The sequence below is a fragment of the Lissotriton vulgaris genome, chromosome 1_1 (genome assembly GCF_964263255.1).
Source record: "Lissotriton vulgaris chromosome 1_1, aLisVul1.2, whole genome shotgun sequence".
Taxonomy (NCBI): Eukaryota; Metazoa; Chordata; class Amphibia; order Caudata; family Salamandridae; genus Lissotriton; species Lissotriton vulgaris.
In genome coordinates this window covers 61185274-61257362 of record NC_141685.1, presented here as the reverse complement: position 1 = coordinate 61257362, position 72089 = coordinate 61185274, and the positions used below count along the sequence as shown (strand labels likewise).

Here is a 72089-nt window from a genome sequence, read left to right as displayed (position 1 = left end):
GTCTCCCTTGTTAGTTTTGTCTCTCTTGTTAGTTTTGCCTCTCTTGCTGCTCTGTTGTTTAGCTTGTGTCCGTAAGGCGATGGTACACCTCCGGGTAGCTGTTGCGCCATATAAATTTAAACAATAATAATATTATAATAATTATTATTATTACTTAAGGATGAAATGTGTCTTGAGAGACACAGCACCTTTGCACACAGTGATGATTCTCTAATGCACGAATATGTGCCCTCGTAAAAGCATGCCGATGTACCGGTGCAGTTACTATTTGATGCTTGCAAACTTTCACTGTCATTCTCCAGACATACCACTGGGAATGTCATGTGACATCACCCCGGCTCCTGTTCTCGTTGCGCCGAAATCTACACAACAGACATTTAAGCACTTGGAACCATGAAGCTGTGAAAATCCACACACAGGGCAGGTTTATCAAATAGTTGTGTCATCTTTGCGTCATGCAATGGTCCGCAAGGAGACACAACTACTAAGTAAGATTTATCAAGCCGCGCAAGGTCACCACGCATGGACGTGCGTTGCTTGATAAATCTAAAGTAACGCAACTCAGCGCAAATTGCTGCGTTGCATTACTCTGCCCCAGAGAGCGGTTCCATGGGTGGAGCGGGGGGGCTTCCATGCATCCACCCTTGGCGTTTGGTGCATTTCTCTGCCCCAGAGAGGGGTTCCATGGGTGGAGAGGGGGTGCTTCCACGCATCCACCCTTGGAGTTTGGTGCATTACTCTGCCCCAGAGAGGGGTTCCATGGGTGGAGCGGGGGTGCTTCCACGCATCCACCCTTGGAGTTTGGTGCATTACTCTGCCCCAGAGAGGGGTTCCATGGGTGGAACGGGGGTGTCTCCACGCATCCACCCTTGGCGTTTGGTGCATTGCTCTGCCCCAAAGAGGGGTTCCATGGGTGGAGCGGGGGTGTTTCCACGCATCCACCTTTGGAGTTTGGTGCATTACTCTGCCCCAGAGAGGGGTTCCGTGGGTGGAGCGGGGGTGCTTCCACGCATCCACCCTGGGAGTTTGGTGCATTACTCTGCCCCAGAGAGGGGTTCCGTGGGTGGAGCGGGGGTGCTTCCACGCATCCACCCTTGGAGTTTGGTACATTACTCTGCCCCAGAGAGGGGTTCCATGGGTGGAACGGGGGTGTCTCCACGCATCCACCCTTGGCGTTTGGTGCATTGCTCTGCCCCAGAGAGGGGTTCCATAGGTGAAGCGGGGGTGTTTCCACGCATCCACCCTTGGAGTTTGGTGCATTACTCTGCCCCAGAGAGGGGTTCAATGGGTGGAGCGGGGGTGTTTCCACGCATCCACCCTTGGAGTTTGGTGCATTACTCTGCCCCAGAGAGGCGTTCCATGGGTGGAGCGGGGGTGTCTCCACGCATCCACCCTTGGCGTTTGGTGCATTGCTCTGCCTCAGAGAGGCGTTCCATGGGTGGAGCGGGGGTGTCTCCACGCATCCACCCTTGGCGTTTGGTGCATTGCTCTGCCTCAGAGAGGGGTTCCATGGGTGGAACGGGGGTGTTTCCACGCATCTACCCTTGGAGTTTGGTGCATTACTCTGCCCCGGAGAGGGGTTCCATGGGTGGAACGGGGGTGCTTCCAGGCATCCACCCTTGGAGTTTAGTGCATTGCTCTGCCCCAGAGAGGCGTTCCATGGGTGGAGCAGGGTGTGCTTCCAAGCATCCACCCTTGGCGTTTGGTGCATTGCTCTGCCCCAGAGAGGCGTTCCATGGGTGGAGCGGGGGTGTCTCCATGCTTCCACCCTTGGAGTTTGGTGCATTGCTCTGCCCCAGAGAGGCATTCCATGGGTGAAGCGGGGGTGCTTCCACGCATCCACCCTTGGAGTTTGGTGCATTGCTCTGCCCCAGAGAGGCGTTCCATGGGTGGAGCGGGGGTGTCTCCACGCATCCACCCTTGGAGTTTGGTGCATTACTCTGCCCCAGAGAGGGGTTCCGTGGGTGGAGAGGGGGTGGCTCCACGCATCCACCCTTGGAGTTTGGTGCATTGCTCTGCCCCAGAGAGGCGTTCCGTGGGTGGAGCGGGGGTGTCTCCACTCATCCACCCTTGGAGTTTGGTGCATTGCTCTGCCCCAGAGAGGGGTTCCATAGGTGAAGCGGGGGTGTTTCCACGCATCCACCCTTGGAGTTTGGTGCATTACTCTGCCCCAGAGAGGGGTTGCATGGGTGGAGCGGGGGTGTTTCCACGCATCCACCCTTGGAGTTTGGTGCATTACTCTGCCCCAGAGAGGCGTTCCATGGGTGGAGCGGGGGTGTCTCCACGCATCCACCCTTGGCGTTTGGTGCATTGCTCTGCCCCAGAGAGGGGTTCTATGGGTGGAACGGGGGTGTTTCCACGCATCTACCCTTGGAGTTTGGTGCATTACTCTGCCCCAGAGAGGGGTTCCATGGGTGGAACGGGGGTGCTTCCACGCATCCACCCTTGGAGTTTGGTGCATTGCTCTGCCCCAGAGAGGCGATCCATGGGTGGAGCAGGGGGTGCTTCCAAGCATCCCCCCTTGGCGTTTGGTGCATTGCTCTGCCCCAGAGAGGCGTTCCATGGGTGGAGCGGGGGTGACTCCACGCATCCACCCTTGGCGTTTGGAGCATTGCTCTGCCCCAGAGAGGAGTTCCATGGGTGGAGCGGGGGTGTCTCCACGCATCCACCCTTGGAGTTTGGTGCATTACTCTGCCCCAGAGAGGGGTTCCGTGGGTGGAGAGGGGGTGCTTCCATGCTTCCACCCTTGGAGTTTGGTGCATTGCTCTGCCCCAGAGAGGCATTCCATGGGTGAAGCGGGGGTGCTTCCACGCATCCACCCTTGGAGTTTGGTGCATTGCTCTGCCCCAGAGAGGCGTTCCATGGGTGGAGCGGGGGTGTCTCCACGCATCCACCCTTGGAGTTTGGTGCATTACTCTGCCCCAGAGAGGGGTTCCGTGGGTGGAGAGGGGGTGGCTCCACGCATCCACCCTTGGAGTTTGGTGCATTGCTCTGCCCCAGAGAGGCGTTCCGTGGGTGGAGCGGGGGTGTCTCCACTCATCCACCCTTGGAGTTTGGTGCATTGCTCTGCCCCAGAGAGGCGTTCCATGGGTGGAGCGGGGGTGTCTCCACGCATCCACCCTTCGAGCTTGGTGCATTGCCCTGCCCCAGAGAAGGGTTCCGTGGTTGGAGAGGGGGTGGCTCCACGCATCCACCCTTGGAGTTTGGTGCATTGCTCTGCCCCAGAGAGGGGTTCCGTGGGTGGAGAGGGGGTGGCTCCACGCATCCACCCTTGGAGTTTGGTGCATTACATTGCCCCAGAGAGGGGTTCTGTGGGTGGAGAGGGGGTGGCTCCACGCATCCACCCTTGGAGTTTGGTGCATTGCTCTGCCCCAGAGAGGGGTTCCGTGGGTGGAGAGGGGATGGCTCCATGCATCCACCCTTAGAGTTTGGTGCATTGCTCTGCACCAGAGAAGGGTTCCGTGGGTGGAGAGGGGGTGGCTCCATGCATCCACCCTTGGAGTTTGGTGCATTATGCCCAGAAAGGGGTTCCGTGGGTGGAGAGGGGGTGGCTCCACGCATCCACCCTTGGAGTTTGGTGCATTACACTGCCCCAGAGAGGGGTTCCGTGGGTGGAGCGGGGGTGTCTTCACACATCCACCCTTGGAGTTTGGTGCATTGCTCTGCCCCAGAGATGGGTTCCATGGGTGGAGAGGGGGTGCTTCCACGCATCCACCTTTGGAGTTTGGTGCATTGCTCTGCCCCAGAGAGGGGTTCCGTGGGTGGAGCGGGGGTGTCTTCACACATCCACCCTTGGAGTTTGGTGCATTGCTCTGCCCCAGAGATGGGTTCCATGGGTGGAGAGGGGGTGCTTCCACGCATCCACCTTTGGAGTTTGGTGCATTGCTCTGCCCCAGAGAGGGGTTCCGTGGGTGGAGAGGGGGTGGCTCCACGCATCCACCCTTGGAGTTTGGTGCATTGCTCTGCCCCAGAGAGGCGTTCCATGGGTGTAGCAGGGGTGCTTCCACGCATCCACCCTTGGAGTTTGGTGCATTGCTATGCCCCAGAGAGGCGTTCCATGGGTGGAGAGGGGGTGTTTCCATGCATCCACCCTTGGAGTTTGGTGCATTGCTCTGCCCCAGAGAGGGGTTCCATGGGTGGAGAGGGGGTGCTTCCACGCATCCACCCTTGGAGTTTGGTGCATTGCTCTGCCCCAGAGATGGGTTCCATGGGTGGAGAGGGGGTGCTTCCACGCATCCACCTTTGGAGTTTGGTGCATTGCTCTGCCCCAGAGAGGGGTTCCGTGGATGGAGCGGGGGTGTCTCCACGCATCCACCCTTGGAGTTTGGTGCATTGCTCTGCCCCAGAGAGGGGTTCCATGGGTGGAGCGGGGGTGCTTCCACGCATCTACCCTTGGAGTTTGGTGCATTACTCTGCCCCAGAGAGGGGTTCCATGAGTGGAGCAGGGGTGTTTCCACGCATCCACCCTTGGAGTTTGGTGCATTGCTCTGCCCCAGAGAGGGGTTCCCTGGGTGGAGCAGGGGTGCTTCCACGCATCTACACTTGGAGTTTGGTGCATTACTCTGCCCCAGAGAGGCGTTCCTTGGTGGAGCGGGGGTGTCTCCACGCATTCACCCTTGGCGTTTGGTGCATTGCTCTGCCCCAGAGAGGGGTTCCATGGGTGGAGCGGGGGTGTCTCCACACATCCACCCTTGGAGTTTGGTGCATTGCTCTGCCCCAGAGAGGCGTTCCGTGGGTGGAGCGGGGGTGGCTCCACGCATCCACCCTTGGAGTTTGGTGCATTGCTCTGCCCCAGAGAGGGGTTCCATGGGTGGAGCGGGGGTGGCTCCACGCATCCACCCTTGGAGTTTGGTGCATTACTCTGCCCCAGAGAGGGGTTCCATGGGTGGAGCAGGGGTGTCTCCACGCATCCACCCTTGGCGTTTGGTGCATTACTCTGCCCCAGAGAGGAGTTCCATGGGTGGAGTGGGGGTGTCTCCACTCATCCGCCCTTGGCGTTTGGTGCATTGCTCTGCCCCAGAGAGGCGTTCCATGGGTGGAGCGGGGGTGGCTCCACGCATCCACCCATTGAGTTTGGTACATTGCTCTGCCCCAGAGAGGGGTTCCATGGGTGGAGCGGGGGTGCTTCCACGCATCCACCCTTGGAGTTTGGTGCATTGCTCTGCCCCAGAGAGGGGTTCCATGGGTGGAGAGGGGGTGCTTCCACGCATCCACCCTTGGAGTTTGGTGCATTGCTCTGCCCCAGAGATGGGTTCCATGGGTGGAGAGGGGGTGCTTCCACGCATCCACCTTTGGAGTTTGGTGCATTGCTCTGCCCCAGAGAGGGGTTCCGTGGATGGAGCGGGGGTGTCTCCACGCATCCACCCTTGGAGTTTGGTGCATTGCTCTGCCCCAGAGAGGGGTTCCATGGGTGGAGCGGGGGTGCTTCCACGCATCTACCCTTGGAGTTTGGTGCATTACTCTGCCCCAGAGAGGGGTTCCATGGGTGGAGCAGGGGTGTTTCCACGCATCCACCCTTGGAGTTTGGTGCATTGCTCTGCCCCAGAGAGGGGTTCCCTGGGTGGAGCAGGGGTGCTGCCACGCATCTACACTTGGAGTTTGGTGCATTACTCTGCCCCAGAGAGGCGTTCCTTGGTGGAGCGGGGGTGTCTCCACGCATTCACCCTTGGCGTTTGGTGCATTGCTCTGCCCCAGAGAGGGGTTCCATGGGTGGAGCGGGGGTGTCTCCACGCATCCACCCTTGGAGTTTGGTGCATTGCTCTGCCCCAGAGAGGCGTTCCGTGGGTGGAGCGGGGGTGGCTCCACGCATCCACTCTTGGAGTTTGGTGCATTGCTCTGCCCCAGAGAGGGGTTCCATGGGTGGAGCGGGGGTGGCTCCACGCATCCACCCTTGGAGTTTGGTGCATTACTCTGCCCCAGAGAGGGGTTCCATGGGTGGAGCAGGGGTGGAGCAGGGGTGTCTCCACGCATCCACCCTTGGCGTTTGGTGCATTACTCTGCCCCAGAGAGGAGTTCCAAGGGTGGAGTGGGGGTGTCTCCACTCATCCGCCCTTGGCGTTTGGTGCATTGCTCTGCCCCAGAGAGGCATTCCATGGGTGGAGCGGGGGTGGCTCCACGCATCCACCCATTGAGTTTGGTGCATTGCTCTGCCCCAGAGAGGGGTTCCATGGGTGGAGCGGGGGTGCTTCCACGCATCCACCCTTGGAGTTTGGTGCATTGCTCTGCCCCAGAGAGGGGTTCCATGGGTGGAGCGGGGGTGCTTCCACGCATCCACCCTTGGAGTTTGGTGCATTGCTCTGCCCCAGAGAGGGGTTCCATGGGTGGAGCGGGGGTGCTTTCACGCATCCACCCTTGGGGTTTGGTGCATTGCTCTGCCCCAGAGAGGGGTTCCATGGGTGGAGCAGGGGTGGCTCCACGCATCCACCCTTGGAGTTTGGTGCATTGCTCCGCCCCAGAGAGGCGTTCCATGGGTGTAGCAGGTGTGGTAAATAAATTAATTACCCTGTCAGAATTTCTATACATTAACAAGGATCATGCATATAATGAGAGGCAGAGTCCGTGGTGTCCGATTCAGAAGGGCTTTAATTCAGTAACTCGAGTTAAGGGAGAATCGGGTTCCATCACCACTAGGGATCAGGAAGGATCGTCATCTGATCTTTATTCACAAAGTGCATTATTTATAGTTAAAACATACATTAACTTGCATAGAGAAGGCGGAGCAAGTGAAGGAGAGAGATAAGAGCACATGGGCGTGAAAAAAGGTGTACACGTGGGTGTTCACTTGATGAAACATAGATGAGTCATAGGTGGGTGGATACATGGAGGGGGTCTGCATGGTCAGCAGGAACCTTTACCCTACTTGTGTGCGCAAACTTGGTCATGACGTGGAATTGACGTGTAACTGGGGGAAGCTAGGGGGAGCTAACCTTTGTGCTAGTAGAGGAGTCTTGGATGTCAGGACGACCTGCACTGGTATTATCTGATATCTTGAGTTTGGAGGATGTATTATCTGACTTAAAGGTCGCTCGAGCAAAGGCTGCTCATCACTAAATGCTAGTGTATGCATATATTTCTTTGTGCATTGCGGGGCCATGGGCCTTCTATGGATGCGGGTTCTGTAAATCACTTGAATGGAGACAGAAAGGCTAGGCCCTATCTTCTGCAGGCGGAATATGTTTACCCTTTTCATTAAGCAGGAATGTGTTTCTGTGAAGCAGAGCAGATACCTGTAGGCAAAATACTGTCTTGGCAGGCCAGGCTGGGCACCTCTCGGCTGAGCAGGAAATATGTGAGAGGTCAGGGATACATAGCTAAACTGCAGCTTTCAGAGTGTCAGGAGGCATGGAGCCTGAATTCGGGTCCTGGCTCAGCTGAGCCACAAAAACGAGTTCATCTCGACTTTTAAACATGCACCATGTAAATGCATTGGCAACATAGGCCTCAGTACGGAATTAACATTTCTTTCATGGAGGGCCTGGTAACTGACATGCTAACATTGGACGGAAAGGCAGAGGCATTATTATTACAGGCATGAGAAGGGAATTGCATGGTGACATGGACATACATGGGGTATATGTACATACATAGGGTACATGTAGGGGACACACTGGCCACATAAAATTTCTATTTCCTCATTCCCTCCTTGTTCCCTACTGTGCCCTTCAGGACACATCGATATTCATGATACCATATATCTGATCATACAGCATCATTTGCTCGTCTTTTTTCCTTTGTATACGTGGATGGGGAATACAGGCAGTGGCACACAAGCCGCAAATCGCTGGGCCACATTGTAGACAGAGACAGCAACTGAATATAATAAGCAGTATCATCCCTAGGAATGACAACACTTTCCATCCCCATGCTGATATTCGCCTCCAGAGCCAACCGGACCAAGTCCACGTGCCTGGGTTTTGGTGTATCTCGTGAGCTATCTTATGGAGTCTTGTTATTGCTGCATACACGGATGGCGCGTTATTAGGAATAAACACGCAACAACTGGAGCCGATCACTCTACAAGCCCCGCCCCTATCTGCCAGGATGACGTCAAGAACAAGGCGGTTCTGAAGAACAACAAGTCTCATTGCAGACTGCTCCTCGGTCAAGTTAGCTAGAGCAGAAGTAGTCTCATTCACTACTGCTTCCAAAGTTCTTGTTAACCTTCGTATGAGTTTACTGTTTTGGACGGGACCTATGAAGAAAAAGAATCCTTTATTGAAATCTGTATATTGCTCCAAAGCTGTCTCAGTCTGATCGACAACTGGGGAATCGGTCTCCCTCTTGTGTCTAACATGTACTAGTCGTGAATCTCGATGATAATGGGATGGGGCTAGAAAGACGGGTGGCAGCAGGACCGCTATATAACACGTCCCACTCCAATCTAAGGGCAGACATACATAGGCTGTCTGACCGCAAATGAAATAGGAATGGCGGGAAGCTTTGAAAGTAGACTTTCCTTTATCATTGAACTCGACTAGGGTATTACAATCACTGTGCCCTAAATGCACTGATCCTTTCTTTCTAACGGATAATTCACCTTTTACTGGTAAGACTGTTATGAACGGTGGACCTGTATTTTTCTCGGACTGGACATTCAGAATCATAAAATTAAGGGAAGCATTTCCTTGTTCGTACACTTCATTTTCTAGATCGGTCCCTTTTCTCTGGGGAAGACCATCTTCGTCTGGTAAACATGCCTCGATCATTACTTTATTTAAATCACCCCAGACCCATTCACTCTGGGAATTTGTGAACTTTCTGACTTGTGATGATATTAAAGCAAACCATGCTTCGCACGAACCATTGTGCGAGAACGGGAAAGGAAAGAGGGGCAGAACTCCCTTCGTTTTCTGATAAGGTGGGAGTCTGCCATATACCCAGCAATTCGTTACATTGCTGGCCTGATGAGAATGGTGCAACATTCGAATAAAAGTATTGTTGCGCAGTGCTAGTCGATATGACAGTTTATGGGGTGGCAGATCACTGAATGTGTGCTCTATAGTGTCATTGAAGGAAGAATGTATATGTGAAGCAATAGGAGGAAAGAAAACATGTAGCGTCAAGCTGATACATATAATCAATATACTTAGAAGAAACATAATAATCAGAGTTACTATACATCTGCTGCGTAAGGTCTTGCAGTATTTCTCTTTCTTATCTCTCTGTCTATTATCCTGGTCTACGATCTTATACATGTCAGGAACCTGTCTAACCGATTCACCACAGGGTGGACTTAAACAATTAAACGTTGTCTGACTTACTAGACCGTAACTTTGACCTATACTCCTGTTGCGGAGTCTTTTCTAACAAAGGGGGCTTTGAGTCACTGGTTTCGGTGCAGTCCTTAGTTTCGATCACAGTTCCATGGAATTTTTTTATGTATTGGACATGGATCCAGCCCTTTCTTCCTTCGACCTTGATGGCAGTCCTCGTGGTAAGCAGCACTAATTTCGGTGTTCGCCAGCGGGGCTCGAGAGGGCTTGAACAATCAAAATTCCGGACCAAGACTGTGTCTCCAGGAACGATGGTATGTTCTTTAACTTGGGTGGTGTCGGGGGAGGCTGCTGTTACCTGTGAACGACAAGAGAAGAGTGCAGACATCAAGGAAGCCAGGTAATCTGTCAGCATATTACTGTCAACATCGGTAATTTTCTTTGGCATAGGCGTACCCCACATATTCGGCGGTCTACCAAAAACCACCTCGTAAGGGGGCAGTCCTGTTCTGGAATGAGCTACCACATGCATGTAAAAGAGGGCAACCGGCAAGGCTACCATCCAATCCACGCCTTTTTCTGCACAGACTTTCGCTAATTTTGTCTTAAGTGTTTGGTTATGCCGCTCTACAAGTCTGGCGGCCTCTGGGTGTCGTACACAATGGAACTTCCACTGGTACCCTAACAGAAGAGATACTTGTTTCATTAATTCAGAGGAGAATGGCTGACCGTTATCTGAGTACACGACACGGGGCAATCCATAACGTGGAAAGAACTCTCGAACCAACTGCCTGGCAGTGGTTACGGCAGTGTAATCTGGGACTGGGTATGCTTCTGTCCATCTAGATAGTGCACATACAACTACTAGGACATATTTGTATCCTCTACATCTGTCCATCTGGATATAATCCATCTGGAGGACTTCAAAAGGGTGGTCAGGAGGATGAAATCCACCTTGTTCCACTGGAATGCCTTTGCCTGGATTGAACTGGCAACAGATCATGCAGGTACGTACTTTCTGTTTTGCTGCTGCACGCAGGTGCTTGTTGAACCAGATATTCTGTAAACTGTCTAGCATAGCCTTTTCTCCTAAGTGTGCTGGACTATGTGCTGTGTTTATGATGATTTATACCATAGAGTCAGGCAGAAACCATGTGGCTTTGCCTTTTGTCATCCAACCCTGGTCAGTCTGGACCCCTCCTTGTTCAGTCTATTTCTTTATTTCGTCTGGAGTGGTATGTGTCTGTATGTCGAGTACATCTTGTGAGGGATCCCTGACTGTCATGCTGTTTGTCAGTGATGGCACTTTTGTCTTTGTCGTGTCTGTTGGAGTGTCTGTTGGAGTCTGGGCTGTAAGTTTAGCTGTTCGGTCTGCCAGGTCGTTACCCTGGGAAATGGTGTCTGTGACTTTCGTATGTGCTTTGCATTTCATGACGGCTATGGCTGTAGGCAAGTGTATTGCTTCTAACAGAGCCTGAATAAGGGGACCATGCTGAATTTTGGCCCCATGAGAGGTCAGGAAACCTCTCCCCTTCCATAACACTCCGAAGTCATGAACGACTCCGAAAGCGTACTGTGAATCTGTATATATGTTTACCTTCATGTTCTTGGCTCGTATGCAGGCTTGTGTCAGAGCGATGAGCTCTGCTGCTTGTGCTGACAGTGTGTCTATTCTTTGTGTCTCTATGACTTCAGTATCAGTGGTCACAGCATATGCGGCCACTAACTCTCCTTTGCTTGTTCTCATGCATGAACCGTCCACATATAGTGTCAGGTCAGGGTCTGGCAATGCAATGTCTGTCAAGTCTTGTCTTGGCTTCGTCACTGTATTAAATACTTCCACACAGTCATGTGGTGCAGTGTCCACTGTGCTTGAGGGCAAGAGTGTAGCAGGGTTCAGAATGATGCATCGTCTGATCTCTATGTGTGGCTGAAATAATGTCAGTTCATATCCTGTCAGTCTCGCTACGGTCAGATGTTGTGTCTGTGTCCTGTTCAAGAGAACTTCCACGGAATGTGGAACCTGTACTGTCAGGGGGTGTCCTAACACTATGGAATCACTCTGTCTTATTGCTAGGGCTGTTGCTGCAACTGATTTCAGGCATGCAGAGCCTGGGCCACTGGATCCAGTGTACTAGAAAAATAAGATTTCACAAATTGACCTCGCACACCAAAAAACTATATAATAAACACGATATTAGTGCTTAATCAACATTTGTATTGTAACAAAGATAGAGTCCAACTGTTCTCCCAAGAAATTTTCAAGTCAGTTTTCTTCGTTTTATTCTTTCTTTATTTATTCAAAAACTCGCAGATAAAAATAGCCAACGCGTTTCGTCCGAAACCGGACTTCTTCAGGGCTTTGCGCAGTGTATTTTTATGTTACGCGTCCCATCCGTCTTGGTAGGTGTCTGAACAATAGGTTTTATAATTGTATAGTTGGCAGATCTAATAATCATCCATTCGTTTAGGATCCAGTAGAGTAAGAAAAGAATAAAGTATATGCCATATGTTCGGCGTCGTCGTCGTCTTCGTCGTCGCGTGCGTGTGCGGTCGTCTGGTCTCCCGGTCGGATTCATGGCAGTACTACTCCCGGTTTGAGAGTGACACGGTGTGGCGTAATGTGCATGTAACCTACGTCAGTTGGACCTTGTGCCCATAAATGCTGTGGTACATTCTGGAGTCTGGGATCAAAATCTTTCAAAACATAATGTCCTTTAAAATCACGTAAAAACAATCGCACTCCTTCCGGAGAACAACAAATAACTGCTCCTAGTTCTTTCAATGTCTTTATACCAAGCAATTTTTCTGGACATGACTTAGTAAGTAACAAGTCTGTAGTACGGGACAATGGACCGACTCCTAGGGAAACTGGCTTTGACACTTCGTTAACAATAGGCTTTCCTGAAAATCCGGGAAATATTCTGTGAGCCTGAGAGGGGTGCCCCTGGTACCTTGTCATGACTGATGGTAGTTCTGCTCGCCCCTGTGTCAATCAGAAATTTTCTGTCTTTTCCCATTACACGACTATGTACATAGGGACCTTCTTGATCTACAGGAACCTCAATAAGGGGCAAGCCAACCTCCCTCTCTATGCTTTTTCATGAGTACTGTTGATATTCTGGATAGTCTGACTGTGTGTACTGGTACATTTGTTGCGTGACATGTTGTGTGGCAGCTACTGGTTGGGGTAGAGCTACTGTCTGTTGCGTGTTCTGTGGGGGTTGCGTGTTTTGTGGGGTGCTATTCTGTCTCGGAGGATGCGGCCTTTCTTTTGTCTTGCCTGTAGCTATATTGTGTTTCAGGACAGCACATTCGTTTACATAGTGACCTGGTTGCTTGCAATAATTACAGTTCCCTTTAACAGGTACCGTGCTCTTTTTATTCCCGTTAGCTGGTACCGATTGCGCAACTAGTACTTTCATTTTCGTATCTTTCATGCGTCTCTTTTCATGTTCCTGTTCCTCTCTGATTCTGTTCTGGTGGTATTGTAACATTTGCAACATTTGGGAAGGGCTATTTGCTTGCCAGGTACTCTCAACCTTCAGTACTCTATTTTTGATCGGGGGTAAGGAATTTTCTACTAGTTTGCTCACAAAAAGATGTGGATACGATTCACTGCTTGGCTTAAGGCCACTATTAATAGTAAAACATTTCTCGAATCTAGAATAAAAATCACTGGTGTCTTCGTCTTGTTTCTGTTTACAGGCTGAAATAGCATCCCAATCTTCCTTTTTAGTAACTAATAATCTTGGCAGGACCTGTATCAAGAGTTCAGGTAGTGCTTTAGCTTTTTCCCCAAGACCAACACCAGGGTGTCGTCCTTTATCCTCTGCTTCCAATTCTGTCCAATTTATCTTTTTCTCTCCCACCTCCCAGTCTTTTTCTTTAAGCTTTTCGTAAATGCCGGCTGGTAACAGTACTTTCAATAATTTAATAATGTCAGCGTATGTGTAATCCCCTATGCGGAGAATGTCTTTTAATTCACGGTGGAACCCCCCCGGGTCTTTATCATGGTAGGGCAGCATCTTTTTCATTTCCAGTATTTCTATTTTCGTCAAGGGTGTGTAAACGTATACTCGTTGAAGCTCACCCGCTGCATTTTTAACGGGATGAACCTCCCGTAGGGGGTTCTGTCTGTCTATATGGAAGCCCTTTCTGTCGTGGTGTGGGGCAGGAATCATGCACGTGGTCAGAAAAGTCAAGTACTTATGTCGTTGGTCTAGAATGACATTAATTAATTCGGTGCCTAGGCCTATCCATCTTTCTGGAAGTATATCATCCAGTAATTTATACAAGGGACCGGGATCAGCACATTGACTCTCGTACAACGTGATCAGATGTTGAACCATGTAAATACCAGCCAAGTGCTGTTCGTTCTGTGGAAGGCTCAAAAAGGTCTGAGCCAATACGTCACCATTATATATATTAGAATTAGACACCCATTGAACGGCTGATCGTGCTAATTCTTGTTCATGTACGGTGTGGGGTCTATCGCACTCTACTCGTCTTTTCAGTGCGTTCTCAGTAGCTTGGAATAGATGCTCGAGAGAGTACCTTTCTTTTATAGGAGGTCCCTTTTTGCGGTAATCAAGGCACTTGGGCCTGTCAAACTGCCGTGCTTTGCCTACGTAATTTATTTTACCCACTTCCTCTGTTTCGTGCTCAGCATCATCTGATGCTGAATCCTCTTTCGCGTCAGACTCTTTCTTGTGTAAGTTTAGAATCTCTTTTCGTATTTTCTTGTACATGCATTCTGTCTTTCCCACTGTATCATGTTTACCGGCAGCTATGTTGTCACTCCAATCGGTCATACCTCTAGTTACTCCTTTGTCTGGCTGGTCTTGTTCCCTGATCAGACAGTTAATCAAAAAACGTAAAATTGCGCGTTGTACCTCTACCTTTCTTTGTTCCATGGCCTCTTGTATACTCTCGGGTCCCTCCCCCGTTCTAACGAAATCGTATATTTTGTCTAATTTTTCCTTCATGCCTGGTAATGTAATCAGATACTCTGCAGCGCGTCTTAGTCGTAGTGAGTACACGAGCATTGCACCCATACCTGGTACTGGATCGTATATACAATGTGAAATGGTTACATTATGCTTATAGGGCGTTGATGTCATTTGTGGCGTTCGTTGTAGTCCTAACTCTTGCAGTGCTCGCGTTGATGGCGGTGTTTGTGGCGTGTTTGTGGGCCCCCCTCCCACTGCCCCTTGGCCTAAGTCGTCTTTCACGGTCACTGAAGACTGCAGTTGTGTAAGCTGATCCTGTGTTGGGGGCGGAGGAAAAAAGGGATTGTTGACGGAAGGGACAGGAGGAGGGAATACTGCGTTTACATAATCCGGAGCGGGCTCCTCTAAGTAGGAGGAAATGAAAACCTCAGCTTCTGTCTGTTTATGCCTACGTACTTTAGTCGGTATTAGTGGAGGCGGCAAATTACTAGGTACTTCTGAGGGGGTCACTTTAGCTAGTCCTTCAGCGAGGACGGGATACATGCCTTTGATAAGGGCATTTCTTTCACGATCTGCTTGTTCTGCCTTGACCCGTTCCCCCTCTTCCTTTAGTTCTTTTTCTCTGGCTCTTTCTGCTGCCTCTTTATTTCTCTCTGCTTTGTGGAATTCTTTCTCTGTTCTCCTATGCGCTTCTTTACGCCATAACTCAATGGCATCTTTCTGGGACTGTCTAGCTTTCTTTTTCCATAGCGCTTCCTCTACTTTCATGATGCATTCAGCATCCCATGTTCCTGAGGCAGGCCATCTATACTTCTCTTCTAGATCCTTCGTGTAATCTACCCATAAGTCTAAAAACAGTATGGCATCTAGCCCATGTTTCTGGTACATAAAATGACCAGGTGTGTCTCTAGGCGGTACAGGAACTGACTCTTCGAGTATCCCTTTCCTGGTCACTATCTGACGTATTTTCGAAAACAGTGGCATGTTGGAACTAACTTTAATGAAAACACAATATACACAAGAATAGACTGAAAAACAACCATTCACACTACGACATTAAAACATTAAAAACAGATACATCCTAACTAGTGCATTGATACAACACAAAGTGTAAAACTGTTTACTTTATGTACTGCAAAACAGTACAACCATACCGGTCTCGTGAAGAGACACGTCTTTACCGCGTCCACCGAAATGGACACGTCTCTACCGTATCTGTGTACCCAGACACGTCTTTACCGGGCTCAAATAAATGAACCCGTCTCTATGCGTTCCCAATAACGGTACTCACCGGGAAGCAGAACTTGAAGGCCTCAGAAACTCGATACTGCTGCTGCTACTGCTGCTGCTGCGCATGCGCCTCGGAACAGGTGGGCCTCAGGATACCTCGGACCTTGCTCTCTCGGCTTGGGCTCTGGTTGGGATGGTCCGCAATCCTCACCGCCTCGTGTGGATGCCTGGTCGCAGTCTCCGTCTCCTCCGTAGGCCTGAGGGAGTAGGCAGGAAGTCCCGCTGTCGTGTACACTTGAAGTCCGTCACGGCTGTAGAAGGGGGCAGGGGGCTGGACCTACATCTCCGGCGCGTGGGGAAGGGGACTCGTCCCTGTTCGGGCGCCAGATTATGTGGTAAATAAATTAATTACCCTGTCAGAATTTCTATACATTAACAAGGATCATGCATATAATGAGAGGCAGAGTCCGTGGTGTCCGATTCAGAAGGGCTTTAATTCAGTAACTCGAGTTAAGGGAGAATCGGGTTCCATCACCACTAGGGATCAGGAAGGATCGTCATCTGATCTTTATTCACAAAGTGCATTATTTATAGTTAAAACATACATTAACTTGCATAGAGAAGGCGGAGCGCTCCAGGCGGAGCAAGTGAAGGAGAGAGATAAGAGCACATGGGCGTGAAAAAAGGTGTACACGTGGGTGTTCACTTGATGAGTCATAGATGTGTCATAGGTGGGTGGATACATGGAGGGGGTCTGCATGGTCAGCAGGAACCTTTACCCTACTTGTGTGCGCAAACTTGGTCATGACGTGGAATTGACGTGTAACTGGGGGAAGCTCGGGGGAGCTAACCTTTGTGCTAGTAGAGGAGTCTTGGATGTCAGGACGACCTGCACTGGTATTATCTGATATCTTGAGTTTGGAGGATGTATTATCTGACTTAAAGGTCGCTCGAGCAAAGGCTGCTCATCACTAAATGCTAGTGAATGCATATATTTCTTTGTGCATTGCTGGGGCCATGGGCCTTCTATGGATGCGGGTTCTGTAAATCACTTGAATGGAGACAGAAAGGCTAGGCCCTATCTTCTGCAGGCGGAATATGTTTACCCTTTTCATTAAGCAGGAATGTGTTTCTGTGAAGCAGAGCAGATAACTGTAGGCAAAATACTGTCTTGGCAGGCCAGGCTGGGCACCTCTCGGCTGAGCAGGAAGTATGTGAGAGGTCAGGGATACATAGCTAAACTGCAGCTTTCAGAGTGTCAGGAGGCATGGAGCCTGAATTCGGGTCCTGGCTCAGCTGAGCCACAAAAACGAGTTCATCTCGACTTTTAAACGTGCACCATGTAAATGCATTGGCAACATAGGCCTCAGTACGGAATTAACGTTTCTTTCATGGAGGGCCTGGTAACTGACATGCTAACATTGGACGGAAATGCAGAGGCATTATTATTACAGGCATGAGAAGGGAATTGCATGGTGACGTGGACATACATGGGGTATATGTACATACATAGGGTACATGTAGGGAACACACTGGCCACATAAAATTTCTATTTCCTCACGGGGGTGGCTCCACGCATCCACCCTTGGAGTTTGGTGCATTGCTCTGCCCCAGAGAGGGGTTCCATGGGTGGAGCGGGGGTGCTTCCACGTATCCACCCTTGGAGTTTGGTGCATTGCTCTGCCCCAGAGAGGCATTCCATGGGTGAAGCGGGGGTGCTTCCACGCATCCACCTTTGGCGTTTGGTGCATTGCTCTGCCCCAGAGGGGTTCCTTGGGTGGAGCGGGGGTGGCTCCACGCATCCACCCTTGGAGTTTGGTGCATTGCTCTGCCCCAGAGAGGCGTTCCATGGGTGGAGAGGGGGTGCTTCCACGCATCCACCCTTGGAGTTTGGTGCGTTGCTCTGCCCCAGAGAAGCGTTCCATGGGTGGAGAGGGGGTGTTTCCACGCATCCACCCTTGGAGTTTGGTGCATTGCTCTGCCCCAGAGAGGGGTTCCATGGGTGGAGAGGGGGTGCTTCCACGCATCCACCCTTGGAGTTTGGTGCATTGCTCTGCCCCAGAGAGGCGTTCCATGGGTGGAGAGAGGGTGTTTCCACGCATCCACCCTTGGCGTTTGATGCATTGCCCTGCCCCAGAGAGGCATTCCATGGGTGGAGAGGGGGTGTTTCCACGCATCCACCATTGGCGTTTGGTGCATTGCTCTGCCCCAGAGAGGCGTTCCATGGGTGGAGCGGGGGTGCTTCCACGCATCCACCCTTGGAGTTTGGTGCATTACTCTGCCCCAGAGAGGGGTTCCATGGGTGGAGCGGGGGTGGCTCCACGCATCCACCCTTGGAGTTTGGTGCATTGCTCTTCCCCAGAGAGGCGTTCCATGGGTGGAGCGGGGGTGCTTCCACGCATCCACCCTAGGAGTTTGGTGCATTGCTCTGCCCCAGAGAGGCGTTCCATGGGTGGAGCGGGGGTGTCTCCACTCATCCAGCCTTGGAGTTTGGTGCATTGCTCTGCCCCAGAGAGGCGTTCCATGGGTGGAGAGGGGGTGTTTCCACGCATCCACCCTTGGCGTTTGGTGCATTGCTCTGCCCCAAAGAGGCTTTCCATGGGTGGAAAGGGGGTGTTTCCACGCATCCACCCTTGGAGTTTGGTGCATTGCTCTGCCCCAGAGAGGGGTTCCATGGGTGGAGAGGGGGTGTTTCCACGCATCCACCCTTGGCGTTTGGTGCATTGCTCTGCCCCAGAGAGGCGTTCCATGGGTGGAGAGGGGGTGTTTCCACGCATCCACCCTTGGCGTTTGGTGCATTGCTCTGCCCCAAAGAGGCTTTCCATGGGTGGAGCGGGGGTGCTTCCACGCATCCACCCTTGGAGTTTGGTGCATTGCTCTGCCCCAGAGAGGGGTTCCATGGGTGGAGAGGGGGTGGCTCCACGCATCCACCCTTGGAGTTTGGTGCATTGCTCTGCCCCAGAGATGGGTTTCATGGGTGGAGCGGGGTGGCTCCACGCATCCACCCTTGGCGTTTGGTGCATTGCTCTACCCCAGAGAGGCGTTCCATGGGTGGAGCGGGGGTGGCTCCACGCATCCACCCTTGGCGTTTGGTGCATTGCTCTACCCCAGAGAGGCGTTCCATGGGTGGAGCGGGGGTGTCTCCACTCATCCACCCTTGGAGTTTGGTACATTGCTCTGCCCCAGAGAGGCGTTCCATGGGTGGAGCGGGGTGGCTCCACGCATCCACCCTTGGCGTTTGGTGCATTGCTCTACCCCAGAGAGGCGTTCCATGGGTGGAGCGGGGGTGGCTCCACGCATCCACCCTTGGCGTTTGGTGCATTGCTCTACCCCAGAGAGGCGTTCCATGGGTGGAGCAGGGGTGCATTGCTGGTAAACCTGGGAATGCGTCAGAAGCCTACACCTCCCGGGTGAGGTGAGATGGGGAACAAAGCTTCGTTTCTCCTCGTTACTCCCTTCCTGCCGGTGCTGCACACACAGAAAGGAAAATGTCTCAGAGGATTGTTTTTGTGCAGGAAAGTGCTTACAACGCATGGTGCAGGGGTGCTCGCATTGGCGCTAGGCAGCACATTGTGCACCCGCAAAGTGAAAAGACAGGGATTTGCTGCATAGTGGCAAATACGCACATTCCTGCTCCTCTGTGCTGCGCTGCATGAGTTATTTCTAATGCTTATTTTCCATTTTCCCCATGGAGAAAGCCCTTCCCTATGCTCATCGAATCTGGGGGATCTGTTGTAGGGTGGGACAGCTCTAGATTGATAAATGCTCACAAACGTACAAGTTTGTGGGTATTCAGAAACCTACAAAGTTTAATATGCCATGTATCGCCCACTCCCCACCCCTGCTGTACAGGAAACCTTGATCCCACTGCACCAATATTTAGACAGAAATGTAATATCTAAAGCACCCACTCTCTAGGAACGAGAATTCTTCATTGGGGTTAAGTTGTTAAAAAATATAAAATCTGACCTCGATTTTATATCACAGTTTAAGAGATGGAAAGAGATGGATCTGTGAAAGAACAGCTCGACTGGACTTCTGCTCTCGGTGGCAACGTATGGGAAAAGCAAGTTATTCCTTATATTCTGCATTAGAACAAAAGAATGAATCATGAATATAGTTCACACTGCCTACAAAGGGCTCTTGAGGCTAGTCTGATTTGTAGCTCTAAGGTAAAGTAGTGCATCTTAAGTACTGATTAAATGCTGCAGATGAAGCCAAGAGTCATCTGAGGACAATTGTGGCACAGAAGGGACCTTGAGCTGGAAAAGTGGGGATTAAAGTCAAGGCTTCATATAACTGCAAAGAAGAACCCTGTGTCGGAGGCAAGTTGAGACAGTGTCCCTCTTACATCATATTAAGAGGTCAGTGTGAGAGCACAGGAGGGGCAGTGGGTCCAATCTCATGACATTTGTGCAAAGACAGACTGTAAACAGTTGTAGATGTTTGAAAATGACTTTGATGCTGACCGAGGGAACCCTATGGACATAAGTTTACAATTAAGGGGTGCCTTCGACGTATCTCCGCTCTTTCCATAGGCAATTCAAAGGAGGAGTTTATTCCTAAACAATAACATGACATGATGTGAAACTTTCTACAGCTCAAATGGAAAAGGAAGTATTGTTTAGTGGCGGCTGATGGTGCTAGGAGCAGCGGGACCCCCTGTTTATGATGCAGGCCCTGTTTTTTGGGCGGACAGATTGTGGCCTCTTAAGAGACAAATATTCTTCCTGAGTTTTGGAAAGGGGTTGATTCCCCCCCCCCCCACCTTATACTGAAAAATCGTAATCTGGCCCCTACCGCGAACAATCAACTTATCACATTGCTAGATGCAAAGGCTAGAACTTTGCAAAGGTTCTGATAAAAGAAGCAGGAGTGAGGAGAATGAAAGACAGCTGGTCACCTCCATAGACACCAGCTCCAGACCAAACAGAGATACATCTAGTCACAACCTCGCCCTGACGATGCTCGCTGAACTGTCTTAAAGTGATCTGTCTGCTTGCTGTTAGAGAGGGCAGTGTCCAGTGCCATTAATAGGGGGCACTAGACGGGGGACTTCAAGAACCTTGACGGAAACTCTGCAGAGTCTATGGAGTGATATCTGGGCGTGGTCTAAATTAGACTGGAACAGGTTCCCTACCTCACATGACACTTTCCGGTTCAAGGCTAAAGTGGGGGTGTATTTGGCGGGAAACATATTGCCAAAAAACAATGGTGCATGGAGGGGTGTGCCTCGATAAGGTTGACACCTTCCGATATTGGGGCCTCTTACATGAGAAGCGGAAGGGACACAAATGCCACTCATTTTTATTTTTTTATTCAATTATTTTTCTTTATTCAACCAGAGATTTTTTTAACACCTGGAGGTTAATGTAGCCCCACAAAATTCATTACATTCAAAACATTACATACAATACAGTTCAAGTAGCATATATATGTATATATATTTTGTACCTACTGGTGGCCTTTAGTAGGTAGTTATAGTTAGGACCAAGTTTCCATAGGAAGAGCATTTTTTGTTTCTTGCGTATAACTTTGGTGTCGTTTGATGAATCTTCATGACATTTTCCAAAATAATTCTTTGTTCATATCAGCTCCTATGTTGAAAGTGTGGGGGTGATTCTTCAAGGGGAAGCCAAGAAAAAAGGGGGTCTAAAATGTGTTTTCTCCATGCAATTTCCATAGGAAACTTTAGACAAGGCTACAGGTCGAACGGGTGAACGGAATTACCCGAGGTTTGGCAGGGAGAAGGGTCTTGGTCTAGAAAGCATGCTTTTGTTTATTTGGTGTAAATCTGTTTAATAGTTTTGGAGGAATATCAAAATTTACAGATATCGAAATTTGGGAATTCTGCCATCTGATTGGCTTTATACCTGCTTGCACCGCAGATAATTGACACTGTTCTCTCCTGTGTAAAATTGCCATTCCATGATACAAAACTTTACCAGAGTGATCATTCTTCATGTAAACTATTGCTTTAACTGAGCAGATGGCGACAGGTGTCTGGTACTGAGTACCTGCACTACTTTAATTTAAAAGAAAGAGCATCTGCACTTCTCCGCACTGCTGTAATACATTTAATGGAAGATGCAGCACTTAGGAGGAGCGAATAGGTCCTATAGATAATAAGTAGCAGCACTTTTACTATGTTTCCATTTAAAATACTGCCTATAACATTTCATAGGTATACGTCACCCCTCTAACCGCATACATCACTCTATCAGCTCTGATTGCTCGCCTCTTCTGGACAAGCCACCTACCAACTCTTGGGTCTACAAGGTTCTGCTCGATTGCCAATCGCTTAAACTGGTGCTGGCGTTCCGCTGGTAGCAGCTGGTGCTGGGCCTCTCTTGACTTTGGAGTCTCAGTGCTGCATTAAACAGTTGACGGTCTGTAGAATCCTCAGTCGCAGCTGCCACCTCAGGTAATTGACAAGTTACAGGCTCTGGTTTGTGCCTTTTGAAAATAGTTTCAAGTTTATTTTATTTTGCATAGTTATTGAAAACCATTGCAACATTTGCTTAAACAAATATTAAAATTATTGTTGTACAATGATAAAAACCATAAAACGGGCACCAAAATTACTATACAGAAAACGTTGGCTATGCAGGCGATGGCAAGGTTCATCAATTCGCAAGATAAAGTGCAGTGCATTTGCTGTTCCTAGCTGGTACTGTGTGTAGGCGGGTTAAGTGCCCTATAGAATGTATTTTTCTTGTTGTTAGTTCTTGCTCCAAAATTGTTGTTCAAGAAAAGTGCTGATGCTCTATCCTTTGAGGGAAGCCAGAGTCCCGGTTTATAAGTTAGTTTCACCACTAGGGCTTCTTACTTGTGTGACTTATTTATATGGCTATTCCAATATTTTTTTTAAATATTTCTTTTTATTAAAACAAGGCAACCACAGAATACATGAGTGCATAGAATATACGAGGGTCGTGCATCATATTAACATATAATAAAATAAATGATAAAATGATGGGGGACGGGGGAAGGGGGAGGAGGAGAGGGTACAGCAGTAATACAATGTCAACAGTAACAAAAAGGGGTCAGGGGGAAAGTGGGACATCAAAGATCGCAGTCACAGGTGGTACACATATGTCTCCTCTATATCGGTTCCAAGGGCCCCAAACCTTACTCCGTTTCTGAGGGCGACCCTGAGCCAAATACACAGTTTTTTCCCGGAACATGCACCAATCCATGTTTTCTATCCACACCTCAAGAGCAGGCGGCATCTGGGACCCCCACTGCTGTGCAATGTTCCGTTTGGCAATTATGGCCCCCAGAGTCACCCATTGGGTGTGTGCCGTATTGAGATCAGTGGGCTCCCAGACATTCAACAAGCATCGCCTAGCTTCTGGTAAGAGAGCCACCCCCGTAATCTCCTGCATCACTTCGTGGACCCTGCCCCAATATTCAACCACATATCGACATTCCCAGTTGACACAGTCCCGCCGTCGAAAAGCCCCATCCGGATCAGACGGGGACCCGTGACATAGACCCTGTGCAGTATTTTGAGCTGAACCAATCTTAGTCGCGCCGGAATTGCGACCTCCTTTGGTGAGGAGATCGCCGATTGCCAGTCCTCATCATCAAGCTCAAGGCCGTCACCTGTCCACTTATCCCATAGCTGTATCAGAGGTCAGTTCTATGGTTTATCTATCAGTTTCTTATAGACAAGGGAAATGGTACTGTCAGGCAGATGACCGTCCAATACACGGTCCTCCAATGGGATAGCCTCTGGTATCTCCCCCCCTTCCGGGAAAACCGATGTCAATGCATGACAAACCTGCGCATAACGGAAGTACTCCGTCCCTCCCAATTCGTACTAAACTTGTAAGGCCGCAAACGGCTTAACCTGTCCCTTCACCCAGAGGTCACCCACTGTGGAAATGCCAATAAGATACTATTTGTCGAAACCCTTAGTATTCCACAGTCTACCAAACTTTTCAGAGCTGAAAAGCGGGGTAGCTAGGGTCAAACGGTCTTTCCATCCTAGCAAGCAAGTGGCATCATGCCAGATCCGCACGGCCACTCTAGTCGGCCCCGTCAAACTCTTCTCCACAGACTTAGTGTACAGTGCTCTGTTATAATTGCCACCAGGAAGTAACCATCTGTCCATGGATCTAACTCGGGCCCGTATGTTTCGTGATTAATAGCACCCAACTGCTATAGGTTAAGAACAAGGAGAAATTACCTGATCCTACTACGGTAATGATAAATCGCTGCTACAAGAGTCCCTCAGGAGGCGAGTGAAGTAGCAAATCCAGGAAAATGACTTGAAGGTATTCATTGCCGCTCCCCAGCCAAACAAACACACCGGACGACTGCTCTGGTATTCGCGCAGGACCATCCCATTTGCTCTATTAACAGCCCAAGTGCCCGCGTCCACTTTAGCGTTACCACAAAAAGGAAACACTCAGGTTGAGTTGGACACCTTGAGCTTATACATCAAAAGTACCTTACATCTGTGAGTAATCTATACATACAAGGATGTTCGTAGAGTAACTTTGCTAGTTTTAGCTATTCACCATTACGATAAAGTTACTCAAAAGTGTGGACTTGCACATCTGCACACGCTTAAACAGAGGTGGAGTAAAATTTACAAATGTAACTTACTTCGGCAAAAGTGGAGCAATAGAGAGTGCAGCACCATACATAGCCAACCACTGGTAACGCAAAGCCCTCCCATAGGAAATAATGGAGAGAGAGACTTGAAAATCAAACCCATTGAAAATAAAGATAAAGTAAAATTTTGTATTTTGCCTTTTAAAAATACACACACCTTCAAAAGAATGTTATAAAATGTCATATATTTAAAATTAATGTGTTCATGATAATATGTTATGCTTTTAATTTTAAAAATATTACAACTATTAAAAAATACTTTCAAATTATTCTATACATGATTTTTTAAGGATGTACCCCTCCGAATAGAGGTGAATAAGGCAAATCAGTAATTCGGAGTACATAGTAAGAAAATCAGATGATTTTAGCTAGTTGGAATTTTTGAAACAGATCTGTGAGAAAACCTTTTTTTTACATTTAAAATCAATTAGATCTCTAAGTAAACTGTGAGTTTTTAATTTGTTCAATATTTAAAGTTTATAACATTTACATTTGTATTTAACATAAAAATATTTTTTCCAAGTGTAATAAACAATTTAAATATTCTTTATATTTTTTACACAGGGAAAATTCCACCCAAGTTGAATATATAGAAGATATATTTGTATTAAGGTTTAATTAAAGGTGTCCCACCGAATTAACATTTATAATATGTATTAATAATTTTTAAATGTATTGTATTGTAACTGCATGTATCTACAGGCATTTGCATCAAAGTAAATACCGGTCGCAAATGGGCAGATTCTCAGAATGTGCCCCTTTGCGACCAGTATTTTTGCATTTGGGATGCATCAACCCAAATGCAAAAATAGCAATTTAAGGAATCTCTAAATTGAGATTCCTTAAATTTCGATTGCATTTAAGGAATCCTAAATTGAGACTCCTTAAATGCAATGCATGAAAGTAAAAAAAATAGCGAATTCGCTAATAGGAGTAGCAAATTACCATGAAGTTGGACTTCATGGTAATTTGCTAAAACTTTGAAAAAAGCACTTTTGTGCATTTTTCAAAGTTTCATGTTGCGCACACACATGCCTGTGTGTGTGCAACATATGTGCAGAGATCAATTTCATGGGTGCAACAGGGTGTCATTTTGACACCCTTGTACCTACTGGTACTCGCAAATCGCTCATGCGATCTCCCCTTCATTCCTATGGGCCTGGAGGCCCATAGGAATGAATGGGACCGCATTCCTTAATTGGGACTCGCAATCTCCCATTCATTCCTATGGGCCTGGAGGCCCAATAGGAATGAATGGGACCGCATTCCTTAATTGCGACTCACAATCTCCCATTCATTCCTATGGGCCTGGAGGCCTGGAGGCCCCATAGGAATAAATGGGACCGCATTCCTTAATTGCGATTCGCAATCTCCCATTAATTCCTATGGGCCTGGAGGCCCATAGGAATGAATGGGACCGCATTCCTTAATTGCGACTCGCAATCTCCCATTCATTCCTATGGGCCTGGAGGCCTGGAGGCCCCATAGGAATAAATGGGACCGCATTCCTTAATTGCGACTCGCAATCTCCCATTAATTCCTATGGGCCTGGAGGCCCATAGGAATGAATGGGACCGCATTCCTTAATTGCGACTCGCAATCTCCCATTCATTCCTATGGGCCCGGAGGCCCATAGGAATGAATGGGACCGCATTCCTTAATTACGACTAGCAATTTGTGAGTAGCAATTAAGGAATGTTTAGGAATCGCTATTTTAATAGCGCTTCCTACATGCATAGGCTTTTGCTATTCCTAAATAGCGATTCCTTAAAAATCGCTATTTAGGAATAGCAAAAGGCTACGTTGATGCATCTGCCAGCTAGTGCTTATTACCCCTCACGAGGTATCAAAGCGCTTTTTCGGAGAGTAGCACACTACTAAGGAACCCATTAAAGGATTAGTGGTGAATTAGTATAGTGAAAATTGAAATTAATTTGAGTGGTGGACATGTTAGTCTGTTATTTGGATTGAAAATATGAAAATCTCTGCAACGTGGTGTCACCTGATTGCCTGAAATAACCTGAAATTTGATTTTGCGCATTAATTATAACATATGTAATTATACTTCACTAAAAATTATGTTATATTAGTGTTGCAATTCAACAAATGTTATTAAAACATTGTAAAATATTTTTGTCTTTTTAGATATTTTTTGCCTTGAATGACATTTGTTTAGATTTTTAATTAGTTTAAAATATTTCATTTAATGACGTTTTAATTTATGTCCGTACCTCCATTATTATTAATGGGAGTGTGTTGCAGTTCCAGTGGATGACCATGTGTGATGTTGGACTCTGAGCTCGGGTACATTTACAACTGTTTTAGGTACATCATGGCTGTTGTGACTGTAGAGGTGTGGTTTGTAAATAGCAATGGGTTTACTCCTTTGTGGGTGAGTGCTTGTCTGTCCCTACACCCCTCCTTACTCCTCCCTTAGCCCCGCCCCTTTATTCATAAATATTTCCCATTTTACACCCACTCCCACTCTGTCCCTCTCGCATTTACTACAAAAAGTATATAAACATGTGCGGAAACTCTGCAGTCGAGGCAGGCAACTCCACAAAGAAAAAGATAGGAGAGGCAGAACGACAGCACAAACTTTGTGAATCACATTTTGTTGTGCTTTAGTCGTCCTATAGTAGTTTATGATTAGGCCTGATTATCTGTGAGACTCTAATGGGTGTATCTGATGAGATTGTAAAGCTTGTGAAACTGTCCTCAGCAGATGGGAAGCAGGTCCATTTGTAGCAAAAAGGACATGGAAAGAGGCAGCTGAAGTGGATCTTTGTAATACGAGGCCATGTCCCCTCGGAACCGAAGTCATTAGGACTATTTACGGTGGAGCCAAGAATGGTTTACATATGGCTGGCCTTGTCTGTAGTGGTACAGAGACTAGAGAATGATGTGGCGGGATGGTGCTTCGATCAACTGCCAGTCATTCCATCACCTTTAGTTTTTCTCAATGATCAGCCGTAAGTGGCGCAGACATGAACAGATGTTGGTCCCATAGAGACCTATGACAAAGGGACTCCTGCTGCAGCCCCCTGGTGAGGCTCATTAAGGCTGGAAACAGTTCGAGGTTACATGCATTCCTGACCCTTGGGGGCGTGGCCTCAAAGTTCAGTATCAAATGGACTTTGTGGGTCAGTCATTGCTTATAAACACTCAGGAAACAAAACACGCTGAATGGAATGAGGCCACAAATAGTTGCAAAAGAATGAGGTTAATTCAAGCATTTCCATCCCTCGCTGTGTGCTTTTCTCAGTAGACGGTTTGTTGGACAATCAATGGATTTATGTTTTTGTGGCTGCTTCGTGTAAAGGTTTTGCGATGCTGAAAGCTCCTCCTCAGGGTTGACAGTGAGCACCTTTTATTCTCCCACATTGGCTCGCTTATGTAGAAAGGTTACATTTACAACTGAAGTTTTTGTCACATTGAGAGCACGGGTCATTTCTTTTCTCATTGTGCTTTCTCTCTTGTTGAATGAAATTGAATCTCCAGCAGATGCTTCCCAGGCATTCAGAACAATGACAAGGTTTTTCCAGGTAAGTTCTCGCAGGTTGAGTGAGACCAGATTTCCGACTTTTTCAGCATTCAGAGAGCTAATCAGGTTTTTTCCCAGTGTGAGTTCCCTCATGGTGAGTGAAAGTTATTTTGTGACTGAAGCTTTTTTGGGATTCAGAACACTGATACGGTTTGAGCCCAGTGTGGGTTCTCACATGTACAGTAAGGTTGTATTTGCGAGTGAAGTCTTTCTGGCATTCTGGACACTGATAGGGTTTTCGTCCAGCGCTAGTTTTCTCATGTTTAGTGAGGTGGGATTGATGGCTAAAGCTATTCTCACAGTCATTGCTCTTATTCGAGTAGTTTGTTTCTCCAAGTTGGGTTTGTTCCTGGATACATGTCATCTTAAGACTGACTCTGATTTCTGATCATGTACTTGTTTGTTACAACTCAGCATTAACTTCTAAATTACATTTTAGATGCTCTTCTTAACATATGTATTTAACTAATGATAGTTTTTTCCTGGAGATCATTTTCCTACCTTTAAAGGCACCTATCTCACTTGTCTTATAAACTTTCACTGAAGAGCCCCTTGTATTGATTAAGAGGCCTCTCATGGATTCATTTTCTCCAAGTTATGCCCCGGTGAATTCTATCTCCTCTGAATCACAGGAGACGGAGTCAAAAGCTTGCACTTGTAAATCGGGGATATTAGTCTTTTTGACAGTTCTGTCACATCACAACACGTCTACGGATGCTAATCTGTTGGGGAGGGTTTAAGTCTCCAATGCATTTCTCATAAACCATGAAACAGAATTTACAACACTGAGTTTTCTCAAGTGCTCTGTGTGGGTATCAGTTGTGGCCAATGTTCTCCTTACTCTCAGTTACTGACACTTAGTAAACATTTATGATCATTTTCCTTTAGGGATTTGACAACTTTCACATTCACCAGTTTCTTCCGCTCCAACATCCTCACCATTCCTGGCACATAGAATGTGTTTCTTCTCTAGAGCTCGAGAATGTTTTTACTTTCCTTGAAATAATCCTTTTCTTGAGGTTTCACTAAATTTAAACCTTATTTTATCTGTTCATGCTTCTGTCACCTGTAGAAATGGAGTCAAAAATTGTAAATGAACACAAAGAAAAAATATTTGTGACTTTATACTTTGCACAAAGAAAGCATTAACAAAAACAAGATAGGAAATCAGTTTGAGTTGCATTTCTGATAGTGGTGAAACAGTGTAGATCGGGAGCTTGGGATCACTGGAAATCAAGGATGTGAGAGCAAAAGAAGTAAATATTTAAGAAAGAAACACAGATTCTCAGAAGCAGCCACACTATCAAATTGCAATTTCTGTGGCAACGGCTGGGTACATAGTGAGATATTTGTCATTCTTCTAATAAATTACTAGATGTTATTTACTCCCCTGCCCACCTAGACTGTTAATCTAATCCTTTTTCGAGTGATCTAGGAAGGGACATTTTATTGAATAGCACAACAGCAAAGGAAACCAAACAGAGTAAAAAAAAAAAACACAAAACAGAGGAAAGAGAAAAAGGCTATCTCCCACTTTCACCACAGGGGTCAGGCGTAGGAAACTCCGCAGTAGGCCTGGGTGGTAAATTCCGCTTGTGGAATTTGCGGAATCTGGGTAATTTTGCGTTCTGCGGAGAACACGGAATTGCCAAAAATTCTGAGATTCGACGGTTTTGAGTAATTTTTTGCTTGCTCGCACTTTCAAAAAGCTTGTTTGCGAGATATTTCTCCCTGAGCACGCAAACAGCATTCGCGAACAGGAAAAAAGCAACGCAAACGGGCGGAACAAGCAATTCCGCGTGTTTGCAGAACTTTTGCGTGCTCGCAGAGATTTTTTACCATTTCGCCAAGCTTTGTGTAGCGCGACTACTCAAATTCCTCCCACCCCTACTCTTCAGCAGATGCTTGTGAACCCATAAGTTACTTCTAAATACAGTGCTCCCAAGGTCAGTACCAGGTGCAGCTCCACCGGTCGCACCACCCACATGTACTGTGTCTTTTGCTTGTAGTAGACAGGACAAAAAAGGGCAGGATGGGAGGACGCCAAGAGATGGAAGTCAGATCCAGAGAGAAAATACGCAGAAAGAACAGACAGAGGGAGGATGGTATCATGTGGTCTGGAAGAGGAGACAGATGTGCCAATTGTTAAGGAACTGGTGGGTAAAACTGACCTAAAATGAACTGGACCTGCACTACACCCCCAACATGTACCAGGAGGAATGTGGATCCATCAGGTGATTATCAGAAGTTTGATAACAACAAGAATAGTGAACAGAGGGAGTCAAATGTGGAAGCTGAAGATACAAAAAAAACAGAGATCAAGAAAGGGAATAGAGAAAGAAGAAACAGGGGAAAAGGAAATGTAGAGTTATAGGTATCCTTACCTGACAGTTATATTATATTTTGTTCTTCCGAGGATGGCACCCACGCTGCACTGCCTGCTCATCCCAGAATACCTTGAAAGGAAGGAAAGAAATGGTTTTGCATCAGACGACAATCACACTTCATCCCATTTTACAAATAACCGTCCTGAACTTACAAAACAAAAGAATCTCTTGTTCTCTGGAGGCCATTGTCAAACAACTCTGGTTATGAATACATTTTTTTTTTGGTTCAAGAGCCATGATCCTTTGCTGGAAAAGGTCTCTGTGAATATAGAGTGCACCCACAGCCTCAGAGAACAAACCCTAACAACCCAGTCCACGTCTTCATAACCCCCATCTTAACATTTACAGACCATGAAACTTGCAAATTAAAACAATCTGGTTTGCAAAGGTATGTTAATGTCCTTGTACATAATTCTGCCCACCGTTCATAAATCAGTGAACCAGACTCTTAGATTTAAACAAACCATGCTCTCTGGGCAACAGTAATTCAAGCTCAAGCTGATGCAGAGTTTGAATGCTGAGCAATGGAAGCAACAAAGCATCAACGTGTTGGCGCTTTTTATCAATAACTTATCTGAAGGGATGATGCGGGGGGTCAGCATAAATAAATCCTTCACGAGACAAAACTTGGAACATTGAAATGTTGAGACCTCCATTGAAGACAATGGAGCAGCAGCAGCCTATTCAACCTGATATAGGCCCGCTGCTCTCAACATTACAATGTCCTAATACACAGCCTCTGCCTCTCTGAAATATAGGGATTGGACAGGAGAAGGCAGAAGATAGAGCCTGCAGCAGGCCACACAGGAGCCTCCCCCCTTCCTCCTCTCATAGCTCGTAGTGTCACTGGTATCTAAGAAGGAAGAGGGGGGGTTCTGCTCATCTCCTGCATCTCCCCGGCTCAACTGAATGATAAAAACAGTTTAGCCGAGCCCAGGGAGAGCCAGGGGCTGACTTCAGCCTCCTTTCACAGCTATTGCTGTGACTGTTCAACATTTCACCCCTGTGGTCCTGCATGCGGCTGTTAACAGTTTCACATTCACAGCAACAACTGTGAAACAAAGGTTTCGGAGTACCGGAGGTGTTTCGACCCCCTCGGTCTCTGGGACACCTTTATTTTATTAATTAACACATTCTGCCCTCATGGGGCAAACAGTGTAATGACCTTATAGTCAGCCGTAGCAGGCAAAACTGCCCATTAAAGGACCGTTCCCTTGGTAAAGGCACTTGCATTTAGCTTTGGAGTTACAGCAAGCAGTAAGGTCATATTAAAGATTTAAAGTAATGGTTACTTAGTCAGAGAAATAATCATAATATTTGCAGAAGGATCACATACAGTTAACCTCTAAATTATATTAAAAGCCAGACTCAGATATAACTCTAGATGTAAAGTCAATAGACAGACCACCACAACAAATGTGTGCTAAGAAATAAGAAACCCTTTTTCTATAATATCAAATAGCAAACTGACATAGAATCTGCTTAGTTCAAAATCAAGGAAAAGTTCTTACGTACAAAATCCGTAAGAGGAGTGGCATGTAGTCTGCAATTTGGAAAAGGGTAAAATAAAACAATTGTAACAAATATCCCAAAACAGTACATTTTATAAGTTTTTAGACAGAGAGAACACATTATTGACATGGTTCATGATGAGGTAAAAATGACAACAACTAATGAATGTTCATGAAAACATAGCACAACAAAATGTAATTTAATAAAACACACCTACAAAATGAATAATTAATTTTGACTCTTCACCTTAAAGCAGGAGATTGGCGTTAGATCTTGCATGTTCTACCATACAATACAGCAACATGGGACAACAATAGTATTAATTCTTCTCAGGTCCTTTACTATCCTCCTTTTTCTACCTGTTTATTTAATTCCCGTGATAGTAGAGTTACATGGGCTCCATATCTCTTCTTTTAGAATGCCTTGCTTAAAAATGTTATCAATGACAGGTATATGCCCTCCTTTGCTTCACGTGTATGGTTGTACTGAGGAGTGTGTGGACACACTGCATTCGGTTTCACCGTGATTTAAGCTGGCTCTGCACTTTCAATCAATTCACATTTCTTTCCTGTAAAATTCCAAGCCTCTTGATTTACTGTACAATTTAAATCTGGATTTAAATACTCTTATGTAAAGCCTGGAAACAAATTAACTCTCGAGTTGCCGAATGTAATTTAGAGTCTTCACGTTGTGTTTGAATACCAACACCATCCGGTGTACAGTAAATTACACAAGTCAATTTACATGGTTATTCCCTAACAAGTTTCTGGCCATTCATCATTGACCCAATTTGTACTGGAACATTTGCTGACAGCTCATCAGTTGTTTATTAGAAATGCCTACAACTTGGACTCCTTTCCCAAGAGGGGTGGGTTGGGAGCTCCTGTCAGTCTGACTGTGGAACGGGTAGCACATTTAATGATTAAAAGTGATGCTGGGCGTGGCTTGGCGCCGGCTGTAATGGCCGCCTGATCCCGGAGCTCCGCCGGCCCGAGCCCCAGCCTCGATCCAGCCGTACATAATCCGCTGCTTCACGCGGATGACCAGTGTCTCCAAGTTCCCCTGACCCCGCCGCGCACAGCGGTCTGCCTCCGGCTCCTCTACGTCTCGCGGGCACCGAGATACGGCTCCTGCCAGAGAGGGCCGGGAGAGGCCCCGGAACGTGCCTGCATCACGGCCGGCGTGCCGCGTAACGAGAGGCCCCGGCTTGAGGCCTAGTCTTGGTGGGGACAAACTTGGCCCTGCGGCGGGCGCCCAGCCTCTGCTTCACGGAGCGCGCTGGGGGGAGGCCGCATGGGCCGCGGACCTTCGGCCCAGAGCCGGTAAGACCCCTGGCTGGACACTCCTGCCACGTGAGGGGGCGGCTTTTAGGGAACTGCGGCCCCAGCTTGCGGCCAGTCTACCAGTGGCCGACTTCAACCACTGGGGCGCGCCTGACATCCTCCACCTGGCGTCCTGTAAGGGCAGGACATTTTGGGCCGAGGGGCCCCCGGTGAAGTGTTGGTGGACCTGAGACTGCGGCGCATGGGCCTGAGGAGGTGGCGGAGGCCTGGTGCGGCGCCAGAGATACTGTGTAAGTGGCGAGCTGGCCTCGGGGAGTGACTGGGACCCTGCGGAGCCCCGGCCCGACGATCGTGTTGCCTCTGCCGCGGCAGTGGTGGTTCCGCCTCTGCCTGTGGTCCACTGAGGTGCCGTATAGCTGGGTAGTATGGCCCCTGGTGTCCACGCCGATCGCCTCACACTGCCTGAATTTTGAGGCGCTACCTAATACCACGGACCTATCCAATCCGCCCTGGTGATCCTCTCCTGACCATCGGCCCAGTTGGGGGGCTGGAAACTGGAGGGACGAGCACAGAGTGCTTCCATTTTACCAGCTATTTCATTGCGTGCCGGCGACCCACTGTGACGACAGAACACCGCCCCGGCCAGGGGTCTGCTTCTCGACGCTAGCATCAACATGAGGCCTAAGCAGGGTCCGCCCGCACAATCGAACAATCTCGATAAATACACAGTACAGAGGGGTACGCCGCGGACCGAGGTACCGGCGAGCGGCCAGCAGAGTCCAAAGGAGCCATCGCTGGCCAGTATTATGACGGCTATTCAGGCACTGAATGAATGAATGAATGAATGAATGAATGAATGAATGAATGAATGATGAATGCATCTTTATTGTGTGGTTACTCAAAACCATAACATTAAGACCAAGGTATAAAATTACGAAAGTTAAAAAAAAAACACAAAATTTCTGTAAGCAGGCGTTTGTTAAAAAAGTTCCCAAAGTTCATAAGGACGAAAAACCACAGAATTTTTGATGACAAGCGTTTATAAGAAGTTCCCAAAGTTCATACGGGCACACGCGGTCAAATGCCTTTGAGGGCCACCGGGGGTCCTATGGCAAGGTCTCTATTCCTGCATGGCCTTTGCGGCTATCAACTCCAGCCGAGTCTGATGTATAAATTTTCCGAATGAGGCCATCTGTTTTACTACGCTCAGGGTATATAGGTGATGAATTGCTTCCTTGGCTGTGCGTGTCCCAGCGTCCCTAAGAATGGGCCTAAGGTAGAGGGTGCGGGGAGCGCGTAGAGCGGGGCAGCAAAACAGTAGGTGGGCCAGTGACTCTCGTTTGTAATTGCAGAGTCTACAATACCGAACTCCTATGCCTGCATTTTCCGGGTGATATACTTCATTGAGCGGCAAGGGATGCAATCTGTAGGCGAGAATTTTGTGGAGGGCTGGGAGGCCCACGGCCTGCGTGAGGTGGTTTCGGGTGTTGTGCACGGTGTGTGGCAAGCGTAAAGACTCATGGAAGGCTCTTTTCCTGAGGGACTCCAAGTCCAGTTCCCGGGAACATGCGCGCACTTGCCTCTTTATCACGTGTTTGATGGTCGTGTAGTTGACAAGATCTGGGTTCCACGACTCGATCGCCAGGTTCAATTGCGTCGTGGCAGCTTCGATGGTAGTTGACCAGGGGTTCCCTGGTTCAGTAAAAATGTGTTTCAGGGCGGCCTTTAGTGTGTTATCGCGTGCCGCTGTTGTGAGGTAGTAATATTTACTTAGGGCTGCCATCTCTTCCTATTCAGGCACTGGGCACCACCCTTGAAACTAAAATCGACAAGATGGCCATAGAGGTGAACCTTCTCCGGACTGACCTCAATAAAACGTCAGAAAAGACAAAGGCTAATGAGACCGACATTGCGGACCTGCGGGCATCTACGAAGCATCTGGAAAAGAGAGTCAATGATTTGGTCCATCAACACCGTCAGATGGCGATACGGCTGGACGACCAGGAAGGGAGGGCCAGAAGAAGTAACGTACGCCTGGTTGGAGTTCTGGAGGACCTCCAGGGGCCCAGTGTGGAGCTGTTCGTTGAGGATTTAATCCTTAAGCACCTCAAGCCAAAACGTTTGTCTAAAATCTTTGCCGTCGAGCGCGCGCACCGGGCGCCCATCCCCAAACCTAACCCGGGAGTGCCACCGAGGACAATTATTGCTAAAATCCTCAACTACAGAGACGCTGTCCTTCAGGCGGCCAGACAATTTGGGGATCTACTCTACGAGAACGCCGTAATTCGATTCTTTCCCGACTTCACCCTCCAGGTCCAGCGCGAGAGGAGGTCTTTTGCGGGTGTGAAAGGGGCACTCCGAGAAAAAGGTATCAAATACATGATGTTCTTCCCCGCCAAACTCAAGGTTCTCATGGGAGGAAAGTCCTTTTTCTTCACGTCGCCATTGGAGGTGCAGGAATTGATCGACAAGGAGGTGGCCGTGACGGGCGAGGGTGCGGAGGCCCAGAACTGGAGAGACACTCAGACCGCATCTCTGGGCTCAGCGGCCGGGGGATCTGAACGAGATGGCCAAAGTCAACGCTCCTGGAGATCCCGCTCCGCAAGTCCGAGCTGATCGACACAGCAGAGGGACGCCCGAAGACGGCCTTCGCGAGACTCACAGATCCGATAAGGGTCACTTTAATGTATTGATCTGTTGCCTTTGACTCTTAGATTCTTACCCATGGGGTTAGTTGCCCATATGATATCATAACCAAACATAGACACTGGAATTCCGAGTTGCAGGACTTATGAACTACCTCACTAAGAGGTTGGGGGGGCACGGGCGGCGGGTGGGGCCGGGCCAATGCACGCTTCACGTGACAGGTCCATCTGAGGGGAGGGTGGATTGTTCATTGTTGGAGGTTCCTCTTTGGGGTGTGTCTTTAGGGCGAAAGGCACTCTGCTAATTGGAGATGTGGGTAGTTCTAAACCCGCAGAGCAGGGCAGCAGGGAGGGGGGATGTGGGTGGGAAGGGCTGGGGGTGGTCGGGAACAGTTTGGTAACGCTGGGCTCCACCAATGCTGTAATGATCAATGTTTGTATTGAACATGAATGTTGGGGAGGTAGCTGGGAGGGTGGGGGAGTTGGGAAGGTTTTACGGTCATGTGTAATTCGCAATGTCATAATCGACCCGGGCGCCAGAATGCAGGAACAAGTCACGTCACACAGCAACGGTTATGGCTAGGAGATGGGAAAAAAGCCTCAAAGCTCTGAGCTGGAACGTCAACGGGCTAGGAGACAGACTCAAGCGCACCATAGTCCTGAGCTTCATTAAAAGGTACCAGCCGGATGCAGTCCTGCTGCAGGAAACACACCTCATGGGGAACACATGTCAGGCCCTCAATAGGTGGGGGTACACCCTTGCAGTTCACTCCGGCTTCACCTCAGGCTCCAGGGGTGTAGGGATCCTGTTGCGTCGCTCACTGCCCCTTCACGTAGATCACACTGAGTCAGACCCTCAGGGCCGCTTTGCAGTGGTGTCCGGCAGATGGGAAGGTTACCACCTGAACCTTCTCTCTGTATACATCCCACCTGGCCTCCAGACTCAAGCATACACAGATCTGGGCAAACTGCTTCTCTCCCTCCCTGATGGTCAATTGGTAATGGGAGGAGATTATAATGCTGTAGTGTCGGGGACCCTGGACAGACACCACCCCAGAGACATGCCACAGGGGCAGAAGTGGCTGGCGGACTTCTTGGAAGCCTTCGGGCTCACAGACGTCTGCCGGCTACTGCACCCAGCGGATACTCACTTCACCTTCTTTTCCGGGCCACATCGCTCATTCTCCCGCCTTGACTACATCCTCACTCTACTATAACACGACACAACGGTACGAGAAGCCACGCACCTCACCTGTGGCATATCTGACCACTCGCCGGTTATTACCCACATAACGTTCGGGACTCGGCGTGAGTGCTGCATCGCACCAATAAGCGCTTGGCACTTGAAGAATGAGGAGACTAGTAGGAAGCTATCTAAGTCAATTACCCAATACTTTGACGATAACGTAGGGTCGGTGGACTCTCCAGACACCCTGTGGGAGGCCTTTAAAACCGTGATCAGGGGGGAGGCGTTGTCGGCCATCGCAGGTAAGCGAAAAGATAAAGAAAAGCAGGTTGCAGCAGTGGAAGCAGATCTGGCGGTGTTAGAGAGGAAAGCGTGTGAAATTGGGGCGACTGACGTACAACATCGACTGCAGCTAAAAACAACGGAATATAGGGAACTAGTTACACAGGAAGCTAAAACAGCAGCCATACATAAGATGGGAAGGCTATATGACCAGGGCGACAAAGCTGGGAAACTTATAGCATGGCTCGATAAAAAACAACAGGCCAATAAAGTAGTGCCAGAAATACAAACAGCCTCAGGGACTGTTGTAACTGAACCCTGGGAGATAGTGGCCGAATTTGCACGACACTATAAACAGGTTTACAGCCGGGAGTCCGACCGCCCAGAGGAGGACTCGGTAGCCCTCCTTACAGATATCCGACTGCCTTGTCTGTCGGAGGAAGACCGAGAAACCCTTCAGAGCCCACTCGAGGTCACTGAGCTTCAACGCGCTATAGCCGGCCTCCGCCCGGGAAAAGCCCTAGGACCCAACGGCCTCCCATTAGAGCTCTACAAGCTAAAGCTGGATGCCCTCAGTAACCACCTAAAACACATGTTCGAAAAAAGTAAAGAGGCGGGACTGTTGAAACAAGACCAACGCCTAGCAACTATAGTGGCAATACCTAAAGAGGGGAAACCTAGAGAGTCCTGTGCCTCATATAGACCAATCTCGCTGCTCAACGCGGAGCCCAAAATTTTGGCCAAAACACTGGCAAATCGACTTCAATCGGTCCTGCCTACCCTGGTCCATCCGGATCAATCAGGGTTCATGCCCCACCGCAAAACCGCACTCAACATTCGACGTCTTAATGGGGTACTCGGGCAACGACATAGGTTGCAAGAAGATGCAGTGGTGGTCTCTCTTGATGCCACTATGGCATTTGACACCCTAGAGTTGCCCTACATGATAGCGGTACTTCGTAAATTGGGCTTTGGGCCGAATTTTATATCCTGGATCCGTCTCCTTTACACTGAACCGCTAGCCCAGGTGGTGGTAAATGGTAAGGCGTCCGAGGTCTTCACCCTTGAGAGAGGGACTAGACAGGGCTGCCCTCTCTCTCCCCTCCTATTCGCGCTTTCCCTTGAACCGCTCGCGGCCTGGATAAGGCAGGATGTCTACCTCAAAGGGATAGCATGGACGGAGGGATGGGAGGACAAGATCTCCCTATACACCGACAATATCATTCTGTACCTCTCCAGACCGCGTAGATCTGTCATGGCGGCGCTTGATATCTTCACGATTTTCGGACGAAACTCCGGATTTCGGATAAACTGGAGCAAATCCCACCTTTACGTACTCCCCGGGGACCCCCCGAGGCTCCCTGCCACTTGTCCCATAACAATGGTGGAGGACGGCGTCAAATATCTAGGAGTCTTTGCCTCCACAGACAAGACTCTACTGTACGAAAGAAATCTACTGCCACCTCTAAGACGGCGCCAACGCGACTTTAAATCCTGGCGGCAACTTCCATTGTCATTTCTGGGCCGAGCGGCCCTTTTTAAAATGATGGCGATGCCAAGATTTCTCTACGCTTTACAGAACTACCCAGACCTAGTACCGAACTCGTATTTTGCAGCAGTTGAAGCGGCGCAGCGTGACCTCCTTTGAGCAGGGGCGCCTAGAATCGCATTGCGCAAACTCACACTGGGGTGGTACGACGGTGGAATCGCCCTCCCTGACATCCGCAAATATTACTGGGCCGCCCACCTCTCAGCGATCAACCAAGGTACATACAGTGACGGGAACGACCCCGGGTACGGGATGGACAGATGGCTACTTCCTGGGGGGAATTATGAGGTCGCACTCTACTCCAAGCCGGATAAACACCAACTCACGGGACCAACTAAACATTCAGTACAGATATGGCACATTGCTCAGCGGAAACTAGGGTGGTCAGATGTCCTTACTATGTCAACTCCACTATGGGCCTCCGAAAAACTTGGCAACTTGGGGCACACCAAGGGGTTCCGTAACTGGGACCTGATAGGAATCTCACAAATCAGAGACATCTGGGGCCCTAAACGAATCCACACGTTTGCCCACTTGCAGGACACATACGACCTAGCTCAGACCGAACACTTCAGGTACATGCAAGTGCGACATTCTCTGCAGGCGAACATTCCACCAGAGACTACACTGCCTCAGACCTCCCCACTCGAAGACAGATTATTGGATGGACACATTACAGACCACGCCATCTCTCTCACATACAAAAAGCTAATCAACAACCCCCCGACGCGCTCCTTCCCCTAAAAGAGAAATGGGTTGCTGACGGGCTAGAGATAGATGAGGAAGAATGGATGTATGCTCTTGCTTCCTTTAGGGAGGTGGCGATTTCACAACAGCGTTGTTCGCGCACTTGTGGTGAAACACTCCGAGGCTTCTGGTGCTTCATCTGTTGTGTTGCTCTGCCTCCCGCCCAGCACTGACACCGCATGGCGGTCTGTTTTACGGGCTTTGCCCTTTTATAATAAGCGTGGCCTGGTTGTATTAAAAAAAAAAAAAGTTTGAATATATGTGAAAGTCTTCACAGCCACTTCTGTAGTACATTGAAGTCTAACATTTTGGTTACTCACCTGTTTCTAGAGGCACTCGTGTTGGGGGGAGCCTTTTATAATTTAGTAGGGTGTATCTGTTAATGGGTGCCCGGCCTTCATTAAATATGCAGTCACCTTCTGACCATGACTATGTATCAGCTCACTCTGTTGAGGTGCAGCCCCCCCCAGGCACGCACTCCTGCAGAGGTTGACAAGCTCCTTTCTTCGGCCATTGCCCAGGCGCTTGCCCCTCTGCAGGACAGCGTTAACAAACTGTCTGCGCATGTGTTCAAGACTGGTTCTGATGTTGTGAATCGATCTAAGACCCTAATTAAATATTCCTGATTCATGCCCTTATGTGGTTATAACAAAACATATCCTTATAAAGGCATAAGAATCATGTCCATATTTAGTCATAGCCAATGCAGTACTAATACGGCAAGGCTACTCCCATGGATTCCTAGAAAGTACAACGTGTTCTTTAAACAAATCCAAGCCTCCGGCAGCCCGGCAATTCCCCCTGCTTTTGTCTTGATTTGCGCAAGAACTCCTGGAGTCCAGAACATACTGTTAGTTATTAGTGACGTCTCATGTCAAACCTTACATCAAACACGCCACCTTCCAGGTATAAATATACCAACGTTGCCTTAAGCAAATACACGGTGGTGGTTTGGAGCAGAGCGGCTATCTACTTGCCCGAAGCCGAGCTGATGCGAGAGCCGAAGGAAGCCGACCCTCCCATTGACGAACTGAGAGAGACGCTGTCTTTTCTCCTGCCGAGAATTCCAGCTCCGGTGTTTCCAGTCACCCTTGCGGGTTACTGGGAGATCGAGTCCTGAGAGAGAGATACAAGACCTCCTTCATTCTAAAAACCAAGGTACGGAGCTGACTAAAACCTTAAGAGAATTCTTAATTCAGATTCTTGGCAAAACAACCAACTTAACTTAATCTGCTACTCACTTACTCCTTCCCACGTATTAGGCTTAGGTCAGGTACACCGGGGTAGGCGTATATTAGAAGCACCAGTTGAGTACGTTAGTCAATGTTTTTATGTATGTATATATTTTAACCATTTTAAAGTATCATATGGCTAAGAAACCATATCAATGCTTTTACAGTATTATTTCATAATACTCCTTTTACTGTACGCAATTTACTTTATGATAAGTATTGCAACTGTGGCAATTCATTTCTCTTGCATGAGAAAGAAGACTACTCAATAAATAACAACTTTTATTGAAAACGCCTGTCTCTCTATTTCTCTGCACTCTGGTGAAACTAAAGCATGCACGATTGACTGAGTGAAATAGTTGTCTATTGTTTTCACACGACTCTGGAGATACACTCTTATTCTGAGGGAGCAAAGTTGTCATGTTTATACGGTTGTCAGAAACGAATCCCTTCTTGTCTATTCAGGGAAGTTAACACCTCCTTGTTCACTCAAGAAAGTTTCTAGTGACCTCTGAGCTAGCTGGCCAAATTAATTAAGTTTAATATAGTCACTAGAGACCTAGATAACCTCAGTCCTATGTCTAAACTGCTGTCTATATTATTCCAATGCGCAGAGCCTATTGGGAAAATAGGAACTACACTACATGGTGCCCAACGTTTGGTAAGGTGATAATCTAACGCAAGACGCAAGACGCTAGTGTAACTCAGTCGTGCTTTTCACACAGACCCCTTTTTCCCATAAAAAACTCCAATAGACGTCTGGAGTGGGTAAAAGGTTAATATCCGCCGAAACATAGTAGGATGAGAATCCTATGTATTCGTTTTTGGTTTAGTCAACGTTGAAGGATACAGTGTTCCAAAATATTGTGCACCTAATCTTGATTTCCCTTGAAACTTGTTCTGCATAAAAGAAAAAAAAACTTTGTCACAAAAAATGACAGAAAGTGATAAGAAAGAGAAGCTGCTTTACTCAACTATTAACTGAGGACACAAGTCTTCAAGATGAAGACCCGAATGCTATAATCATTCCGGTCAATGTAAGAAGAACCATAACTATTAAACTCATAGAAAATGGACTATCATCGAGAGGTGTTACAGTCATATTCGTGGTAGAGGCCCATGAATATCGGCAGACAGAGGTATTCTATTCATGGATACACTTTCCAGAAGCACACGCTGTAACACAAGTCTTCCACTATTACAAAATAGAGGAACCTCCAGATGAATACGCTCCTTTCGAGGACGTTGAAATCCCACTAACTTACCAAGAGCACCTGCTCTGGTTTAATGGCGCCCTAAAACATCAACATCACATCACCAGGCTCGGTCCACTAGGTAGACCAGGAGCCACGTGGCCGGTTCTAGCCAGCTACACACCACATCCTGACATTGAAAAGATGTCAGACCAAGAGCTTTGAGCTCAGCTAAAACTGCTAATTAAAATACATAGACAATTGGTCCAATATGTAATGCGGACTTCAACAGTCCAAACAGCAATAAAAATTCCACAGACCACCCATCAGCAGGGGAACATAAATAAGATAACTCCACAAAATATACAATCAGCGATTGGCAAAATTCCTGCAAAACGGGAACAGATTCCATTCTGGTTAGCTCAGAAAATTACTCAAATAGAGGCAGTATTTCCTGATACTACACCTTATGAGAAACACAGAATTCTGACTATCTGCCTTCCAATGGGGATTGCACCACATGTGGAGGACTGTGACACTTGGGGCACAATCTTTGCTTCAATTTACACAAAGACACATGGTGTTCCGTCTATGGCGGTTATACCAGACGTACTAAGCCAAATTCAAAATGAATACGGTCCAGAGCCTGCTTTAAATCTAAGTATGAAATTACTGAAAGACTTTAAGCAAGTCTCGGCTATACTACTAGCCAACATAAAAGGAGAAGCAGCATCTGTCGCGATCCGCCAGAAACTGAAAGAAACAGATATAGCAGAACAACCATTTGAACTAGCCAGAATCATAGAAAAATCCTATGAAGAATTAGGTAGAGATAGTTTGGGTGGGAAACCAGTAAAACCGCAACTAACTGACAATCCTGAAAAAAGATTTATTAAAAATAATCTCAACACTCCAAAAAAGAGTTGGGAGGGTAATAAACAATCCACTCCCAGAGAAAAACGATTCCAGTCCAGAGGAAAGTCTCCTCAACAAAGAGATAGATCTATAGAACGAGGAGGCAAGTCTCCCCAGAGGGAGCCCTCTGAGAAAAGATACAACCTTAGGAATAGGGATAATTTGAAAAAAACGGACAGATATCAAGACACTGATACACGTCCCTCTCAATCTTTTCAGACTTCCTCACAGAAATCTGAAAGAAGAGGACGGTCAGAACAGAAAGAAGAGCACGTCAAGTCCAAAGACAAAGAACCTGCTCATCAAAGTATAAAATTACAATTTCCAAAGAAGAAGGTAGCTAGTGTTAAAATAAAACATGCCGAGGATTCTGAGGACACAACTGAAAAACGGAGAGTGGACCCAGACAAAGCTATACAGCGCAGCAGAAGTGACCATAGCTCGCAAGATCCTGATGAATCTTCTGGAGACAGTGAACACGAATGAATACATTCAAGTGGAAACTGCAGACACCAGAGTTAGCAAACCCCATAAGTTATACGAAATAACATTACGTATAGAGGGGGACAAAACTAGGAAAGTAAGGGGTCTCTTTTGGGATAACCTTTCGAAAGGCTATGACATCCTGTTAGCTGAGAAAGACTGGCCACCAGAGTTTGTCAGGGAGTGCCCTCATGGCGAAGAAATAATTATGCCTGCCTTCTCAAATAACATTCCAATTCATAAAAATACACATTGGCAAGAAAATGGGCAGTGGCACAAGCTCCTGCATTATATAAAAATCATGTAGGATGGGGTGAGGATTCTCCTCACCATAAAATCCAGTTAAAAAATAAACCTACTGCACAAAGGCAGTATCCTGTTAAGCAAGAAGCTAAAAAACAAGTCAGGGAGATCTTAGATCAACTTGAATATCAGGAGGTGATTGAAACATGCACCTCGCAAATGAACAATCCTTTGTTTCCTGTCTCCAAGCCAGACGATTCATATCGTCTAGTTTTGGACTACAGACACCTTAACTCATGTTGCAAAACATTTGCAGTACAAAACTCACACAGTGCAGCACTAATGAATAACATTGTGCGCAAAAAATATAAAACGACATTAGACATCTCTAATGGATTCTTCTGTCAAAACATTGCACCAGAAAGCAGGTATTTGACCGCTTTCTCAATAATGGGGTCTAAAAAACAATTCTGTCGACTCCCACAGGGATTGAAGAATAGCCCAGGATTATTCTCAGCCAGGGTAACAGAGTTACTACAAATATATGATGATGAAGCATTGTCATATGTCGATGACATCTATCTTGCAGACGACAACCTGGAGACTCACTTGAAAAGAGTGAACACCATTATACTTGGGTTCGCAGCTGAAGGGTACAAATTCAACTTTAAGAAGTCTCGTATTGCCCATCTAACTGTCCTGTTTTTAGGATAAGAATTATCAAGTGAAGGCAAAAGCCTAGCAGACAACTTCTTAGAGAAGTGTGCTGTACTCCAAGCTCCAAAAACGCTGAAGAACTTACAATCAATACTAGGTTTTCTGAATTTCAGAAGAACATACATTCTAAATTATGCAGAGAGGGTTAAACCTCTCTACGAACCTGATTTCAAACAAAGTAATTGGACTAAAAAACACACAGAAATTTTAAGATCATTACAAACAGACATGTTAACAAAAACAAAACTGCAAACACGCGAAAACATACGCAAACTTGTAATCCGAGTCATCCCAGGAAGATGCGGATTCACGTACCTGACCTCTAATAAGGGAGAAACGGTACCAATAGCTTACAAATCACATTTGTACACACAAGCGGAAATGAAATTCAGTTCTACTGAAAAAATTCTAACTGCGGTTCAAACTGCTGTAGCAAAAGAAAGAGCCCTAGTCCAAGGGAGAAACATATCTTTTTTAACAGCAGAATCAGCCCTTGAGGCATTAACAAGCCCACATATACTATCGCAAGGGATCCTTCCAGAATGCCTGAAAGCAGGCCAAGTTACACCGATCATCAAGAAACCAACAGCGGACCCAGCGGATCCTAATAACTATCGCCCAGTTACCAATATTCCATTACTGGCCAAACTAATCGAGAAATGCGTACAAAATCAACTAAGCCAACACATCACAAACTTCAGACTATTGGACAACTGCCAATCAGGATTCAGAACAGGACACAGTACGGAAACAGCGATCCTAAATATTGCGGATGACGCCTTACAGGCCCTTGATCTTAATAGAACATGCCTACTGGTCCTTCTAGACCTATCGTCTGCTTTTGACACAGTAAATCATGATAAACTACTGGACAGGCTCCACAAGAGGATGGGAATGTCAGGACTGGTACTGAAATGGTTTGAATCCTTCCTTCAGAACAGATCGCAAAGATTCTTGATCAACCAATCTTTATCCCCCTCCTGTCCAAACTTGATCGGGGTCCCTCAAGGATCTACCTTATCTCCTTCACTCTTTAACCTATACGTGGAACCTCTGACAGAAATCCTCCATGACGCAAACATATCCTATAACATGTACGCGGACGACACGCAGATTTACATCAAAGTAGCATCTCTAGAGGACATCAAGATAATCAATGAGGCCTTAAAAAAGACAATTTATTGGTTAACCAGTAATCACCTGAAGCTGAATGCTCAAAAAACTGAATTCCTAATTATCTCACCACCAAAGAACAACTCAGAGACGATAGAGTGGACCAAAATGATCACAGCACTAAACTGCACCCCTACGCTGGTGGACTCAGCCAAATCATTAGGAGTCACCTTGGATAAGAATCTAGACATGAAAGCACACATCAGACTAATGGCAAAAAGTGCACGCTTTCATTTGAACTACTTAAGGAAAGTGAAACCGTTTATCTCGGCAGACCTCAAACTGGCTACTCAATCCTTAGTTATCTCAAGGATTGAATACGGATGTACAACCTTAGCAGGCCTACCAAAAATGTCCACGGCACCACTAAAAGCATGCCTCAATGCAGCTGCAAGGCTCATCACCGGTTCGAGGAAATTCGACCATATTTCACCTCACCTAAAAGCGTTAAACTGGCTTCCATATGAAGCCAGAATCCAATTTAAAATGGCATGTATCACCCACAAAGCACTCCACTACAAAACACCGAGTTACTTGGCCCAGAAGATTGAGATATCGGGAGGTTGCAGACCTGCCAGAAGTGCCAAGGAGCTGCTGCTGAGGCCACCCATATTCAGGAAGAAGAAAACCTATGACAGAGCGTTCTCTGGGGCAGCCCCCAGAGTCTGGAACTCACTCCCTCCGAATATCAGGAAAATTACTAACACTACTACATTCAAAAAGGAAGCGAAGAGCTTCCTAATGAGTAAATTCCTTGGATAGTCAAGTACGGACTTCAACGCCACCACTGCTGAAAGGGCCTACACGGAGCATCGAATGGAAACTAGAAACAATGTCCAGTAGGCAGTAACGATCTAGAGGCTAGATCACAGAGAGAACTAGAAGCAGATCGTACAATCAAAGCCAAGGCAGTACGGTCTACACAGGATCTTAGCATTCAAGTTAAGAGGATATCGAAGAACAGTTATAACATGTATGCCAAATTGGGGAGAGACGCAGGTTGAAAACTTAGCACTATGTAATCACGGTGTTGAACTAACCGGATCTACCTCATACCAGTGTGATACGACTATTATTTAAAGCATAATTAACCTACCTCAGTCCAGTAGGGCAATGCTATGTTGAATTGTAGCCGTAGGTCACACCTAATATAGGGAACTATAACTACCTACCTCATTATCTTTATGATAACGATATGTAACTGTATGTCTAATCTACCTCATGTATACGTACTCTGTATTGCTAATCTACCTCTTGTTATATATGCTGTGAAGCGCTCTGATACCCAAGGGTCACGTTCGCGCTATATAAAACTTTCTAAATAAAATAAAATAAAATAATCTAAATGCTGTGGCATTAGATCCAAAATGGATACAATGGGAAAATTCTCTTGCTGCAGAAGACGTGAAACACTATTTTGATCCGAAAATGAAAAAACTAGAACATCTAGAATATGAACAGGAATATCCTCTGCCAATCGAAATTCTGCCTCGAGAACAGTATTCCTGTGTAATCTACATGGACAGATTTGCACAACACTACGTTGTGGACAAACAACTTTACTATCACGCGTGCACGATTGTTAAAGGTCTCTGGCGCTTAGGTAAATTTAGACCAATGATCACCAAAACTGAATCACTCAGAAACTGTACAGCTCAGCGAGCTGAAATAAAATCTTTAAAGATGGCGCTTGAAAATGCCGATCGCGAATTCCCAACACTAATATAGTGTGATTCGCATTTCTGCGTCAGGTCTTACAATAATGACATGCAGACATGGATCAAGAACGGTTACAAAGATGACACAGGTGCTACAATAAAACATAAAAAGCTTTGGGAACAAGTAGTTCTTTTACAGAAAGAACTACAAAAGACTCATGTGATACATACACTGAGTCATCAACGTGATGGCGTTCACGTTGCAGGGAATTCATTGGCTGATAGAGCCTCAGCGGCAGCAGTTCAACCGGCTTACATAGCCACAAAAAAACGTTCTGAAAAAGACATAGATGGAGAAACCAGGCTGGCAGTAAAAGCCTCATTAAAAGGCGACTATGCAGCATTACCTCTAGGCTATCCACTCAATAATACATACATAATTGATGCAAACTCCGTTCCTTATGCTCAAATCCCTGGAGTGAGGGATAGAGTAATTCCAAACACGAACCGGAGGGCTTGCTTGATTCAAGAAGCACACATGGGGCAGGGTCTGAGGCGCCAAGAGATCTTAAAATCCCTAATTGATTAGAATCAGAATACTGGTGGCCGGGGATGAGCCTGCATGTTTTTAACTTTGCAATGGCTTGTCACAACTGCAATAGAGATCGCAGTTGTGAACCGGACCAGAAACCAGCCCAGATACCACCATTAGAAAGCATAAGGCTATCTATACGCAAACGTCCAGAAAGATATCAGCGATGCCATAATTATTAAGACTAGATTCCCTTAAGATGTAGACACTAGCACTCGGCTGACGCCAGAACTGTTATAAAAGATTTGCGAGTCTTTATCGGCATATACGCAATCGGCATGCTACATTCTGACCAGGGTCCTGCGTTTAGCTCTCGAGCTTACAAAGAGGCCATGGCCAGCCTGGGCATTGCATTGCGGTACTCTAGTCCCTTCCATCCTAAGGGAAATGCGGTAGTGGAAAGAAAAAAATCGTGACATAAAGCAATCTATATCAGCGAGGGTATTAGGTTCGGGTGATGGGTGGGTCAAACATCTAATAAGTGTCCAACTTAGTCTTAACAATCTGCCAAGAAATTCTCTACAAGGTATCACTCCTTACGAACTATTGTTCGGCACTAGAATGAAAGTCCAGGACTTAGATTGTCAGACTTCAGTGGTGAAAGAAAAAGCCTTTGATATCAAAGATCGTTTGGCTGTTTTACAGGACTTAAATGAAACAAGAAGAAGTCGTAGTAACATAAAGTTAAAGCCAACAGCCACTGAAGAGAAACCACCTCTCCCAGCAAGACCTGTCTGAATTCCAAAGATTGGGGATTTAGTCAGAAAAAAGATCGCGTTGAAGAAGGTATTTGGGCCTTCTTACAGAAAAGCAGTACCTGTCTTAGCAATCAGCGGAACAAGTTCAGTAGTACTACCGCCCCTTGCTGGTAAAAAGGAGAACAGAGTTGTATCCATCGACCTGGTAAAACCACAATCATGTGGCCAATAATAAGTATTAGGCCCAGTGGACTCCCAAGAAATAGTAGAAGACCAAATCTTGCTACAATCCAAGAGGTTCAAACTGAGAGACTAATCACCTTTGATAAACCTACAGTGAACAAAAATGGACTATGCAACAACGCCATGGAACTTGTGCCTCTTGAAACCCAAACTGCAACAGTTCGTCAAGAAACACAAGTCTACAATGATGTAGCCTCAGTCTATGCTAATGAAACAAAAAAAATGCAAAGACAAATGAAAATCCGGACACAATTCCAACAATTGACAGAACTGCATCTGGCTACTTCGTCAACTTCGATGACTTTTCATATAATCCAAGGGAGCATGAAGAAATGCCAGCAACAAAAACTTTCAAAGAAAAAATAACTGAACTTTTTCACCAACTAAAAGAAACATATCTGGTTTCACCATGGATTGAATTTTGGATTGTGTTAGGTGTACTTTTCCTCCTCCTTTGGCTCATCATGGTTTTATGTTTGGGTAGATTTATTGATGGAAAATATAGTGCAATGGACACAGCAAGTCAGAACATCAACTTGGTCCTAAAGCCTCACAGATCCTCTCACATCGAGAAAAGAGAACTGTCACCAGTAAACATCACAGCCAATCCAATACCCGGTGGGGTAGCATGGGACAAAATGGAGTATGACATCTATGGCCCGATTGAGCTCTTGAAATATCCTCATCAATTTAAGGTTTCCTTAAGTGACTTTGTGACACCAAGTACTTTCTCTGATGATTGGGAAGATATTAATAATATGATGTCAGATTTAGTAATGTCAGCAAAATTTACAGAACATGATTATTTACAGGGTTCATCGAACTATGAAGAAATGTACTGTTTTAACCCCTATGGTCATCACTATTTGCATAAATCTGCTCAACCTAGAAATGTTTTAACTTATAATCAATGGGAACATTGTCCAACACCGCCGAAGGGCAGCTCGAAAACATTTTTTGAGAAATTCACATACTTCTCAGGGTTTAACAACAGTGATCCAGAAACGTTTTATTTTATAAATGACAAATAAGACAGGAATGAAAACAATGTTGCCAAATACTAAAATGATTTATTCTGAAACATTTTATGATGAAATGTCTACAATTGGTTTTGAATTTTGGAAAAATAACATTGAAACAAAAACTATCTGGGGGACAAAAGACTGGCAGGTACAAGGTCTAGAAGCATTATTTAGATCCTGCGTGATCCCAGAACAAATGATATTCCTGAATTACACCATTCAACAGACAACCTGTCTTGGTTTAGCCAAGATTAAAGATTTAAACAAACCGTCTATTCCAACAACCATACCTGATGATAGTAGTACTACAGATATGGAGGTAGACGTATCCCATATTTTACACCAAAACAGAACAAATCCTGATTGGAAAAAATGGTTGATCTGGCCCACAGACACTAATAACTGTCAAGATAGATTCCTGAACAAAACACAGGGGTTCAAACAGAACAGGTCAGACCCAAGATATTCCCAGAGACAACATCCAGGGATAATTACAACATATAGTGTAGGAAAACTCTGCCTTGAATGGCTACAGAAATCCACACTACCAGAAATTAAGCAACACTTGACTTTACTTAAAGACGGTGCTGACTTGCGAGATTTCATATTGGGACCTCGCAAACAGCGTCAAAAACGTTTCATATACGCCGGTATATACGCTGCTTACAACGAAGCTTGGAAAGTAATGCAAATTGAAACTACAGAAAAATACGAGAAATTGATCGTATAAATTTGGAAAAATCACTTTCTGTAGTGGACAATGGGTTAACGACTCTGTCCTCCAGGATTTATCGTATTGTATCATCTGCTATTGATATAATAGAGCAGGATTTGCTAATGTTACTATATGGTCAGTCCCAATTACATTCTATTGTACAGCTAGGCTGGACGTTGCAAAACCTGCGTTCAGGCTACGTGCCATGGCGTCTAATCAACACAACGTCATTATTCTCTATCTTTAACCTTACTGATAAACAATTCAGTTTGGCACAAAAAGGAGCAGACTATACGATTCTGAGCATTGAAAAACTTGAGAGATTACCATTGACAATGCCAGAGAGACCTGTCATTGAATGGTAATACACGGAATTATTACAATTCCGATAACAACTTTCCAGTTTAAGTATTGCCAAAAATATATACCAGCAGGCCTGTATGAAAGGTTGGGTAAAGGATACATCAAATCAACCTGGAAATTACCTTACACTCATTGATGTTGGAGTGGGAGAAATAAAGAGGTATTCCTTAGTGGTAACAATTGTAAACAATCACTAAGCGGTACACTTATGTGTCAAGGTAATAACTTGCATGGAGCCTGTGAAGGTTCATCGAATAACCTTTCATGTCATCTGCACGGCACTCCTGCAACACAGATAGAGCCTTTTTTCAGACAGCTTTCCAACTGCAGTTACGTTCTAATAAGTGACCACAGCTGTTGTGGCATGGTGCTCGGAAAAGCCTATATCGTAACCGTCACATCCAGGGTCATTTGCTGTATGCAAGTATTGTATCCTATCAGCAATCCAGACATGGAGGCAACACTTTGGCCTTCTCTGAATATCTCTTCTATTCGAATTGATACTTTAAGCAGAATGAAGTCTATTCTTTTACAGACAACTGTGCCTTTAACCTCGTCCAAGGAGTCGTATGATCTGCAGGTTGCAAGGACAGCGGCAGAGATACACTCCCTATTATCAACAAATTGCCACGTACATTTCGTAGAAGTGTTAGGTCAGATTTTTAACATGTCTGATACCAGTGGCATCGCACATGTATTTAAGACAATTTTTCCGGGCTATTAGCACCATTTGAAGCAGTCCTGAACATCTTCCCGAATTTTGTGCATTCATTATTTGGCGGCCTGCCTCTTCTTTTGGGACTCGTAGCAGGAATTTTATTTTTGCTCCGTCTGATCCGATATGGCAAGCCAAGCCACAGACAAAACCCTAGCTACAATGGAAGAAACGATCCTAGCAATACGCTACCGGGACCAAATCACTATAGTGTTCGGATTAGCCCGGCTAAGAGATCTAAGTGCAACCTGCTTTCTTTCATTCAGACCAATCTGGCAAGATTGCATCTTACCTGTGCTTCGAAGACTGCGTGTTGGACATCTGTCTTACACTACCATCAGCAGTACTAATGGATATCGATACTTTGCTCGGTCCGGTAATGAGTCATGCAACGTATTGTCCCCAGCGGCTACCTATTCTGATTACGGCATTCGTTGAGACTTCACCATTACGAGTAGGTGGCGGTGAAGTACGAGATGAACGCAGCACCACCCAGGTACAACCTTCTGAGAGCATTACTGATCCAGACATCGATGATAGCAATCACTCTCACATATGTACAATTTCAGCTTTTTCGGACTTGGTCAAACTTTCACCTACTGTTGTAGACCAATTTTTCACAAGCTCTCTCCTAGCAACGAGAATAACTTTTAAAACAACGAGCACACAGCGTTCCCTGAACTCTGAGTTCGGCCTTCAGTTTTGATAAACAACACTACTGAAAACAATTGGAACTATTTTTCCCCTGAAAACAAAATTATTATTTTTACATTTCCAAAATATTTACCTTTTTTTTGGCACATGGTACTCTGCTTAAAGTAGAACTATTCTTAGAGAACAGAGCTTCTATTTTTAGGAACTCTAGAGACAATATTTTACCTCAGCCTGTAGCATATGTACAGTATTGTATAAAAATGTGATGAAATGGTCTCGACCTTCTTTTCTGTATTCTGAGCCATTTCATAAATGTAATTCTCGCAAATCATTCAGCCGATATTTATATATGCATTATCTGAATGATACAACTGCTTAAGAAACGTACAGTATAATACTCATTTTCCGTGTATATACCATATACCATTTTAACTGCAATCAATGTATTTTGGGGTGTGTTGGAAAACACATGCATCGTTATATGTTTACTATTGCTTAGTATTTTTAGTAATGATTGACATAATACGTGGAGTGGGTGTTGTGAATCGATCTAGGGCCCGAATTAAATATTCCTGATTCATGCCCTTATGTGGTTATAACAAAACATATCCTTATAAAGGCATTAGAATCATGTCCATATTTAGTTATAGCCAATGCAGTCCTAATACGGCAAGGCTACTCCCATGGATTCCTAGAAAGTACAACGTGTTCTTTAAACAAATCCAAGCCTCCAGCAGCCCGGGAATTCCCCCTGCTTTTGTCTTGATTTGCGCAAGAACTCCTGGAGTCCAGAACATACTGTTAGGTCTTAGTGACGTCTTATGTCAAACCTTACGTCAAACACGGCACCTTCCAACTGTTAGTCTTTTGCTTTGGTCCTATGTAAAGTTTTGTTTATCTGTCTATATTTGTTTTTATAAAAAGTAGTGAATGCAGAGGTATGTAAGGTATGCATGAGAGAATGAATGGTAATAGGATATGATAAGTTGTTAGGGGTGTTTCGCTTCAACTGCTTTTTATGAAATTTACAAATATTCTTTTGAAAGCTTGTTATTTATGATTATGTTTCTATGTGACAAAATAAATTGTATTTATGTATAAACAGTCAAATTGAAAAAACAAAAAAGATAAAAAGAAAATAATAAAATTATGTCTTCAAAGTAACTAAAAGCCTTTTTCTCTTTCTATAGCATCCATCTTTATAAAAATGTTTTTTGATAAATTCTTGTGATAAAGTAATATAGGTCTAATCAGAGGTACTTCCTGTGCTTAGTTTATCTTCTTCTCCCCCCTCTGGACCTAAAAATATACTGGGAGAACTCTTCTTTCTGGGTGAGTCCACCCCAGACTTGGACCCTGATGAAGGGTTTCCCAAAGACGGAGAGGGTGAAGATGATGACAATTCCTCCGACGATATGTTTGATTCGGGCAGGTCTTGGTGTCCACGTTCTTCTTGTTCTGATGTTGGTGATGGAGCTCAGTTTCATGCGGATATGTTTGACCCTTCCTGTATCTTTCGACCTCAGAGTTCTGATTGGGTACCTGATAAGAAGACGGCGGATTATGTTGCCGCAAAGATTAGGCAGCCTCTTTCTCAATAGGTGAGATCCCGCCTTAGGTCAGAATGCCCTAGACCGTCTTTTCCCAATGGCGTTGCTAGTACCCCAGAGTTGGACCCTAAGCTCTGCACATTTTTTGCTAAATATATGAAGGATCCAAAAAAGGGGATAGATCGTTCCTGGAGGGCTTGTCAGGACAAGCTTCTTGATGTTGTGGGACCCCTAACTAAAATCATTGAGTTAGCGGAACGGTCCAGAGAGTCAGGCCTTCCTCTCCCGATGGACGATATTGTGGGATGGGCGCAAAGGGCAATGTGTCTCTTGGGCAATGCCAATTGTGCCCTCTCCGCCGAGCGTCGCCGTTCCCTACTTTTGAAAATTGATTCCAAATTAGAAGAACTGTCTTCCTCCAAGGCAGGTTCAGTAGCTCAAGGTATGCTCTTTGGTGATCCCTTCGTTAAGGAGCTAGGAAAGTTTGTAGCCACCTTTTCTGCCCTGGATAAGGTTTTTGGGGGGGCTGGGCGAGGCAGGGGTCGCTCTTCCGGTCGACAATTAAACCAAGGTCCCAATAGAGCACAGGCAAAAAGAAAAAATGGATGGAACGATGGCAGACAAGGAACCTTCTATCCTTCCCGTGGAGGCAAGGGACAAGGCAGATGCCGTGGTGGCAACAAGAATGCACAAGGATTCAGTGGTAAGCTTGAAAATCCGCTCTCCTGTTCGCCTGGGGGCAGGATTTCTCTGTTTCTAGCAAACTGGGCGGATTTAACATCAGTTCCTTGGGTGTTAGAGACAGTTCAAGGGTTTCACATAGAGTTCTACGGGTTCCCCATCCAAACATCTCATCCTCGCCCTTTGGTTTTTTCAGACTCAGAGACCGATCTGATAGATCACGAGGTTCTAGATCTTCTTTCAAAAGGTGCTATCACTCTCTCCCATCTTCATCCGTGCTGATTCTTAAGCAATATTATGGTGGTAGAAAAGAAAGAAAAAGGCTTCAGACCGGTTATCAATCTCAGGTCCTTCTACGAGTGGTTAGTTTACCGGCACTTCAAGATGGAGGGAATTCATCTGCTCAAGGACCTTCTTCTCCAGAACGATTGGTTGGTCCGGTTAGACCTCAAAGATGCGTATCTGTCAGTTCCAATTCCCCCCCCCATCCCCCCCCCCATTGCAGGTTCCTGCAATTCCAGTGGAAGGGTCAAACTTACGAATTCAAAACCCTTCCCTTTGGCCTCTCATCAGCTCCTTCGTGTTTTACCAAGCTTCTTCGTCCTGTGGTGGAACATCTCCGCACCAAGGGTATTTGACTAATAATTTACCTGGACGATATGCTGCTCATGGATCAATCCAGGGATCATCTTCTCCTTCCCTTACAGATTACAATATCCCTATTACAGAATCTGGGGTTCACCATCAATGTCCAGAAATCGGACCTGGTTCCCCAACAGAGCATGATCTTTCTAGGCTTTCGCATCGACACGAGGGATGCCTCCTTGAATCTTCCTTCTCGGAAGATTTCAAAGATTAAGAAGGAGATTCGACAGGTTCTCCGCAGAGACAGGATATGCCTGCGACAGCTGGCCAGGATTGTTGGCTTGTTATGTCCTCGATTCAAGCCATCTTTCCGAGTCCTCTACATTACAGGACCTTGCAGAGGTTGAAGGCCTCCCACCTGCGCAGGGGTCTCACTTACTCGGAGCTGAACTCCCTTTCCTCAGAGGCCAGGGCGGAACTTCTTTGGTGGATTGACCATATGGAGGCCTGGAATGGGAGAGCGATCTTCGGATCCCATCCGGATCTAGTGATAGAATCGTATGCCAGTCGCCTGGGCTGGGGTGCCAGATGCGGCTCTCTATCGGTGGGAGGTCGGTGGACGTAGGAGGAACTCCTTCTCCATATCAATTGCCTAGAACTCCTAGCGGGCTCCTTTGCCATTCGATCTTTCACGACCAACAGAGTGTCCTGTTGTGTCCTTCTCAGGATGGACAACACGACGGCGGTGAGGTACATCAATCGCCTTGGAGGTACTCATTCCAAGATTCTGGCGGATCTCTTCAAGGATTTTTGGCATTACTGCCTCCAACGTCAGATTTCGGTGACGGCGGAGTATCTCCCAGGAGATCAGAATTGTGTGGCAGACTGGAATTCCAGGAATTTCAGGGATGCCAGCGATTGAAGACTGGATCCTGGAGTGTTCTCTCAGATTGTGTCCCTTTGGGGCCTTCCCCTAGTTGATCTTTTTGCATCCAGATGGAACGCTCAGGTTCCCCGTTTCTTCAGCTGGACACCGGATCCGGGAGCGGAGGCAGTGGACATTTTCCTTCAGGATTGGTCGGGGATACCAGCTTACTTGTTTCCACCCTTCCTTTTCATTCAAAGGGTTGCAGCCCAGGTCCGCAGACAGAGGGCCTCTCTGATCCTGATCACTCCAATTTGGAGAGCCCAGATTTGGTTTCCGTCCCTTCTAGAATTATCTTGGGACAGACCTCTTCGGTTGCCGTCTTTCAACAACATCCCCTCAGACCCTCTGGGACTTCCTCACCCCCTGGTTCTTCAAGGCCATCTACATCTTATGGCATGGAAGATTTCAGGAGATGTTGGACTGACGTCTCGCTTTCAAGAGAAGCTGAACTCCTTATCCAGCAGGCTTGGGCCCCGGGCACTACCAAGCGATACTGATCAGCTTGGAGAAGATGGGTTTGTTGGTGTGTGGCGAAACACCTGGATCCCATGGGCGCCTGCGTTGCAGAAGTTGTGAACTTCCTATCGGAACTTTTTCATCAGAAATTAGCCTATGGCACTATTAACTCTTTTAGGCCGGTCATTTCTGCTGGTCACTCTCTCGTGGATGGGGCTCCGATTGGGGAGCACCCATTGCTTTGTAAGCTTTTGAAAGGCATACGTCTTTCACGTCCATCGGAGCCTCGTTACCTGTTCCTCAGGGACGTTAATGTGGTACTTCGTCTACTTTAATCCTGGCAAGATAATGATTTCCTTTCCCAAAAAGAGATTTCAGCTAAACTTGCTATCCTCCTGTGTCTTATTTCTTGTAAGAGAGTGTCGGATGTCAGGGCCCTTGATATTTCTGCCTGTGTTTTTTCCCCGGAAGGTGTTACCTTTACCATCGGAATATAGAACAAGGAACGTAACCCCGCCTAATGATGTAATGGTCCTAACAATAGGATCCCAATATATGTGGGGTGATTAATCTAGGAGTTTAGCAGTGCACATGACAAAATATAGTCAATCCAATTATACTCAACAAAAATTATTTGGAAAATATATATATATTTTTACTTTTTTATATATTCTTCGAATTGATGTAAAAAAGATCATACAAAAATAGATAACATTTTAAATCCATAAAGTATCAAACAACATACATTAGTGCCAAAAAAGGGATAAAAATAAGAGAAACTAATATTACTTTGCTGCCTACCCAGTAACAAAGCATACTTCAATCACACTCTCATGTTCACAGATTTTCAAGATAACCTACCTAATGTCCTTTCATTCAACTTTCATTCTTCCATGCATTCATTCATTTCTATTGTCCTGGCGTATGTAACACAGAGATGGTGAATTTGTTACATAGATCAGAATGTTATTCCAGATAGATGACATTATTACGGCATATGATGTTTATAAGGCAGTGTGCCGTATTTCTGGAAACACAAGCCTACAGGGACGTTAATGTGGTACTTCGTCTACTTTAATCCTGGCAAGATAATGATTTCCTTTCCCAAAAAGAGATTTCAGCTAAACTTGCTATCCTCCTGTGTCTTATTTCTTGTAAGAGAGTGTCGGATGTCAGGGCCCTTGATATTTCTGCCTGTGTTTTTTCCCCAGAAGGTGTTACCTTTACCATCTCCAGGAGAACTAAATCGAGTACGAGGTCAGTAATCTATCCTGCTTTTCCAAATTCTCTGAAATTGTGTGTTGTTCGATGTTTAAAATCTTATGAAGATATGACTTTGGAGGTTCGTCCTCCGGGTGAACGGCAACTTCTGATTGCCATTAAGAAACTGTTCCAGGCGGTATCTTCTCCTACCATTGCTAGATGGGTCAAATGGATTATGACTGAATCTGGTATTGACGTCAGGCATTTTGGGGCTCATTCTACTAGGGGAGCAATGGCCTCCAAGGATGTCCAGGTCGGTTGCAGGTTGGGGACATTATGAATGCAGCTGATTGGTCTTCAGAATCTACTTTTAAGAAATTCTATCTTTCCCTGAGAGGCTGGAACAGTGGGGATCGATTGTTCAGTGCCGGGAAACATATTGGTCACTGGGGGCTGGTTTTGCTGTGGTGCTGCTATATCACCCCCCAGCTACAAAAGAGGCAGGGAGCTGGTCCGTCATAATTGTCAGGCCTGGTTTGGGTTCCCAGTCCGGCCCTGACCCAGAGGAACAACATTTCCTCCATGCACATACTGAACATCATTATTTTGCACACCAACGCCGTGCATATCCAAATTCACACCAGCAACAAACCCAGAATCAAAACAAGAATACAATCCGTGAGAACCACTTTCGTCACCCGTTTGGAAAAATTTTGTCTGAGCCATCATTATTTTTATTTTGATCTTCTTCGGCTTAGTAATAAAATTGTCACTAGAGTACTTTGGTTACAACAAAATCTCATCCAGAATGTTGGTCTGCAGCCCCTAACATTTTGCTGGATATGTGCACTGTTTAACAACAAGGAGTGGTGATGGACAGAGTTTCTGAATTAAGCAGAATACTCTCACCCAGTCAAGAGATCAGGGCTAGATCCAACACCGTTTTTTAGCTCACTGCACCATCCCTGGCTATATGCAAATTAGTCTGTTCCTGTCCCAGTGCATGATGGGAACAGGGCAAACCAAACTACCAAGCCAATTCTTACACTGGGAAGGAAACAAGCTCCCGGGGACCGGTTTCTGGCATTTCAGCCGTCGTCGGCCCGGTTTGCTTGAATCCTGATGGTGCAATGAGCAAGGGACTCACATCTGAGTATACCCTTCCACGCTTAGGGTGGACAAAACGTTTAACAACAAGGGGTGGTGATGGACAGAGTTTCTGAATTAAGCAGAATACTCTCACCCAGTCAAGAGATCAGGGCTAGATCCAACACCATTTTTTAGCTCACTGCACCATCCCAGCTCAGAACCTGGCTATATGCAAATTAGTCTGTTCCTGTCCCAGTGCAAGATGGGAACAGGGCAAACCAAACTACCAAGCCAATTCTTACGCTGGGAAGGAAACAAGCTCCTGGTGTGAGCTAAATAACGGTGATGGATCAAGCCCTGATCTTTGGACTGGGTAAGAGTGGTCTGCTTAATTCAGACACTCTGTTCATCACCAGCCCCTTTTCTGAAGTGAGCTAAATAATGGTGATGGATCAAGCCCTGATCTTTGGACTGGGTAAGAGTGGTCTGCTTAATTCAGACACTCTGTTCATCACCACCCCCTTTTCTGAATCGTTTTTGGCCACTCTATGTGTGGCAGGGTATACTCAGACATGAGTCCCTTGCTCACTGCACCATCAGGATTCAAGCAAGCCGGGCCGACGACGGCTGAAATGCCAGAAACTGGTCCCCGGTAGCTTGTCTCCTTTCTGGTGAAGAATTGGCTTGGTAGTTTAGTCTGCCCTGTTCCTATGATGCATTGGGCCAGGGACAGACTGATTTGCATATAGCCAGGTTCTGAGCTGGGAGGGTGCAGTGAGCTAAATAACGGTGATGGATCAAGCCCTGATCTTTGGACTGGGTAAGAGTGGTCTGCTTAATTCAGACACTCTGTTCATCACCACCCCCTTTTCTGAATCAGATATGTGCACTAACATCTGGATTCAACGCTAAATGATGCGTCCTCTTTTACCCGGTCTTCGACTTTGCAATATTGTCTGCAAATCTGCAATAATCTCTTGTAATATATAATAACATATTTGGAGGCGCTTCACTCTGTGGCTCTTCAATTAGCCAGTTTACAAACAACTTACACTCATTCCACAAATCTCTTGGAACAACAATTAACAAACTTAAACTCAGCTCTCGACCACCCTGCCTGGACAAACATGTCTCATCTCCACTGCATCCCTCCTGGACAGGCCCCACCTTCTATGAACCACCCAAACACAGGACAGGCCTCACCTCATCTGCACCCCAGGACAGGCCTCTCCCTTTCTGCACCCCTGGACAGGCCTCATCTCCTCTGCACCCCTGGACAGGCCTCATCTCCTCTGACCCCTGGACAGGCCTCATCTCCTCTGCACCTCTGGACAGGCCTCACCTCCTTTGCACCCCTTGACAGGCCTCACCCCCTCTGCACTCCTGGACAGGCCTCTCCTCCTCTGCACCGCTAGACAGGCCACACCTCCTCTGCACCCCTGGACATGCCTCACCTCCTCTGCCCACCTGGACAGGCCTTACCTCCTCTGCACACATGGACAGGCCTCACCTCCTCTGCACTCCTGGACAGGCCTCACCTGGACAGGCCTTACCTCCTCTGCACACATGGACAGGCCTCACCTCCTCTGCACTCCTGGACAGGCCTCACCTCATCTGCACCCCTGGACAGGCCTCACCTCATCTGCACCCCTGGCCTCACCTCCTCTGCTCCCCTGGACAGGCCTCGCCTCCTCTGCACTCCTGGACAGGCCTCACAGGCCTCGCCTCCTCTGCACCCCTGGACAGGCCTCTCCTCCTCTGCACTACAGGGCAGGCCTCACCTCCTCTGCTCCCCTGGACAGGCCTTTCCTCCTCTGCCCCCCTGGACAGGCCTCTCCTCCTCTGCACCCCTGGACAGGCCTCACCTACTCTGCACCCCTGGACAGACGTCTCCTCCTCTGACCCTGGGCAGGCCTCACCTCCTCCGCTCCCCACTCAGCCTCAACAGCAGGAAGAGCTGAGCTCTCCTGCCTGATGTCAACATGAATGCCAGGGGGGAGGGGGTGGGGGGAGGTGGGGAGGGGGGGATTTGATCCATGGATTCATAAATTGCAGCCAAGTGAGTTGGCAGCTCGCCTACCTGAGCAGAAACCTGTCCGGGCTCTCTCCTCCTCCTGGGGGCCTGCGGGGGAACAGATCTGGGGTCTGAGGGAGGCAGGGGCAGATCTGAGGTCTGAGGGGGGGTCTGTGAGGGTCTGAAGATGGAGGTAGCTGCAAACACAGACAGACAGGGCTCCTTCCTCCTCTGCAGTAGGCTGGACACATCAGTAGAGGCCGGAAGTGATGTCAGCACCCGCTGCTGGTGCTGTCTCTGCCACCGCTGACCCGGAAGATGAAACCCTTCTCTTTTTCATCCAATGTGCAGCTCAGTGGGTTTCATCAGCAGGCGAGGAGCGCCCTCTAGTGGCCGCTGACGGAACCGCCGCCTCCAGGCTTCAGCAGTGAATACATTTCACATAAACAAGCAATTATACCTGTAAAGACCTGGGATTTCAGATGTCTCAGACGGGAATGTTTTTAAGGGTCAGACAGTTCAATTACAGGGCTTCACCCTTGGCTGCTGCTGTAAGAAAGCATTTATAGCTTCACTTTGGATGAGCATCTTCCAAACATTGTTGTATAGGACTGAAGAGTATTTACAGAAAGGTGACAACTGGAAGCAACAGTCCGTATTTCAATGAATATATCTGTATTTCAATGAATATATCAGAATATCAGTCAGTTTTCCAATTAAACTGGGCAGCTTATTTATTCTTTTAAATAATTTATTTGCAGTTGTTCAAATCCACAACGTCCTAGATGGCAAAGTAAACAGAGGTAAATACCATGGAGTTTAAGACACCAGATCAATGACAATGAGGCATAGGTCATGTGTCAAAGCGACAATTGAAGGAGCTTATTTCTAATGTTCCTGTGTCTGTGGCTTATTCCTTATATTTGATTCGGTTTTATATCCTTGAACAAGACTGAATTGTAGGTTCTAATTAGGTTTTGAGTTTCTGGTTTAAGAGCACAACTGTCTCCTAAAATATTAAGATAGCAGTCTCTTCCTGGCTTTGCTTTTTTGTTTCCAGTAACCACCATCCTCTCTCAACAAAGATTCACTGAAAAAAAATAAAGCAATATATCTTTGAAACAATTAATTCCTAAGATAGGGCAACCAAGTATGAACCAGATGTTTCACAAAGTTTATATTGTATCATAAAAATGAATGGGTATTACTGGCCTGAAGAACAGGGGAGAGGCATTTCACTACTCGAAAATATTCTACTCCTTCACATAGGCCCCTATATCATAGTACGCTCGTCATCAATACACCGTTAATTAGTGAGTGCGTCAACTCTTTGTAGCATTGTCATGCAGGAAGCCGTGAGTGCCTCGACAGTGACATTATTTTGGACGTGCATACATCAGAGCCCTCAAGCCTCACTCATCATGAGTGACACTAACACATTTGGAGGTCGTGCTGAGGTCTCACACAAACCTGGCCCATTCTTCCAAACTATGGGGATTAACTAGAACTTCACAAGTGACTATTTGGCACAGAGCAGACCCTCTGTCCCACATTTTGGTGGCAAACGTTTCACATATTTCACCATGAGTACTGCACACAGTTCAGTAGAATGTTAAATTGAATGTTTATTTTAGTGAGACTTGGTTGCAATTTCATCACTTTACATGTGTTCTGATCATGTCTATAAATTCAGTAATGTCTCTTCCTTTGGATTTGTCAAAGTCAAATGTTAAGTAACACCACTCCCTGTGTCTTTTTTTAAATACCTCAATTCTCTATTGATTTTTCATATACTATGAGCATATAATAGGTATGAAAGTTTATCGATTCCGCAGAGTCCAAGATACTCTGTAAACTAGAACTTGTGAGAAGACATTGAAAACAGGAAAAACAGTAAATGAAATAAACCCTCTAGATAGAGGTGATGTGGCTCAGAAGATCCCGCAGATGATCAGGGAAGGAGGATGAGGGAGAACACGAGGGGAAGGGACATGGGAACAGGAAAAAAAATATGTTAGGGTGCCGAGGCCAGGGCCGGTTTCGGTTTCCAGTCGGGTCGTGGCTTGCTCTATCAGAATAGTACCTGCCACAACCGGTATTAATGTCCTATAGCCCCAATCCTGGGGAGTGGGGGCGTTTGCATTATGTTGTCGATTTTACTCTGGTCTGGGTTCTGGGGAAGGCAAAAAGAATCCAAAATTATTATTAGAAGCTGAGTCAGCCTCTGTCTTATCGGCGTGCGTAGCTGGTCCTCAAATGTAGATAACATAACTGCCATCACCTGCAGACAGGCTGCACTTTGCCTGCTGATATGTTCTGGCAAGGCTTGTCACGCTTATTCATATTTGCAGCGAGGCAGACATTCCAGCATATCCCAAAAGGGCCACTAGCTTTTGCAGCAAGCAGCAGCAGTGAATGTACTCTTTCCTGGTGTGCTCGAGCCTGCCATAGTCAGGTCAAGTGTCGGCTGCATCCTAGCGCCAGATATCAGAGTGACAACTCGGACGACTTTATGTCTGCAGCCAGCAGACTCTCATGCTGGTGGACTTACAGCAGCCCTGAACTGGGGCCTCAGCACAAGCACCCCTGCCACGTCACCAGTGAAGCGCTCCGATGGGCAGACACACTCCCCCAGGCACATGTAAACTGGCAGCCTGGGGGAGTCCCGCACTTAGGGCCCGATTCACAAATGTAAACTGAGACGAAAGTCTAACTTTGCTACTTTTGGTATTCACAAAAGGTATTTACGTGTAGTAAAGTTAGACTTTTGTCTCACTTTAATTTAAGTTTTGGTCTTAAGTCTAACTGAGTTATTCAAGAATAATTGCCCGATATTATTGCAGCGTGCTGGTGGTACGCCTGGGCCGCGAGGCCGAGGTGGCTTCCAGTCAACACCTAGGGGGAGGGGGCAAAGTACCATGTACCAGGATCAACGTTCCTTTCCGCCTCAAAATTCCATGAATTATTTTGATCAGCAAAATACTCAGTCTGCCCATTATTATAATGACGATTATTATATGGAAGATGAGAATCAGGGTTTCTCTAGCTAGGACAGCCGTAGACAAAGTGAGGGAGTCATTTTAGTTCCAGTGGACCAAAATGGGCCTCATGTTGATGTCGTTGCGCTTGGTGTGTCAGAACCATTTCTCTTGGATACTGGTGCAACGAAGAGTTCTATCATCCACTCTAAACTCCCTGGGGCACCTTTGTCTGGCTTAACATATGTTTCTGTAGGATTTTCTGGCCCCCCAGTTCGTAACCCAGTTTCTTGTCCTTCGCCTATCTCCATTGGTCCTTATGATTTGGAGGCTCCTCTTATTTTGACAACTGGTTGTGGTGAGAATTTGTTGGGTTTGGATTTGTTAAAGAGACTGTATGCGACCCTGCATTGTTCTCCTTCTGGTGTACATCTTACTTTAGGCAAGAGATTAATGTCCCCGATATATTTGTCCAGAGACCAACTCCCTTCTGAATTATGTTCCCTGCCTGCTACTCTTTGGGCTTCAGGCCCCAATGATGTTGGTCTCTTGCAGATTCCACCCTATGTTGTCACCCTCAAGTCCAATGTTCGGTTACCTCGCATTCCTCAGTATAGAATTTCGAGTGATGGTGAGAGAGCGCTGATGGCTATCATTTATGATTTGATTGAGAAAGGTGTGGTTGAAGAGACTAGAGGAAATGTGTGCAATAGACCTGTCCTTCCTGTCCTTAAATATACTGACTCTTCCCAGCCACCTGTTTATCGTTTTGTGATCGATCTCCGGGAGGTCAACAAGCTCGTTGTACCCCAGTTTCCTGTCGTCCCAGATATCACTGCTTTATTGACACTAATACCTGCCTCAGCTGCCTGCTTTTCGGTCATTGACCTTAAGAATGCTTTCTTTAGCATTCCCATTGCTGAGGAAAGTAGGGATATTTTTGGCTTCTCTTTGGGAGGCTGAAGCTTCCGGTTCAAGCGTGCACCTCAAGGCTATTGTGAAAGTCCCTCCATTTATAGTCAGGCTTTGAAAACTCAGCTCGATGCTTTCACTTTGCCTCCAGGTGCCACCCTTATTCAGTATGTAGATGTTCTGCTGGTTGCTGCTGATTCGGAGGAAATTTGTAAACGAGTTACTGTTTCATTGTTGCATCACTTGTCTGACCTTCATCATAAGGGTTCGCCCTCTAAATTACAATATTGTCACCAAGAGGTTACCTACTTAGGTCATCTCTTGTCCAAGGAGGGACGGCAATTGACCCCAGAAAGAATCCAAGCGATTGCACAAATGTCTGTACCATGCACACAGAGAGAAGTGCGTGCCTTTTTAGGAATTACCTCTTACTGCAGACAAAGGATTCCGAATTTTTATTTGTTAGCGAAACCTTTGTTAGCACTTACTCTTAAAGATACACCCCAACCTCTCCCTTGGACAGAGGAATGCCAGAAAAGTTTTACTGATTTGCATAGTTCCTTGTGTTCTGCTCCTGTGTTGGGTACTCCGGATTACAGCAAATCTTTTACACTTTATGTGCACGAGAGAGAAGGTTGCGCGTTGTCAGGTTTGACACAACAATTTGGTGACAAACAACGCCTGTGTGCTTATTTTTCGGCTACGTTAGACCCTGTAGCTAAAGCATTACCTAGTTGTCTGGAAGCTAGAGCAGCAGTTTCTATTCGCCAATCTGCTGGATTGGTGCTAGACAACACGCTTATTGTCATGGTGCCACATGCAGTGGATACACTTCTAAACAGTACAAAAACTCAGCCTCCTACGAGCGCCCGTTTATCGGTGTATGAGCTGACGCTCTTTTGCTATTCACGTGCACATCAAGCGATGTAATACCCTAAATCCAGATACATTGTTGCCAATTTCAGTGGAGAAAGACATTCAAGAGCAACATGGTTGTTTTCTCCGTACAGAAGAGGAGACAAAAGGTAGGATCGATTTAAAAGATACACCGCTCCTGAACCCGGAATGGATCCTATGGGTAGATGGTTCGTGTTTTAAGCTCCCCAATGGTGAAACGACTGCAGCCTATACTGTTACCACTTTGCATACGATTATGGAGACAGCACACATTAGGCAAAATTCAGCCCAAGCAGCTGAATTGATAGCCGTGACTAGAGCTTGTGTATTGGCTGAAGGGAAGAGAGTGAATGTGTTCACCGACAGCCAATATGCATTTGAGGTGGCCCACAGTTTTGGCCGCCTTTGGAGGGAAAGAGGATTCTTTACCTCACATGGTACTAAAATACAGCATGGTCAGTTAGTGAATGACCTTTTGGAATCACTTGCTTTACCCGCTCAGATAGCAATTGTGAAGTGTAGTGCGCATAAGAGGATCACTGATGATGTGGGTGAAGGAAACGCTTTTGCGGATCAGATAGCAAAAGAGACAGCGAGAGATGTAACGAGTCATATGTATGTTGCTGGACCTGCTAGATGGGTCAGTCAAGGAGGAATGTGTGAGGACACAATAGAAAGTGTGAAAATGATTCAGGAAGAGGCTACAGAGAAAGAATTGAGTAAGTGGAGAGATAGTACGGGAATGTTGGATGCTACAGGATGTTGGAAAGAATTGTCTGAACACCAACGTTGGCTGTTACCAGACGCCTATGTACTTCCAGTAGTGACTATGGCGCATGGTCCAGCCCACATCAGTGCGAAAGGAATATGCAAGCTTCCTGCTCCGTTATGGCAGAATGCAGGGATTCCTAAATGTGCAGACAATCTTGTTAAACATTGCATTGTTTGTTTGATGCACAACCCAGGAAGAGGGACACCAACCCCAGCAGGCCATTTTGCTCCCCCAACGTATCCTTTTAAGATATTGCAGATAGACTACATTCATATGGAGAGATGCAAAAACCTAAAGTATGTCCTTGTGGTGGTGTGTGCCTTTTCTAGATGGATAGATCCTCAAAAGGATAAAACTGCCTTGTCTACAGCCAAGGTCCTTCTGAAAGAATACTTCCTGAGGTTTGGTTTACCTTGAATTGTCTGGAGTGACAATGGAAGTGAATTAGTGGGTCAAATTATGCAGAAAGTATGTGCAGGTCTTGGTATTAAGCAGAAATTCCATGCGGCAAACCACCCTCAGTCAGCGGGTTTGGTAAAGTGCTATAATGGCACTCTCAAGCTTAAACTTGGAAAGATACAAGCCAGCACAGGTCTTGCCTGGCCCGACAACTTACCTCTAGCCCTCTTGTCAACTCGAACAACTGTTCAGTCTCGTGTGGGACTTAGCCCATATGAGATCGTGTTCGGACGCCCGGCTAATGTCTGGGGTGTCCCTAGACCCAAGAAGTACTCTGACATAGAATACCCGATGTTAATTGATTATTTGCATGACCTCACCACTAAATTGCATGTTCTCTATCAGCAGGTACAAGACACCTTGCCGCAGGCTTCCTCGGATCCTGGGCACACCCTCCAACCTGGCGACTGGGTGTGTCTGAAAAACTTCCAAAGGAAGAGGAATTTGGAGCCTCGCTGGCGGGATCCGAGACAGGTCCTGCTGACGACACGTACAGCCGTAAAGGTCGTTGGGAAGAGGAACTGGATCCATGGTGTGCACTGCAAAAAGGTACCCTTGCCTTTGCCTTTTGATGAGTGGGTCCGCGAAGGAATAGGTGATTGTGAAGGAGAGAGAGTTCCCCGGTTTTTACCTTTTGGCGATGCACACCTAGAATGGACTCGGACTGAGAAAGAGGACGAGGATGTTTTGCAAGAAGCTGTAACATCGCATCTCAGAATAGATACAACTGATCCAGAGACACTTTTTTGAGACCAAACTGTGCCTGGTAAAGAACGCTACAACTTAAGGTCTAAAAAGGACAAATAAAATCTGAATTTTTTTGTGAATTACACTCTTTCAGACGAGAGACTATTTTTCTTCTTCGAGCCACCATCCGCGTTCAGCTGCAGGGTCGCGGTATAAGACTTAGGGGCTGGCCCGCGTATTGACGAAAGGTCTGTGGTTCTAGGGATATCTAGGACGCCTGGACGCACACTTGAGTGAGAAGGAAAATTGCCGCGAGCAGCACGTTAGAGGATGGAGTCTGTTGTAACTGAAAGAGATTTTAAGAGAATAGACCTTAAGACAAGATTTTGTACATTAATATATAGCAAATGTTTTATAATATTGTGCTTCTTGATGTTTTTAAGTATCACATTAGCTTGTGTGGGTTGGATGTTTATGTTACACAACAGACATCTACACCCACCTCCCAACATATGCTTTCTTTCACTACTGTTTCTTTGCACCAGTTTTATCTGTTGCCTGAACATGAACAAACAAGGAGATCAGAATTTGTCAACAACTCGTTCATACAGTTGTTGCATCAGCATCAGTTAGTAGTAAATACCACTAATTGTTGGGTTTGTGGTCTTATGCCTCATATGACGGATAAAGGTATACCATATTTGGTTTTGCCTTTTTCTGTTAATGGGTCTGTGTGGGCTTTACAGACCATGTTTATCTATGCAAATGAGGTACACCCCTTATGTTCCCTTAAAAATAACTCCAGCAATGGTGCCTTGATAAGGGGAATAGTAGCTATGATCCGAGATATTGTTGCATATAATGCTATCCCTAAGGATGAGGTGCAGGCTTATGTTGGTTGGAATGTGACTGGATATAGTACCAGCTTGACAGAGAAGAAGAGACGAAAAAGGTCTCCTCCTATTTGGATTGTACCCCATCGAGGCCATTTTTGTTTGCAAGGTACTGGTCAGAATCCGAAAGCTCAGCTAGGTAAGAGTGTGTGTGCTCAAACCTATGTCTATTCATCCCGGACTTCTCCATCGTTTGTGCCAGCTAAAGGCACATATTTTGCTTGTCATGACAGAGCCTACACATGGTGGCCACCTGATTTTTCAGGAACATGTTATGTGGTGTTTTTGCTTCCCCCTACATACACTACTGCTTCAGACTATCATAGAATGAGATATGGTAGAGGTGTCTTCGATAAGGAAGATACTGCAGCACACGAAGTAGGAGATTTTTTTAAGGGCTTCCTGCCCTTTTGGGGTCCAATGATCAACAGTAGGCATATTCGACAGCTTGTCCGCATTGTTGAAACCACTATTAATGAGACAGCAGATGCTCTTAGTAATGTCACAGCTGAGCTTCAAGCGGACCGCCTTATGACTTTGCAGAATCGTATGGTATTAGACATCATACTTGCAGATTGAGGAGTATGTAAATTAATTGGATCCAATTGCTGTGTTTACATACCAGATAATGCCCCTACAGTGTACCAAGCCATCTCTAGGTTGCATAAGATCTCTGAGTCTATCCATGTAGACGAAGTAGACTGGTCATTGACGGGATGGTTTTGGGGACTGCAGTCTGAATTGTTGCGTAATTACGCCAGACGCTTCTGTTGTGTTTCCTACTTGATGCCGCTGATTCCCAACTCCCCTGTGAACTAGCTACTCAGCAAGGATTGTAAGACACTTGCCAAATCTCTAGTCACCTAGGGAAAGGGGAAGTGGATTGACAAACAACAGAAGAGAAAACAACGTTGGTCTGTCTTCTTTCAGTCGCTGTTTGTCATTCGAGTGTTCTGGGCTGGTACGAGTTGGCAACCTTTATGAGACTCTGGACAATACAATAATACAAGCACATTGTCAATTCCTTGAACCTCCTAAATTCTGGTGTATACATATGACAATATTCAAGAAACCAACTAACCGTTAAATGAACCAGCCCTTGTATACACTCCACTGGGTTTTGAGGTTATGATTCTCTTTTACCTTTGAAAAGAAGCAGTCATGACGTTAACTAGAATTCCTAGAAACTTATTCCTACCACATTCTACAACTTGGTTAATGAGGTTAGTTAGTGGATCAAACTAGCACACTTGCACACCATGCACATACCTGTGAAAACCCAGTTGCAAGGCTGGAATGTGGATTCTGTTAAAATAGGAAAAAAGTAAGAAATAACCAAACTATCTGGTCTATCTTACAATTATATCAGTTCTTACAATCAACTTATTGACCTCATAAGTCGCTTTTTGAACTCAAGTTGTTTAAGCATTCACAAAACCTATGTTACAATACTCTTCGATTTGGATTGGCATAGGCTTGTTTGATTTACAGGAGTCTCTTTCAAATAATCATGTGTCCTTGTGACGTAAATAATTAATTTACTATCTTAATTTCTAGGCAGGTAAGTACTTAATCAATAATAACTCAGATCGGAAGAAAAAAGACAGAGTCCGTGGTGTTAGAGTTTCTTAGGGGTTTTATTCCTTAAAAAGGAATGGTCAAGACCAGGATATCATATTCTGAACACCACAGGGGTGTCAGAAGGGATAGAGCAATATTGACAATACATAGCTTATATACTTGATTTATACCATAAGAAGTAATGCAGGAGGCGTAACAGCTGAGAGAAGACAAGATAACAGTATACACGTGTTACTAGTACGTAATCAAGAGGCGTGAACTAGGCGTGAACTGGAGGTGTGTGCTAGAAACGTCACAGATAGATGACACAAGTGGGTGGCACTGAACAGAAATTTGACAATGTCAGCAGAAATTGGAAACTTGGATGCGCGCGCAGCTGCATGACGGGTGTATGACGTGTAACTGGAGGGTGCAGGGGATTTGACATTCAAACTGACGGAAAGAGACAGAAGTCTGGCATGTCAGATCAACTTGTACTTTTATCATATCTGATATCTGATGTTGTAGGAACTAAGCTATCTGGGCGGAAAGGTCTCTGGGGCAGAAGTTATTTCTATACTGACTGAGAGTGCGTGTATAAGCGCCTGGATGTCTGCAGGAAAAACGTGGGGGCATGGGCCTTCCATGGGAGAATGGTAACAGAGGCTATGAATTACTTGAATTACTTGCACGGAGACAGGCCGGCCCTTTGGCTCTGCAGCTGGGAGGATGTTTACTTAAACTAGTAGGCAGGAATGCATTTTCGAGGAGCAGATCAGATAATTCGAAGGTTGAAGTCAGTCTTGGCAGAAAACAGGCTGAGCTGAGCGCGAGGGGCCGCGCTGAAAGTAAGTCAGAGTTCACGGGTACAGAGGCAGCCTGGGCTGAGGCCCTCGGAGTCAGAAGCCAGAAAAGAGGCTCGGTGGCAGAAATTCAGGGCCTACTCAGCTAGAGCTGAAAAACAGAGAAGTACACCACAAAAAGACGTTGGCATGGCATACTTAGGAACGGACTATTCAACCCATTCAGGGTGGGTCTGAAAGAGGACACATTAACGTTGGACGCAAACGTGTTTGCGTCTTCATAGCTGACACAGGAGGGAAGTTACATGTACTTTAAGCTTGATACATGGAGTCGGTGGGGTACACGATAGGGAACATAACATGACCAAAATTTATATTTCCTCACTTGAATCCACTCAGTCTAATCTTGAATCCTGGTAAACTCCTTTAATACACGTGGGCTAACTTGCCACCTTTAAATCACTCGCGAGAAATTGTCTTGCTTTTAAATCAAGTGAAGTTGCAGTATTATTTAAACAGAGAGAATGCAGGTTTGTGAATTGTTTCTGGTTGCTTAGCAACTTAAATTCTTACTGTCCTTTCTCGCTGTCCGCGGCGATCCGATGACGTGTCCAGGCCGCCCCAGAAGTCCGATGAGCAGGAAGCAGGAAATCAGGAAGTCCTTGCCAAGATTCCGATGGCGGACGTCTCGCTGGAGCAGGAGGAAGAGCCCAGAAGCGCGCCCCAGGTGAGGAGAGGGGAACGAGAGGCAGGGGACAGCAACGAGGGCTCTTCGGGGAAGGGGCTCGAAGGAAAAGAGTCACCGAATGGAAGGCGGGGTCCCGGCAGCCGACAGGAGCGCTTGGCACAACCAGCAATGAGACGAAGCACCGTCTCGATGAGCGCTCCCCTTAAATACTCTCGGCTGGCTTACAGTTGCACTTATTTACATATTTTTCACGCGGAGCGCCGAGCACGTGTGCCGTGAGCCTTCCAGAACCCAGGGGAAAATCTTCTCTAAGATCATACCCAACAAGCATTGGCAGCAACAATAAATACTGACTGCTGCATTACAAGGAGCATGATCAACAAGCATTGGCAATGTTAATTATAGCACAACCTATTACCCTTAACAGACCTTAGGCAATTCAAGTATGATGCAATCTGAAACACTCAACTGATGCTAGCTCTAGTTCCTCTAACAGTCCCCCCCCCAAAGGTCGTCCCACGGGGCGTGGTTTATCCGGGTGTAGTGCATGGAATGATCTCACTAATCTGGGGGCATGTGCATTATTCGCTGGTTCCCAAGAACGTTCTGAGGGGTCGTACCCTTTCCAGTCAATGAGATAGTAAAGACGACCTCGAATACGTTTAGCATCTAAAAAATTTTTTACTTCATATTCGAGATGGTCTCCCACTATGATTGGAGGAAGAGGATTATCAGGCCGTGTATCGGGGTCATACGGCTTCAGGAGGGATACATGGAACACAGGGTGAATAGCATATTCTTCTGGAAGAGTCAACCTAACGGATACTGGGTTCACAATTTTTTCAATAGGAAAGGGTCCTAGGAATCTGGGTTTTAATTTCTTGGGACCTTCTATTTGAATATTTCTCGTGGAAAGCCAAACCATTTGCCCTTTTTGATACTCAGGTGCAGGAATTCTATGTTTATCTGCTGCGTGTTTCATCCTGTCTTTGCTTTTCACCCACTGTTTTTAAGCACGTTCTTGAATATCTAGCAATTTGGTTAATCTATCCATGACTGCTGGCATGGTTCCTTAAGTTGTAGGCAGAGAAATGGGAAGAGACCGAGGATGTTGTCCAGTTAGGAAGTAAAAAGGCGAACAACCTAAGGCTGAGTGTGAGGTAT

At 46.4% G+C, this 72089-nt stretch overlaps 1 long non-coding RNA gene and 1 pseudogene across 1 annotated transcript; one reads left to right on the top strand and one right to left on the bottom strand.

Annotated features, from left to right (window-relative positions):
* Positions 1-27803: 27803 nt before the first annotated feature.
* On the bottom strand, positions 27804-60521 carry LOC147737269 (uncharacterized). The gene is made up of 3 exons (XR_015299312.1): positions 60343-60521; positions 29948-30019; positions 27804-28629 (listed from the first exon to the last, which is right to left on the bottom strand). It is a non-coding gene; the product is annotated as an uncharacterized LOC147737269 (long non-coding RNA).
* Positions 37052-54993, top strand: LOC147737270 (uncharacterized; annotated as a pseudogene).
* Positions 60522-72089: the final 11568 nt, after the last annotated feature.